The 71,059-nt window shown below is 43.7% G+C and overlaps 3 protein-coding genes across 6 annotated transcripts; 1 reads left to right on the forward strand and 2 right to left on the reverse strand.

Moving 5' to 3' along the window:
- Positions 1 to 8,119: 8,119 nt before the first annotated feature.
- Positions 8,120 to 38,498, reverse strand: LOC130150049 (natural killer cells antigen CD94-like). 4 transcript variants are annotated; one of them, XR_008822102.1, is made up of 18 exons: positions 38,035 to 38,494; positions 33,829 to 33,963; positions 33,495 to 33,638; positions 32,186 to 32,340; positions 30,608 to 30,720; positions 29,560 to 29,748; positions 25,446 to 29,462; positions 22,961 to 23,059; positions 21,082 to 21,168; positions 20,646 to 20,800; positions 18,522 to 18,634; positions 17,963 to 18,153; positions 12,895 to 13,040; positions 11,677 to 11,766; positions 10,446 to 10,544; positions 10,045 to 10,199; positions 9,383 to 9,495; positions 8,120 to 8,343 (listed from the first exon to the last, which is right to left on the reverse strand). XR_008822102.1 is itself a non-coding variant. In XM_056340557.1 (12 exons), exons 7-12 carry the CDS (start codon positions 25,570 to 25,572, stop codon positions 18,033 to 18,035), a joined length of 702 nt encoding a protein of 233 aa, XP_056196532.1. In that variant the 5' UTR covers positions 25,573 to 29,462; positions 29,560 to 29,748; positions 30,608 to 30,720; positions 32,186 to 32,340; positions 33,495 to 33,638; positions 33,829 to 33,963; positions 38,035 to 38,494; the 3' UTR covers positions 16,508 to 18,032. The 4 variants fall into 4 exon arrangements, 2 of the variants coding, with proteins under 2 accessions (XP_056196532.1, XP_056196531.1); XR_008822103.1 differs by lacking the exon at positions 33,495 to 33,638 and having other exon boundaries at positions 38,035 to 38,498; XM_056340557.1 differs by lacking the exons at positions 8,120 to 8,343; positions 9,383 to 9,495; positions 10,045 to 10,199; ... (1 more) ...; positions 11,677 to 11,766; positions 12,895 to 13,040 and having other exon boundaries at positions 16,508 to 18,153.
- An 8,723-nt stretch (positions 38,499 to 47,221) lies between these two features.
- On the reverse strand, positions 47,222 to 48,166 carry LOC130150165 (olfactory receptor 10R2-like). The gene has a single exon (XM_056340818.1). It carries the CDS (start codon positions 48,158 to 48,160, stop codon positions 47,222 to 47,224), a length of 939 nt encoding a protein of 312 aa, XP_056196793.1. The 5' UTR covers positions 48,161 to 48,166.
- Positions 48,167 to 55,928: 7,762 nt separating this feature from the next.
- LOC130150273 (olfactory receptor 2A12-like) lies at positions 55,929 to 56,867 on the forward strand. Its single transcript, XM_056341024.1, has one exon. It carries the CDS (start codon positions 55,929 to 55,931, stop codon positions 56,865 to 56,867), a length of 939 nt encoding a protein of 312 aa, XP_056196999.1.
- Positions 56,868 to 71,059: the final 14,192 nt, after the last annotated feature.

Here is a 71,059-nt window from a genome sequence, read left to right on the forward strand (position 1 = left end):
GAATTGTGCAGCAGCAACAGCCACGAAGTGTACTGCATCCCTCACTAAATGAGCATTTAGCAATACGCCAATTATCTTAATTATGGATATGAAGAAGTAATTTAGAGGAGCAGGGACAACAGAGAGTATCTTGCCACACAGCGCTCTCGTAGTCTGGAAATGCTACATTTTCTAAGTCTAAGCACAGGACCTCAGCAGCCATGGAGATTCTGCCTGGGATCCCAGCACTGGCTGGTCTATAGGGGATGCAGAAATGACGTGAATGATGGGAGGGGTAACCCATACAGGCTGTTGTTCTAACGTGCAGGGCATGTTGGGACACCCCATCTCATAACCCTAGATAATTCAAGAGGATCTTAAAGATCACACCACAAGGAAGCAGGAAAGTCCTCCCTGAGGGGGCTGGTATGAGGAGTCGTCGGTGAAGAGCTTAAGAAGTGAGTGAGACTGATGTGAGGGAACTGGTGTGATGGGCATGGGAACAGTGGACCAGTGAGGGGATGGCTGACTGAGGGGGGCTGGCTGAAAGAAAGTATTGCATGAGAAAAGCACTGTTATTATGGACTATTGCTGGGAGTGAAATGCTGCAGAAAATGAAGAAAGGAAACGTTGAGTGAAAGTCTGCTGTTCTGTACTGGGTTTGAGAGGAGAATTCTTTAGCCTGTCTTGTCCACCTGTCTGGGACATGAAGGTCCCTGTGCCTGGCTGCTGAATATTCACAAGCTTAGGAACTTACAAAACAAGTGGTAAGTTCCTTGTCCTCATTCCTGTCTGGATTTTTTCATTTTATACCACATCTTCATGCCTCAGTGACTTGTAATTATAATCACTACATGATGAGCCAAGTTGCACAGAATAGAAGAGCATGGCATCCAGTAATTGCCCTGAGATGTGCAGTGTACAACCTATTACTGTGTGTGTTTGGGTAATACCGAACCCTGAATTTGCTTAATATGCAGCATAAATTGTTTCTTGTATTTTGGCTTAAACCAGGAGAGAAAAATTTAGTTATATGTAAAATTGCAAGACAATAATTATTTTAACAGATATCTTTTGTTATATGAGGTTCAAATGTTCAGAAACTTAGAACAATTCAGAACTAAGCAATTTCATGCACGTATCTTCTGCACATTACACTTTCCCTTAGCCACCTACGCACATTGGTTAATCACTCTGTGCATTCTTCATGCAATTCTTCTTAACTCCCTTTGAAATAGCCTGTTCAGAAATCTTTCTCAGATTTCCCAGGGTCCATGAAACGAGTTGGCTCGCAGGAGGCTGTGCTGTGCTGCTGAGTAAAGTAAGCAAAGAGTTCGAGAAACAGGCTTTCCACTGAGCTTCACAAGTCATGCTAACCATTGCATTTTGCACAGCTACCTGGAAAGTTTGGACCTTTGAAATTAGTGCAACTTCAATGTTAATTTGTCTTAAGGGTGATGTCATCTCTGCTATCATTTGGCTGCAGAAGCATTTAAAACTGAGAATATTCAAAAGGCAGCATGCAATCATATTCTCTAATTGAATGAACTGAGTCATTTCAAGTCATACAATGCTCATAGGCAAATCTTTAGAATTTCCTGCACACTGAAAAAGGCAGAGTGAATTTTTTTGTTTTATAGCCACCACTAGATTAGTAATTAGTTGCTGTCTGTTCTTGCCATAAGGTTTTCATAGCCCAAAAGTTCTCTGTTCCTGGTGTTAGGTTGTTCACAGTAATAAAAAAATCTCGAGTTTATAATTAGCCTTTTCAGTTCAATACAACATCCATTAAAATCAAAGTATAATCAGCGTTGTACCCATGCCACATTGTTACACAACAAACCTTCAGCTCACAGACCGCTCTCAGTGCTTCTTGGCAAACAACTTCCCTACTGCTCCCAACATGCATATTTGGCTCAATAGATCTACCAAACTCATGAATGTTTTTCTTCGTAGTGCCTGTGCGTTTCTAAAGACAAACTGTTCTGCTCAGTTTTCTTATATTGCTTTCATGGAGTCACAGAATCACAGAATGGTTGGGGTTGGAAGGGACCTCTGGAGATCATCTAGTCTAACCCCCTGCTAAAGCAGGTTCACCTAGAGCAGGTTGTACAGGGTCACACCTAGGTGGGGTTTGAACATCTCCAGAGAAGGAGACTCCACAGTGTCTCTGGGCAGCTGTAGAGGAATTATAGAGGAATGAAGGCAGTTAATTAACATTGATAATATACAGCTGTGGGCTGGCTTCAGGGGCGGTGGGTTGGCTGGTGTGGATAATGTGCAGCTGTGGCTGGTTCCTGCTAAGTAGTTAAATGGCTCTGAGAGGTGAGGAAGAGGAGCACTGGGTGAAGAGAAACCTGGAAGAAGCAGCAGGAAGAGAGAGTGTGCACACACTCTGAATGCAGGAGAGGCCCTAGGAGAAGAAGGGGGCCTGGATGAGGAGAGGCTGGCTGGAAGAGAAGCACTGGATGAAGAGAGAATCTGGATGCAGTAGAGGCGAGAAGCAGGGTGGACTGGCCTGAAGAGGATGAAGAAACAGCACGGGCAGTAGATGAACTTTTGAAACCTTGTGGGGGGTTGGTGGCTGTGCTGGGGCAAGGTGCGGGAACTACTTATTGAAGTTAACCTGGTATGGGATGGTAAAACCTCTGTTGTAGCTGGGTAGGTTTGATAGTGCTGTAACAGAAGCCTGTTACAGTGCTCTGCTACCCTCAAAAGTAAAGAAGTTTTTCCTCATATTCAGATGGAACTGCTCATGATGTCATTTGTGACTGTTATCCTGTCACTGGGCACTACTGAAAAGAGCCTGGGCCCATCCTCTTGACACTCTTAAGATGTTTGTAGACATTGATAAGATCCCCTCTGTCATCTCTTTGCCAGGCTGAACAGGCCCAGCTCTCTCAGCCTTTCCTCCCAAGGGAGATGTTCCAGTCCCCTAAGTCAGCTTTGTAGCCCTCCGCTGGACCCTCTCCAGTAGTTCCCTGTCTCTCTCTAACTGGGGAGCCCAGTGCTGGACACAGCACTCCAGATGCAGCCTCACGGGGGCAGGATCACCTGCCCTGACCTGCTGGCCACGTTTCTCCTAACACCCCCCAGGATCCCATTGTCCTCCCTTCTGATAACCTTCTCCACATGCTTTGAGATGACCTCCAGGATGAGCTGTTCCATCACCTTTCCAGGGATGGAGGTGAGGCTGACTGGTCATAGTTTCCTGGATCCTCCTCTTGCCCTTTTTGAAGACTGGAGTAATACCAGCTTTCCTCCAGTTTTCAGGCACCTCTCCTGTCCTCCATGACCTTTCAAAGATGATGGAGAGTGGCCTGACAATAACATCTGCCAGCTCCCACAGCATTTGGGAGTGCATCCCAGGGATTTGTGGGTTTCAGTTGCTTCATATTGACATATAGCTGCACAATTAGCTAATTCGTCAGCAAAGCTCAAAGATGCAACCTTGAATGGAGTGTCACAGCTTTGCTTCTTAGTGAGTTTTTTTTCTCTGCATAGTTGTGCTCTTTACCTTTGGTTGCAGACAGTAAACCACCTGTGCCATGAAAACTTAAACAAATCCAAGTGGGGAAAAATGTTCTTGCAGCAAGATCCCAATACTCATAATTAGCAGAGAAAATAGATGCGTGTCTGATTTCATGTGGAGAAAGAAGCTGCTGCCTTTAAACCACAGGTCTTGCAAAATATACTGTCATTTTTCAAGTTGCACAGCCACATGATATATGGAAAATGTTGCTAAATCACCTCTGCTAAGGACTGCTGAGAGAAAAAGGAAGCAAGGAGAGAAGCACAATGATTTACTAGAAATGTCACTGTAAATGCAGCTGCATATTGGATGCTTTGAGTGAAATATTTAAGTTTTCTGAGGTTTTCAGTTTTGTTTAAAATGAGTGTTCATGTCCTAGACCTAAAATCAAAGTCAAAGCCATGAGAGATGGTCAAGAGAGTTTTTTTCTGTGCACTTGGAATTCTGCAGACAGTCAGGATTTTGGGAACTTACATTTAAACCTATACATTCAAGTTTGTTTAGTCTAATCTTTTGCCCTCTCTCCAATCTTTGATCCTTTTCCCACCACCATCTCATGCCTAACCCTCTTGGGTAAAAGAAAAAGGGAGCATTGCTCACCCTCCAGTTCTCTGGCTAGAGTCATGTGGGGATTTCTTCTTTTGCTAAATTAAGATTCCCATCCTGCAAATTTATCAAAAAGAAACTTGTGATTTTACATTTGAAAACTAAAATGCAGAGCTTGTCTAAATGCTTCAAGAGAAGCCCATTTCTATTTCAGAAATTCAGATTCAGTAGTTTGCAATCACATATATATGCCTGCTATCCTGAAAACTTAACTACCTTCCCTGCTCCTTACCATTCTGGAGGCCCCCCAGGAAACTAAGCAGGAAGAAATACTCACTCTTCCTGTAGAAAGGTTGCCCTTTTGTTCTGATTTGAAAAATAATTGTTCAGAGTTGCGAAATATTCTTTGGCAGAGAAAGACCTCATAAGTCTGATTAAGCCATCAGCAGCAAAGCCAGTATTTCCTCCCTATTCAGTGTTTCCTGCATTTTATTCCTCTCTCATTCTTTAGTTTTATTGGACTTTTTTTTCAGAAGAACATAGCTGTTGACAGTAGGCACCTGAAACAGACTCAACTGACATATGGAATTGGAGCACTCAGTTGGAACACACTTAATGCACAGGTGGCCTTTGTAGGTAAAACATTTCCAGGATATGGACAGTCAAATGAGCATGGTGAAGTCATATTTGCTGTTATTTATAATGTCGAATTAAGTTGAAGGCTTGTCATAGTACAAGTTGTGATGCATATATTTAATAAGAACTATGTAGCTGGAAAGAGTATTTGGTAGGGGGAAATAAATCATTAACATTAACTTGCCCATGTTATTATGGCCAAAGTCTTATGTGCTTAAATAAATCTGCATTTAGAAGCATAATACTACAACCCAAGGGAAGGGAGCAGTTTCTTCTGCTGTATAAGTAAGACTATCACAAATATCACACACTTATAGACCAAGATGTGTCATTGTTGAATGTGATGGAGCCAGCTGAATCCCTGTGCAAAATGTATATAGAAATATGCATCAGATTTCTAGTAGACACAATGTAGTGTCACATAAAATACATCATGATAACCTTTTCCAATTTTCCACTAAATTCAATTTTCCAACATGAAGTAAAGATCTCAGAGTTACTTTCAAACTTGGAACAATAACAAGGGGATTTTTGTAATCAGCGTTCCTATTAAAAAATGGCAAGCACTGTTAAATTGAGCATCTTATTTGAGCATGGCCACACTGGTATCCCACAGAGATTTTATTCACTAGTGTCTAAAATCTGAGTTCTTGAAAAGACACAATCACTGAATGGTTGAGGTTGGAAAGGACCTCATATCAGAGAGCTAGAACAGCTCTCCCATGAGGAAAAGCTGAGAGAGTTGTGGCTGTTCAGCCTGAAGAAGAGAAGACTCTGGGGAGACCTTATTGCAGCCTTTCCATATATGAAGGGAACTTATGAGAAAGGCACAGAGAGATTGTTATTGAGGCCTGTAGTGACAGGGCAAGAGGCGAAGGTTTTAAACTAAAAAAAGGGTAGATTTATATTAGACAAAAGAAAGAATTTTTGTATGAAGGGGGTGATGAGGCACTGCCACAGGTTGCCCAGAGAAGCTGTGGATGCCCCCTCCTTGGAACTGTTCGAGGTCAGGTTGGACGGGACTTTGAGCAACTTGGTTGAATGAAATTTGTCCCTTCCCAGGACAGGAGGGTTAGGCTAGATGGTCTTTAAAGATGCCTTCCTACCTAACCATTCTGTGAATCTGTGACCTCTGGAGGTCATCTGCTCCATCCCCCCTGCTCAAGCACTGCCACCTAGAATCAGTTGTCTGGGGCTATGTCCAGAACACTTTTTGAATATCTCCGTGGAAGGGGACTCCACAGCCTTTCTGGGCAACCAATGCCAGTGTTTGGTCACCCGCACAGTAAGAAAGTCTTTCCTGATATTCAGAGGGAACCTCTTGTGTTTCATTTTGTGCCCGTTGCCTCTGGCCCTGTCACTAGGCACCAGTGTAAGGAGCCTAGTTCCATCCTCTTTGTACCCTCCCTTTAGGTATTTATATACATTAAGAAGTTCCCTTCCAAACCTTCTCTTCTCCAGGCTAAACCATCCCAGTTCTCTCAGTCTTTCTTCATAGGAGAGCTGCTTCAGTCCCTTCATCATTTTCGTGACCCTTCATTGGACCCTCTCCAGTATGTTCATGTCTCTGTTGTACTGAGGAGCCCAGCACTGCACCCAGCACTCCAGGTGTGACCTCACCAGTGCTGAGCAGAGGAGAAGGATCACCTCCCTCGGCCTCCTGGCGACACTCCTCCTAATGCAGCCCAGGATACCGTAAGTGTTCTTTGCCACAAGGGCATACTGTTGGTTCTTGGTTACTTTGGAGTCCACCAGAACCCCAGGTCCTTCTCTGCAAAGCTGCTTTCCAGCTTCTCAGCCTTCAGCATGTACCAGTGCATGGGGTTGTTCCTCTCCAGTTGCAGGACTCTGCACTTCTGCTTACTGAACTTAATGAGGCTCCTGTCAGCCATTTCTTCAGCCTGCTGAGGTCCCTCTGGATGGCAGCACAATCCTCTGGTGTATCAGCCACTCCTCCCAGCTTTGTGTCATTAGAAAACTCCCTGATTATCCAGATCAATAATGAAGATGTTGAACCAGATCAGATCCAGTGTTGACCCCTGGGGTTCACTGCTAGTGACTGGCCTCCAGCTGTAGAGTTTATGCCACTGATCACCACCCTCTGGGCTCATCTGCTTAGCCAGTGTTCAATCCACCCTACTGTCTGCTCATCCAGCCTGAACATCAACAGCTTCTCTATGAAGATCTTATGGGAGAAAGTGTTGAAAGCCTTACTGGTGTCTAGTCAGATAATATTCACTGTTCTTTCCCCATCTACCAAGCCAATCATATCATCATAAAAGGTTGTCAGGTTGGTCAAATACGACTTCCCCTTCATGAATCCATGCTGGCTACTCTCAGTCACCTTCTCTTCCGTCATGTGCCTTGAAATGGTTTCCAGAATTAGTTGCTCCACCAGCTTCCTAGGGATTGAGGTGAGGCTGACCAGCCTATAGTTCCCTGGGTCCCCCTTCCTGCCCTTACTGAAGATAAGAGTGACACTTGCTTTCCTCCAGGTCCTCAGACACTTCTCCCAGTTGCCATGATGATGATCAATCAGGCAGTATTGACAGTTGTCGTGCAATGACATCTGCCAGCTCCCTCAGCACTTGTGGGTGCATCCCGTCAGGGCCCATGGACTTACGCATGTCCAGCTTGCTTAAACATTCCCTGACCTGATCCTCTTCCACCAAGGGTACATTTTCCTTGCTCTAGACTTTTCTCTGGTCTCAGGGACTTGGGATTCCTGAAGGCTGCTTTTGCCATCAAAGACTGAGGCAAAGAAGGCATTCAGTACCTCAGCCTGTTCCAGGTCCTGTGTCACCAGCTCCCCTACCTCATTCAGCAGTGAGTCCACATTTTCCCTAGTCTTCCTTTTGTCACCCACGTACTTGTAGAAGCTCTCCTTTTTGCCTTTGTCACCCCATCACCAGGTTAAATTCCTTTTGGTCTTTGACTTTCTTTGTCAAAGAATTTCTTTTTCAAATTTCTTTGGTCTTTGACTTTCCTAACTTCATCCCTGCATGCTCGGTGTCTCTGTGTTCCTTCCAGTTACCTGGCCCTGCTTCTACCCTCTGAATGCATCCTATTTATGCCTGAGTTTTGCCAACATCAGCTTGTTCGTCCATGTATGCTTCCTGACATTCCTGCCTGACTCCCTGCTCATTGAGACAGACCGCTCTTGAGCTTGAAGGAGGCAATCCTTCAATATTAACCAACTTTTTTGGGCCCCTTTTCCCTCCAGGGCCTTATCTTACGGGACTCTTCTGAGCCTTTCTTTGAAGAGGCCAAAGTCTGCTCTTATGAAGAAGAGCTGTGATCTTGCTTTTTGCTTGCCTCCCTTCCCTCGGGATCCTGAACAAGATACACCAGATACAGTTATTTAGATTTAGAAAATAATTAATTCCAAATGAAAAATAATAAATAATACCATAAATGTGTGGTTTCCAATGTATTTGTATTAAACATTATATTACACCCCTTCTCTGAAAAATCTAAACATCAAAATCTTCGTACTCTTCCAGTTCTTTTTCTGTTGAGAATCTTTTCAGATCAGCTGAACTGCTGCCTTCTCACAGATCCAGGGATTTTTCTCATAACAATTTTCGCTGTAAACTCTTGACTTACGATAAAGCACATATGCACAGTTTTGCTTGGTGGACAAATGAATCCTAGAAAAAAACCCACATCATCTTGTTAAAAGCTCTCATGTACCAATTTTAAAGAAAGGCATAAAGCATAATGTATGATTTGGACAATCACACATTATTGCAGATGTTGCTTAATCATTTTAAGGTTCATAAAGGTTTATACAAAATATTGAAGAACATAACAGCTCTTTCAATTCAAGACCGAAGGATCATTCTCCACCTGCCTTCAGCTCAAAGATGTAAAAAAGAAAGCCTACGTATGGAGCATCATGAAAGCAGAAAATAGCACTAGTTCCTCAACTGTGGTTATGTCACTCCAACCATTGCTTTGTGTAGTGGTAATTTGGGTCTGGAAACTGAAAGGCAGTGGTCTGCCTGCACAGAAACCAAATCATTCTGCTCGATGTCTAGTAGCTGTGGGAAGTGTAAGAATTTGCACCTGTTTCCAAGGAGGCATTGGAGAACTTTCACTTCACAGAGAACAGTATGGGAATCTGAGTTTCCCCCCACACGGTTACTAAAGGTGAAATACACCAAGTAAGCTGATGAGATTTTACAGAAAAAATAAACAAGTTCTCTTCAGCTAATGTTGACTACTTTTGTGTAACAAAGGTTTCAAGATGTTGCTGGAAAAGGGAAGTGAATTTGGATAATTGTGGCTGAGTAGGGAGGAAGGCACAGGCAGACTTTGCAGGAGGTAGGATGTCTTGAAGGAAGTGTGGGTTGCTTCTTATAGAGTAGTGGCATGTTTCATAAAATGAGTAGGTTTAAATAATAAAAGCAGTCACCGGTTGCACTGATTTGTGGACTCCTTCTCCTGCTCACACTTCCAGTTTTCTGAGACTCTTTCTCTGTTTCAGGGACTGTCATGGTTTAACCCCAGCCAGCAACTAAGCACCACACAGCCACTCACTCACTCCACCCTCCAGTGGGATGGGGGGAGACAATCAGAAGGGTAAAGGTGAGAAAACTCATGGGTTGAGATAAAGACTTCAGTGCACAGGGAGGACATTGTACAAGAGATTAAAACCCACCAACTATTTAAGTTCAGAAAACTTACCAGTCATTTCTCTTTGTAAAAAGTTTTGTATCATCTACCCAAGACCAGCCATCAACTCCGTATGATAATCCAATCCAGTAAGATTGTTTTTGTGATATTTGAGATATGCTGATCTATAAAAAAATGCAAAACCTTTATCACCAAGGAGCTTGTGGGTATTTTTCTTTTTGCAGTACCTGAACAACTACAGTAGAGAGAGGGGGTGATCAAGAAAGAACCAAAGAATGTAATTTCACAATGATTCTCTAAACTCCTCATCAGGCCCTCGTAACAGTTTCCAAGAGACAACATCTCTGTTCGGCATGCAGTCAGAAATATTTTGTGTCTGGCATCTCTACTAAATTTAAGACCAGGGGAACAATTCTTAGAGCCCTCTCTCTCAGAGTATTCAAAGACAGTTCCTGAATGAAAGACTCACTGTTAACAACTTTCACAGGATTCATGACACTCATGTTCACTCCTTGTCTGAATAATATCCTGTGTTGCTAGCTACTTCATCATCACACACTTGTGGCTAGATGTTCCGCAGTCTGCATTGCCTCAGACCTTGGAGACAGGACCCCAAGGTCTGTATGTAACATCAAGACGTACTTGCTGACTGGTGGGGAATTTGAAATAGTCGATACCAATGCAAAGAAATACCAGTATGATTGGAACCATACCAACTTGCTTTTGCTTTTCAGTGTAAGAAGGGTGGCATTCTGGGAGAAGCAAAATTCTTCACTTTCCGGCCACGTGGCCTTTTTTTCTGAAAAGTAGAAACAGGTGTCGCCTCCAACCCACTTCCAGTTTACAGGGCAGAGTGAACATGTGGGTCCTAGAACAAAAAGAAACCATCAGTCCCTGATAAACAGCCGAAGGGAGAGTGAAGTCAACACCCATAGGCCTAGAAAGTCAAAGTTTCCAGCTGAAATGTATATGGTCCTTTATAGGTCATATCTACACTCATTCTTTTAAAAAAACACTAATTATTTAATCTGATATAGCATATAGAAGCCTTGCTTAATCTGGTATAAGGCCTAACACATAGATTTCAGGCTGTGTGAGCAGTAGTTCTACTTACTATTGCTGTTACTGTTTGCATCACCCATTAAACACAATCTCTCCTTTAGTCCTTGTGAGTTTTCATTACATCCTGCAGGTGCCTTAGAACCTCTGAGACCTGGAATTTATGGAGATATAGAGATATGAGACAAAAAAGCTGTGATGATGCTACTGCACGATACATGCTTCATCATATATTGCAATTAAATTTTTGCAGTAGTGTGCTCACATGCAACTCTGATGCTAGTGTCACATATTGGGAGGAGATTAGCAGATGAGAAAATGATGCATAAAGAGATTTCCAAATTTTAAATGCAGTTTAATTACAGTGCCATTGCAGGCCACTTGGTAACCTAATAAAGACTAAAATAATGCAAAAAAATATGCTTAGGAAGTAATCATGTTGATCTTAAAGGCAGTTTTATAAACCTTTGAAAAAAACTAGAATTCTAAACATACTTCAGATTGAAAAAAACTTTTATTCTTAAAGGCTGGTAAAACTTCTCTGAAGAAAGAGGGGAGGATTTTTTTATGTCTCCTCCTCAACGGTATTTAGATACCAGCTTTTGGTAGCAATGGCTCCGAATGACTATGTCTAGGCTCTGTGATAGAAAAGGTAGGTACAGGCATGTCACACATGATAAAAGCTAATACAAAGATGAGAGTTTTCAGTTCTCTTGCACATCCCAGGTAAACTGGGATGAGTGAGTGAAAGAGACAGAAAAAATGGGATTTCCCTGTGAATCTGAGTACTAGAAGTGTGTCCATTTGTAACATACTAGTATGAACTAATATAAGACAGTCATATAAAAACATGAAAAGTTTATCAAAGGAATGAGACAAGAACTGTTATGCCAGTAGAGACTTGAACAACAGAAGAGGAGAAGGGAAACAACAAACTGATTTATGAAAGTCAACATTAAACTTTTAGCATTGAATTTGAATTAGAAAATAAGCAAGTATTAGATGGATAAGGATCCATTCCTTCCACTCTTTCCAAAATATATCATCTTCACTTCTATATCCTTGCTCTGGGCACAGGTCCAGAAAAAAAACCTGTGTCCCTCAAAGCCTTACGTTCATCAAGCTGCAGGTTGATTCATTGCAGGTGATTAGGAGAAGAAAGGACAGTATATGTGGGGAGGATGAGCTATGACTGTCCTTGTAGCAGTCAGTCTGCCACTTTTCTTCATTGCAGTTATTCCCAAGGTGTTAATATGAATAAAGGAACACTGTAGTTCAGCACTTACCTAGGACTATTATTCCTACGGTGAGGGCCAGGCACAGTGTAAACAAAATGATGATAGCTGGCCACCTTACAGCAAAGGGAGGAGAGTGCCCTGGGAGAAAACAACAATTTATCAGAGGGCAGGGACCCTGTTCAGCAGCACTCCCAACCCTCCATCCCTCCATAAAGAACCATCTGGTGACTCTTGAAAGAGTTTCTCTTCCAGGCTGTATTATATTTTAAGGAGCAACCCAAAGGCCAGTTGAGAAGAAGATGTGGTGCCTCGGTTAAAGAGGTCTGTTTGAAAGGAGATACTGGACATGGTTTAAACAGAACAGATGGGGTATTCCTTGCCTTTGACAGATGATGAAACTATGAAACATTGTAGTGATCCTTTGACTTAGAAGTAGGTGATGCTCCTGTTCTCTTTTGGCAGTACTGTATTACTCTGCTTTGTCAGAACAGACTAAGGAACTGTTTGCACACCATCTTACACTTTGCACAAACCCTTCCCACTCTCAGGGTACGCAGTGTTCAGGCTGTGTGCCAGCTGTAGGCTGAAACCCAGCTCAGGAAAATTACGAGTCCAAAATATCCAATGAGGTTTCCCTGGATTCAAAAGTTCCTGAGAGTTACCACCACCGAACGGTCATGGCAATGCAGTTACGATGGACCTTTCAGATGAAGGAATACTTATCTCAAGACTGGATGCCCTCTTGAAGTACATGGTTTAGCCTAACTGGAGCTATGGGACCTGAAGAAGGGAAATGACATGACCTGTGCATTCAGGATTGGTGCTGCCTCATCCCTTCTGGCCTTAAAGGCTATGAATCTTAAGCATTTCCTGAAAAACTGAGGTCCAGAAGGCAAAATGTGGTTTTTTCCTATTAGAATCTGATTGTCCTGTCTCTATAGCCTTTCCCTATAATAATATATAAGCAATAAATAAAACTAACTACATCAAAGCTGATTCCTGCATTCCAGAGTTTGATCCTGAAGCCATCTGTCTTTTCATACAGAAATTTAGGGCAAGTAATGGCAGTAGTTCCACTCTATGCATTTTCACATTCATGCATACTGTTTTTTGTCAAACAAAATGATACAAACAGTGCATTAAACATGTAACATTGAACCTATAAGTACATATTTTTCTTATTTACTGAGCTGGACAAGAGAGACTGTTCCTATTGTCATTGTCTACCATAGTACAGAAAGTTCAAAGAACAAGTGTCAGTCATACCTTGGTTGATGTTCAGGGATGTGTAGTGTCTGGCTGGATGCTGTGTCAGGTGATTTAATTTAGAGTATCCATCCTCTTCATCTGTATTTGTATGCATTATCTGAGAACTCATTCGTGGTTCAGTAACAGTCCTCTTAAAAGACAGACTAAATGATTTATGAAGGAGGAGCAAAACAAAACAAGAAAGGGCAGAGAAAGGGAGGGGATAGGAGAATGAATCACACTTTAAAGCCATAAGGCAAGATATTCCTATTCAAGTGTTATGTGTGACTCCTCCTTTTCCTCTCTCAGGGGAAGAACTCCTCCCTTCCCACCCATCACATCTCAGCCTGGGTCTGCATCCCCAGGTCTAGAGACATGTAGGGGTGATGTGAGTCCCAGTAAATCTGTGGCCTGGTAGTTCCCCTCTTTTCCATTTAGTGTTCCCATGTCTGTCATCTCCTTTGAACTTTCCACATTTTAAAACAGGACAAACACTTTTGGTTCATCTCAGAGGCAGAATAACCTCAGCTCTGTGCCTTTTTCATTATTCAGTGCTAAGAGCTAAAAATCTAGATGTCTGTATTCAGTTGAGAGCAAAGTTTGCTGCTGAAGCTATTTAGTCACACAGAGGAGGTAGTAAGTACTACCCACAGTCTGATGTCATCTTCTCAGAGGCAGAATTGGGAAATCAGTGTGAGGAAAAAGACACAGACAGGATTTAACAAATAAAAGAAGTGAGCCCTTGTGGCAAAGGCTAACCACATACTGGACTGACCTAGCAAGAGTGTAGCAAACAGGGAGAAGGAGGCGATGATTCTCTTCTTTCCATCACTTGTGAGTGTGCACCTGGACTACTATGTCCAGCTTTGGGATCCCCGGTAAAAAGAAAAACAAAAAAATCCCTTGTAAAACATGTCAATACTAAAACTGGTCAAGGGGAGAGCCACCAAGATACTTAGGAGCTGGAGCACTTTATTCACAGGGACAGACTGACAACTAGATTTGTTCTGCCTGGAGAAGGGAAAGTTAAGGAGAGTCCAGTTGCAGTCTCTTACTGCATAAAGAGCCTATGGAGAGATGGACCCAGATGTTTAGAGGTATACAGTGAAAGGACAAGAAGTAATGCTCATAAGTTGCAGGTAGGGTGGTCAAATATTTGAAGAGGTGCCCAGAGATGGTGTGTCATCTCCATCCTTGGAGATTTTCTGAACTTGACTGGACAGGGACTGGGCTTATCTGATCTAGCTTTGAAATCAGACCTGCTGAGCAGGAATTTGGACCAGATGGACTTCAGAGATCCCTTCCAAATTAAATCTTTCTGTGGCTCCATGATCTATGAGTATGAAGGGAAGACTCATCAGATTTTTTAGGGGAGAATGCCCAAGGGAAGGATAGTAGGCTGACAGAAACAGCATCATCTGTTCCCCTTTCTTGTAACTTGGAGAGAAAAATTTAGAAAGTGAGAAACAGACTGGATGCTACTTTCTTTAGTAACTCAAATTCTCTGCACCACCCAGCTACAGTAGGACCCCATTTTTCTTTTTGCAAAGCTTGACTCACAGCTTGCTGACCCTTCTGCACAGTGCTGTGTGCTCTTCCCTTTTTCCTCTGGAAGTTCCCCTACCAGGAGAACATTAGATATATTAAAAGAATGATGTCAAGAGAGAAGTTTCTGAAAGATTTGCACCTCCCTTGATGCCTCTGATGTTTCAATTGAGTAGAGGTATATTTAACATAAAACAAATAAAAAACCTGAACAAGTGAAGGCAGTGACAGAGTGAAGGACTGTGCTCCAGGGACAAAGTTATACCACTTGAAAAATCCTGTTAAACACAGAAGATACTGTGGAAAAGACCAGGCAGGCTTAGAGCAATGTGAATCTGTAGGGTGATGTGTAAATGGAAACCTGTAATTGGAGATGCATGAGCCAGAGCTGAGACCTGTGTCAAGGAGTCCAGGCATCTCCAAGAAAAGATGCATGGCAGAACCATGGTACCTTAAGTCTTAAGACTTATGTCTTAAGTGCTTTTGTTTGAAAGGAACCTCTGGAAGTTGTGTGGTTCAACCTCCTGTTCAAAGCTGAGGCAGCTTTGAACTCTGATAAAGTTGCTCAAGGACTTGTGCAGTCAAGTTCGCACAGTCTCCAAGGGCAGAGATCTCCCAGACTCTCTGGATACCTGTTCCTGTTTTTGGCCACTCCCACTGTGAATAATGTTCTCCTTGTGTCTAACCAGGATTCCCCTTACTACAGTTTCTGTTAGTTGCCTCTAGTAGGGCTCTAATCAGCCCTGGCAGAGCACAAGTATGAGTATGGTGACAAGATAGAGGGCTCCAAAGGAGCACCTGCTGATAGTCCCATGTCTACCGTTGTAGCTGTTGTCCTGGGCACCTTCTTGTCATCTTTTAGTCACCTTTTACTGATTTAAAAGCATATCAGTGAAAGATGTTATAATGGTTAAATGTTTTAAGATTCTGATTTGAAATAGATGGATCAGAGAAGGAAGATCCAGGGACATATAAGCATCAAATTCTTTAGCGAATTGGCTGACCTTCACAGAGAAGGGGTATTTTTCTTTGTTGCTTTCTACAGACAGTGCCTGTGAACACAGATTGTCACCATATTATTTAGCATCTTGCTGACAGTGTGTTTCAGCCTGCGAGCACTGGCATCTAGTGGCAAGTCTGCACCCCTTCCAGGGCAGCAGTGTGCTCATAACAAGGAGATGGAGGCCATTGGGAATGAGAAAGGATGCCCTTGGTGCAAGGCCTGGAACAGAGAGTGTAGTGGGGGACGTGAAGAGGCACTGTGTAAGCCAGGGTGTTTGGTTCAACTCTTTTATTTCTGAACCTGCCTTCCGGACATCCATGAATTCTGCTTTTTCCTATCCAGCAGCTGACGTTTAGGGTCCTCCCCTTTCACTGCCTTGGTTATCTCGTTGTAGATGGGCAAATGTGAAGCTGTTGTGCTCCTTGCACTTCAGAACGGCACTGCAGGGCTCATTCCCCCAGTGCATCCCTTTATTCACTTCGTCCCTATCTTCTCCACTGTCCATGTCCTGTTTGAAAGGATGTCAAAGCCAACAACTTCCCTTTAGTTCCCAAACCTTTCAGATTTATGATGTCTCAGGATCTACCAAGGGCTTTGCTCTCACACTTAGCATACCATACTGGGTTTTGTTTTCCATACAAAATGTGCTTCAAATGAACTGCTTCTCTGAATTCCCGGTGCCGCGGAAGGATTGTGGACCTCCCCTATCCTGACAGGTAGTCAGCCTCTCTGAGTAGCTTATGTTTTGGGCTCCATACATGCATAGTGAGAACTTTGACAGCCTCTGAGACAGAAAGCAGACTGGATGAAATAATGGATTTGCTTGAATTTAAAATACTAAATGCTATAAATTCTTCCCTCTGAAATATGCCACTGGTAACAGGAGAAAAGCCCTTTCCAGCATGCTGGACCCAAGATTTGGGCTGAGACCAAATGGAGTTTACTATATGAAGACACAGAAATAGTTTATAAAGATCATCCAGCCATAGTAATGAAAGAAATGTACCCTGCAAGTTATCACCATTGACCTGACCTTTCTGCACTAATAGTGAATGCTCCCCAAAAAGTCACACCAAGCAGTCAGCAGGAAACCAAGAGGCTAGCATTTATTTTCATAATACAGCCAGCAAAGGCATATAGCAGATTGCTAGAAAAAAATCAAGTTTTAGTTTATGGGAAGAAAAAAGGAAAAACATGACAGCTTAGATACCTGCTGTGAATTATTTTTTTCAAGTTTCATGAAAGACATGAAACGTTGTACCTTACTTGCATTCTACTTTGTACTTCCTACTGCAATAGTAGGGAATTCTGGATAGTTCAGCTGGTAATTGTGCCCATGAATTATGACTTGGCTCTACTGAGTATAGTAAATGTATTCAGTTCACAAACATATTTTGGCACATTAGGAAGATGGGCTCATTTTTTTGCCAAGCGACTGCTTCAGTCTTTGAGAATATTTTCCAAGGAAATATTGAATATTAAAGACATCTTATTATTTTTTAATTTATTTAAGGGAAGTCTCCAAATAATAAGGCATGTACACATAGATGCAAGTGTATATATATATATATATATATATACACACACACAAGGAACACAAGCATATGTAATACAAAACAGATGCTGACGTACAAAACTTTAAAGAACTCACACAATGAAACTGCACCCAGAAAAGTGGAAGTATCCTTTTCTTTCAAGAAATATGACAAGTTCTTTAATAACGGGCGATGCATAGTGTGTACGTTGGGTTCCAGGGATCCCAAACAGTATGGATATAATACAAGAGCTCACGTAAGATCTATGGCAATGGATTCTGCATCAGCTTGAGAAGTGATTGTATGTAGCTCTGAATGGAGCACATAATTATTATCCTCACTGCTATTTGCACAGCAATTATTGTTATGATAGCACTGAAGTTATTCAGGTAATGTTATAATCCAGTCATGACATTTAACTCTACTTTTCACAGAGATTGCTTCCAGGGATTCCCTGTAGCCTTCTCACAAATGGCCCTTGGTTTCTATAAATATTAATGCATATATGAAAATAATTTTATGGATAAATACAGCCTTGTTTTCTTTCTGTACCCCTGGACCTCAAACAGAGGAACAGTTGGAAGAACAGTTTTAGGGAAGAAGGCAAACCTAGGCAAACTGCTCTAGAAAAGGATTATGGGTGGATGATAGTTACTGTGTACAGTAAGTAATCCAGTGAGTAAAATCATCAAGGATGTAGTTAGGCTGGTTTATAACTGGCAGGTGTTAGTGTAACATGCTGACTGAAGCTTAAGAAATATAGAGATTTGTGAGAATGTGTGGTTGTCAGCCTAGAAAGTCACACAAGGATCATTTCTTGGCAGTAGCTAATTCTTTCAAGTTGCTTCCTAGGCTGCTAGTTTTTAGCTTTGTAGGTTTTTGTTTTTTTTTTTAATTTCTGTCATTTGTGAGCCTGGGCGGGAAAATGCAGACAATGACCTGTCCATTTGAATCACTTATTCTGAGAAACCTGCATGATAAACAAACAAAGAAACAAAAATACTTAGAACTTGCAGTTCCTAAAGTTGTTGTCTCACAATGGCAGATCCCACATCCCTTTGTGCAATGTTTCTTCAGTTGATAGGGACAGCCACTCTCTCACAGATCCAGAATTGCTTTGTTAGGCAGGAGTGGCTGGCGTAAATAATCCGTCCATATAAGGAGGCGCAGAAGCTGTTGTCATAGATCACAACCCTAGGAAATTAAAAGATATGACTTAATGATGACCTGGTGACATCCTGTGATCTATATTTGGATGATATAATCGTAGTGTAATCATAGTGATTTGCCACTGGGATGTAGAGCTATTTCCCCGTCGGAGCTATTTTATTTGTGCAAGATGGTGCTTTTGGGTCTGGTGCATGTGATCAAGCTGTACTTTGCCACCCATCGTTCCTTATACAGGACATGAATTTGGAGCTCCATAGCAGATACTACAGTCTCCATGTTCCTTCGTCATTGCACATGTGACAAACATGGGAAAGGAAGAAGAAACACAAGTCTCATACAATTTACTGGGGCCCATCGGATAGAACCGTGCTGGTCCTGTTATGAAGGCTTACCAACTCGTCACTTCTTTTGAAAAAACTGTTCCATCCTCCCAGTACCAGCCGTTACTTTCAGATATGTATGATAATCCAACCCAGTAAAACTGTGAGTCCTGTGGCAGAGAAACCTGTAGGCATAAGAAAATCATCACAACAATATTTCAAAAGTAAGACCTAAGTTCCTGTATCTTCCAGCTGTGAATTTTCTGCAACCAAACGAGATAACTCTTACTCAATAGAAGAGTAACCTGTTGTCCATGCTGTTTTTCCATGAGGCAATGCTGACTGCTCTGATTATAGGATCATTCAAATACTGTTGGTTGTTGAATTGCCACAGGAAAATGTACCCTGGATCTGTAAAAACACTGTTTTTTTAAAAGAAAGAAGCAAAGCTGCTTTATCTGGTCTGTCTTTAGGTATCTACACTGCCTTTAGGTATCGGCAGTTTAGGTATAGATAAGGTAGCACCATTTAAGCCCCAGTTAGAGTCAGCAGAGGTCTGACCAGTGGATCCAGTAGCCTGAGAGGTGCTTCACCCGACCCGGTGTGAGTGCTGCTAAGCAGTGACTGTGTTGGCCACATCCCTCCGGCTGGAACAGAGCCGGGGGCAGTGGTTCTGAAGTTGCAGATGAGCTTATACACTGTAGATACCTGAAGTTAGATGAGATGAATCCCAGCCTAGAGAGCAGAACCTGTTGCCTAAATAGAGGCCTCTAGCACCTTCTGAGATTCTCCAGCCTCTCTGAGGTCTCCACATACGGCTAACAGACAAGACCCAGAACCTATAGGAGAACTGTGCCTTGCTGAGGCGTTGTTTGGAGGTCAAACAGAATACCCCTAAGCATCTCAGATTGCCCTAGAGACCTATGCTTAGGCACCTGAATCATTCCCCCAGTGTCTAAGAGCTATCTAAGAGGTTCCTTTGCATCTTAGCCTGTTCAGATCTGCCAGATACTCTACTGTTGCTTAGTAGCACGTTTAGGGACTCACCCAAAATATATAACCCACAGCTGGCTTAAACTGGTCTGGCCTCAGTCTGGCTGCAGCTGCATATACCAAACATAGAAAAAAAGCAAGCACCCAGACATCTGGAAGCAAACTGTCCAGGAATTTATATAGCATACCAAAATCATCTCTTGGATTCAGCACTGAAGGCGTGGTGTTCAGGTGTCTCCCAACTGAATCGTGTGAGCCACGATTCTGACCTCAGGATGCTACTGAACTCACTAATAACCCTTTTTTTCCCACTTTATGTTTTGTCTCTGCCCGTTTGATTTTCACTTTAAAAAAAGGTATTCAAAAGGCCAGCCTTTATAACTCAAAATAGAAGAGCTGAGAACTCCCAGCTGAAACTAACTCCATCTGGACAAAGGAGAAAGATTTCCAGGGAAGCTTGTTTCCTTTTTGATGTTTTATGTAGCAAAAAGAAAATAAAGATATTTCGGCTTTGTGTGAGCTTAATTACTGTTGAAACAGATGTTCCTGAGATATGTGTGTACAAAAAGGGAAAATATGGTCTTGACAGCAAATTCCAGATTTTCGTTAGTCAGCAAACCCACCCCCCTCCCCAAATTAGGAAGACTACTTAGAATTATTAATTCCCTAAGCCTTATTCAGTCATCACAGCCTAACCCTCTGCTGTCTAGCCTTTGTGCCACCATTAACATTGCTTTGTGAGGGTATAATATAAGGTCAGAAAACAACCTTTTATAGTCACTTTGCGCTGCAGTGTGCAAATGACAGCAGCATGGTGAGTCAGTGGCTCTCTAGATTTCACATAGATGTGGGTTTTCCTCAGTTACAAAACTTGTGGAAAGAGATAATGAAAACATGCATTCTGTGTTCTGGGTCTCTCCTGAATGCTGATAATATGCAATTTATTTTCTGCGTGAAAACTGAAGTATTAGCTAATTAAGGCATTTTATATGATGGCTTATTCCGTTTCTAATGATACATAATTTCTCACAGCACGTTTAGAAAGTGTTGCAAGTTGTGACAATATTGTGACTTGCAGGAAGACTATTCAACCCAGAGAGAATGAAATGCATGCACTGTAAATGACCAAACTAATTTCTTCCTGCAAGATTGATGGAAGTTAAAACACATGACATAAAGGAATGCATAAGATTAAGACTGTACCATCTTTGCTTTGTCTTTTAGCACAAGAAGAGTGGAGTTTCTTGAGGAACAAAATTCCTGGCTTTGCTTCCATGTTTTCTTCTGCTTCGAAACGTAGATGCAGTTGTCAGCTCCACTGTTTTGCCAGCTTGCTGGACAGAGAGCACATTTTGTTTCTAGAAATCAGAGAGAGTATTATGCAGACCTGCGAGGAATACAAGGACTTTAGCTACTAGCTTGACCAAGAGAAGGTTAAAGGTAGGCAGGAACCAGCTGAGCTCTTGAGGAGTGAAAGAGAAGTTGTTTTGCATGTTAGCGGACATGTATCCACATGTCAAATACTATCACAGTTAAAAACAGACACTAACCCATTGGATCTTGTGATTTTGTGGTCTCCCGGTCAATGGGCTCTGAAAAATGGGTCATTTGTGTTTATTTACATGATAACCACATTTACCATTTTTCTCCTTCCCTTCAAAACACAATGCTTCCCTCATTTCCTGCAGCTTCTTTCCTTCCTCTGGATCCTTGGAAACCTGAAAAACTGAAGGGCATGAAAACACTTATCAGATTGGTTTTAAAAATTAGTAGTTTTAATTTGTAACTTTTGACGAGCTTCTGGTTTTTTTTGTCTACTTCATTTTTATGTCCACCATTGTGTGTACATCATCCTCATTTTCTTCACCAGGAGGGTTGTGCAGCACTGGAAAAGGTCACCTGGGAAAGGTGGGAGCATCTCCACCCTCGAAGATTTTCAAAGGTCATCTGGACGAAGCTACAGATGAGTTTATCTGGGGCTGGTGGTAGTCCAGCTTTGAATGGTGCGGAGGAAAGGGTGAGTATCAGACTAGAAACCTCTGAGCTAACATTTCTGTGATGGAACCACCCTGAGTGTTCATCCTGGACACTTGCACCTGCTCCCCTCCTGCCAAAATGGAGCCGGGGACTTTCTGCCTCTGCTTCCAAATGTAACGTGGCATCATATTTACTTGTTAATTGAAATGCTTGTATGGAAAAAAACCCCTGTTTCTGCGGAAAATCTGCTGTAACCTTTGGGCAAAGGCACCAGTCACGACGCTTTGATGCCAGAATTGCCCTCCCTGCAAAAAGCTTGCGATCCAGGAGAGGGAACTGGAACTGTGAAATATCCCAGTAACAGTCACAGGAGGGCACCATTATCCAGACAGTGTGGCTGACGAGGGGAGCTTCTAGCTGTGAAAACCAAACGTTTCGGAAACGGGTTAAGGGTTAGGGGTTAGAGTTAGGGTTAAGGTTAATCAGTGGTTAGGGTTAGGAGTTAGGGGTATAGCTTAGGGTTGGGGTTAAGGTTAGTTTTAAGGTTGGGGTTATGGTTAGGAGTAGGCTTAGGGCTGGGGTCATTGTATTTAGGCTTAGGGTTAGGGATTAGGTGTTAGGATTAGGGCCGTGATGGTTAGGGCTAGGGTTAGTGTTAGGGGTTGGGGTTATGGCTTGGCTTAGGGTTAGGCTTAGACTGAGGTATAGAGGTATAGGTTAGGGTTAGTGTTAAGGTTGGGGTTAGGGCTAGGATTAGGTTTAGGGTTAGGGTCATTATGGTCAGGGTTATATTTAAGCATTAGGTGTTATGTTTAGGGTTGTATTTTAGGATTAGGTTTGGGGTCAGGGTTAGTTTAGATTTATGCTTAGGGATAGCATTAGGCATTTGCTTTAGTGTTAGGGTCATTAAGGTTAGGATTAACATTAGGAGATTAATGTTAGGGTTAGGATTAGTTAGGTTTAGACCTCGCAGTAAGATTAGTTAACCCTTAGGGTTAAGGTGGCTATAAGTGCAGATATTAGTGATCGTGAGTTGTAGAGGAATGCAGGCAGTGGGCTGATTAGCACTGATAACATGCAGCTGTGGCCTTGCCTCAGCGGCAGTGGGTTGATTGACATGGATGATGTGCAGCTGTAGCTCTTCCTGCTGAGTGGTTAAATAGCCTTGAAAAGTGCGGGAGATGGTGTTGGGTAGAGGAGCAGCAGTGTGGTTTGATCTCTGGGGGAAGGAGAAACAGCATGGACAGTAGAATCTGACCAATGGTAAAGCCTTGTTGCAGCTGGCTGGTTTGTTTGTGCTGCAGCAGCTGGTGCCCTGTGTGAGGCTGCCTGAGTTGGACTCTGACTGCAACAGTGAGTGACCTGTGGTGACCCTTGGCTGTGGAGGTACTTCTGTGGGAAAGCTGTACTGTTGCCCATCTTCCTTTATTATTTCCCCGTGGGGAAGAGGGGCAGCAGGGGCAGTCTGCAGGGGCAGTGGAAGCAGCCATACATGTGGAATTCATTCCCACAGCAGGAGCTTGGGACGACACAGTACTTACACAGCGCCAGCAGGGCTACCAGCCCCATCAGCAGCACCAGGCACAAAGTGAGGAAAGCAAAGGCCACTGGACGCCATACAGAAGATGAGATGGAGGCTCCTTGGACAAACAAAAAACCCCATTCAGCAACAAAACCAGCAGCTATCCTCACCTCACACCGGTATTACCTCCTCTCTGACAATACGAATTCACCTTTATCCCTTCTGCAGAGCCTTTTTTTTTTATTACTGCATTTTTTGTTATCACTGTTCTGAATTTCCTGGAGTGATTTTGAGAAAATATTTATCTATCTACCGATATTATTAACCAAGGCTCTTGCATTTTAGAGTAAAACCTCTTCTAATGAGACAGGTAAACAGACTAGATTTTGCAGTTCACACAATCCTGGAAATAATAAAACAACCCCTTAGACTGTTCCACCTTGGAAAAAAAAATATTGCCATCTAGTTTTGGACAGCTACTTCTGGAACATTAAACTGTGCATCTTCCCTCAGGCTCTTTCTCTGGATTTCCATTGTGGTTCAATGTCTAATCAGGAATATAGTTTTTACTGGTTTTTATTTTACAACTGACTATCCCCTGATTAAAATATTTTCTTTTGTATGTATGTATCTATTTATTTATCTTCGCAGTTTTCCCTTTTGTGGAAGCAGTGCTCTGCACTTTTCTGTAAGTGTCTTTTATATCTTTCCTAGAGTGTTCAGGTTAATTGGAAAGTGTGATACACATCAGGTATTTTACTGGAGTCCTTCACACCCTCCAGAAGCGCCCAGATAGACATGGCAACCAAAATTTACGTAGGCAAAGTTAAGGGAGCTGACCCTAACCCTCACCAGTTAAGGCAATTTTAAAAGACTGCAGGTGACACCACATTGGGGTGGTGGCTGATGTGCTGGAGGTTAAGGCTTCCTTTTAAAGGGAGCTAAAAATCCTAGGAACGGGCTGGAAGTGCAACAGCTCAACAAAGACAAATGTGAAGTCCAGCTCCTGTAGCAGTACAACTCCATACACGAGTACAGGTAGGGGACTGAGTGGCTGGAAAGCAGCTGTGCTCCAGGGTCCTGGTGTACCCTTGGCAGCGAAAGCTGATCGGCACTGGGCTGCACTGGCAAGAATGCAGCCAGCAAGTGGAGAGAAGAGATTATTCCACTCTACTTGGCAGTCATGAATATTGTCTCCAGTGCTGAGCTTCCCACTTCAAGAGAGATGTCAGCTAACTGCAGAGTCCAGCAGAGGAACACGGAGTGGTCAGGGACCTACAGAGAAGCTGAAGGACCTGGGCTTGTTTAGCCTGGAGAAGGCTAAGGGAGACCCTAGTTTCAGTCCTCTGCTACCTAAAAGAGCTTTACAGATGGAGCCAGACTCTTCTCAGAGAGGCGCAGTGAAAAGACACAATACAACAGTCACAAGTTGCACCAGGGAAACTTGTGATTAGATGTGAGGAAAAAAAATTCTTCCCTTTCAGCACTGGAACAATGACTCAGAAAGACTGTGAGATCTCCATCCTTTGAAGTTTTGGCAACTCAAGTGGACCAGGGCCTGGGCAACTTGATCAGACTTTAGAGCTAGTCTTTTTGAGCATAAGGTCAGAAAAAGATGAACTATAGAGGTCCTTCCCAACCTAATCTGGTCATATGTCTACTTTACTTGTTCTCTGTGCATATCAAAAAGCTGCTTTAAGAGTTTTCTGAGCGTGCCAACCTGTTTCTTTCTGGTAAGCTCTAGATCATACTCCCTAATATTTTATCCTTGGTTTTCTGACTGCTACTTCTCAACAGCTTCTCCTCCATCCTCCTTGTCAAGCGGTCATTCTTGATGGATAGCTTGAGATCTTTTTCAGATAGCACCAGAGTGATGTCAGTTTAGTCTTTGCCTACTCTACCCAACCTGCAAATAGCAGCAATGATATTTATGTCACACATAAGCCTCATAGTGAATTTATGAGGAGCAGCAGTACTTAAGTCATCATTTTATGGTCTTAAGCATTCCACAGGCAGAACCCACTACCTTAGTTAACACTCAGCTTGTTCATAGAAAAACTTTGAATATAAACAAATAAAAACATATGCTTCTATCAAAACTTACATTCACTATTAAGACTGATAAACAGGGCACCTTTCTACTCCTCGTAGGTGAGGAAATTGCTTAATTTCCAAGGCCTGCATTATCTGATAAAACTATAGCACCTTCCCCTCTTGTCCTTTGCTGCAATAAATGAATCATACTAAAATGCAAAAAAAAATCCATAGAAAGGTGGAATTTTTCTTTTGTGTTGAAGTAAATGGAAAAAATAATTGGAGTAAAGATAAGCTTCAGAAAAAATATCATCTAGGATCGTAAACAATAGCACATAAGACTCCATTATGATTATACTTTCTGCTGTTTCTATGAATATTTGTCGAAGAATATACTCTAAAGTTTAGAGGGATTCTAATAAAGTTATGCCCTGATTTAGATAGAAGAGCTAATTTCCATCTGTACTTACTGTCTACAGTAACAGAACTTGCTGGAGCCTTAAATGCAGAACGTTTGTTGCTTCTCGAATATCCAGGAGTAATTACTAAAGCTGAGGGCCGTAAATTCAGAGTGGTGTAGCCTTCCTCATCCTCCATCTCCAGCTCATCACACTTCTTTCCTGCAGTAGCAGTACTGTGGGAGTCGGGGCACACTGCAGCGAGACTGATGCTGAGGCGATGAGAATGGTTCACGTTTCAGCATTTCCAGTGAAACCACGCAGGAAGCTGGCTCTGTTCTGATTACTGTGTCATAGTAAAAGTGTAACATACTGAAAGCACATTAAGGTGTTAAAATGGCACTGTCAAAGATGGGTATATTTCTCCTGAATACGAAGATGGGAGTCTTGGGTTTTGGCTGGAACGTGAGACTGTTTCATCTAACTATCTACCTGATCTGACCCTGTAAACAGAGCAAATGTCAGGATTTTCTACCTCCTTAAAATAAGATGATGGAGAAATAGTTGCTATTTTGAGTTATCAAAGATGTCTGTTCGTGTATCAGGGCACAAATACAACGCAGCAGCTGCATGGAAATAATAGGCTGTATTTCCATACTCTGTTATGAAATAAATTAAAAATGAAATTATTTTTTTTAATTTTACTGAAATAAATGCTAAAAGGGGAGAAGCTGAGCTGAAAGAAATGTGAGGCCAGGAGCTTGGCAGGATTCATGTGATTGCTCAACCTGTGTCAGAGAAAGACCAGACCACACAGAGCACCTCTCTGCTGTTGCACTGTAGACAGAAGTCACTGCGCAGAAGTGGCTTATCCATCCCCGCTCTCCATCTCTAGCTCTCTGCAGTGCCTTGCTCCAGTGCTGAGCTGTAGTTCTTAAACATCTTCAGTGACCAACTCTCCTTAAACAGAGCACTTGCCCAGACATGATGAATCATGTTGTAGTGACAGGGTTAGTCAGAAGGAAATTGCAAGAGAGGAATTTCTGTGGTAGCTGTTTGTGCTCTTGTTTGTAAAGTTCAGAGTCTCCCATTTGCAAAATCATATCAACAGACTGGAAACAAACTGTAATGACTGGGCTCTTCTTCCTGCCTTGCTGCACAGATGATAGATGTTTTCAGAGCACAGGTATCTCTGGCTGTGTATATTTCTTGCATTATATCTTACCTGTATGCAAAGAGAAGGCATGGTGGAAAAGTTGAGAGTAAAGGATGCCTACAGTCAGTTTTGTTATACAGAGAGGCACACAAGGAGTAGCAGTCACTGTGTATTCATGGTATATCCACAGTATCCTCATAAAAACCTCATACTAAATATGGGGCAAAAATACTTGTCTATCAGGCCTGAAAACTGTATGTTGGCAATTTAGTGTGGAAAGGGCTTTTCTGCAGCTAACTGGGAGTCAAGTGTGGTTATGCTACTGAATTTCATTGCAATTTTTCATGGCAGTATCTTCTCCAGTCATAGCAACAACTTCTCAAGCATGTAATGAATCACCTTTGGGAAGCTTTTCTCCAACCTGATCTTACTTCTGCAGAGAAAAGAGGAGGTTAAGTCATTTTCTTGTATTATCTTGGTAGCTCTGAATTCAATAAGCAGTCTGTTAATTATATTACTTTACTTTTTTTTTTTTGAGTCACCTTTTAAAACAGATCCTGCTGCAAGAACAGAAGTAACAAAGGTTCATCATACTCTCTGTTTTTGTAAGGATGAGCAGGCAAAGTGTCTTCATTTCTTCAGAATAAAATGAAAAGAAAGGTGAACTAAGGCAGGAGGTTTGGGTCTACATTTGATCACAGCCCGTGTATAAATGTTGTCAGCAGGCTGCACAAAATAACTGTGTTTATTAACCAGAATGTTACCTTGCAAATTGCATTAGCTAGAGGCTGAGGGAGGTGGTGTAGGGAGGAGAAAAATTTAGACATTGGAAACACACTGTTGGATGGAACCATGATTCAAAAACGCCATCTCAGCCAATACACAAACGCTACATTTTTATGTCTCTTCCTCTGTAAGGAAAAGCTCCGTTCAGTGGAAGAGGGGCTGGAGTCAGACAGCACATCCTTAAGCCCTACCTGGTTACACCACCACCAGGGTATGTCCTTTGCCAGTTTCAACCTTGCTGGATGAGGTTGTTCGCTGGCAGCACTCTGAATGCTCACAGTGAACAGTAGTGTTTGGATTTGTGGGTTTTGTTTTGTTTTGTTTTTTTTTTTTTCTTTTTTGGTGTTTCAGTCATTGGTTTTTGAGAAGAAACTAGCTCCTCCAGTTTCAGTAGCACGGCACACTGTGAGACTGTGCTCTACCCCCTCCTGCCTTCACAGTCACAAATACAGCTGCTGCACCAGAGACTGCTTTTGGGCTGGCAGTAAATGAACCCAGAAGATCAAGGCCTGTGGCTGCCTGTCAGTGTGAGGAGCTGTCAATCTCAGCTCATGTTTGTCTTCAACAAACTGCAGAAACACCTAAGATTCACCCCTCTGCTCTTAGGCATGCCCCATTGATGAAAAAACGTCCTGGAAATATTTTTCTTGTTTCCTCACAGTCCCTCTAATGGAAAAGAAAACAAGATCAGACTTTTTTTTCTTCTTTCTTTCTTTCTTTTTTTAATATTTCTGGCAAATTACAGCAAAGCCTTTCATTATCAAGAAAGTATGCACCATGAATACCGTTCAGGATACCTTCCACGTGAGATTTCTTATTTCAGTGTATCTGGTATGAATGCTGAGAGACACTCTGGGAAGTCACCAGGGCTGTGTCTGTACTGCAGGATGGAAGTGTTCTGCCTCTTCACCCCCAAAGACAGGAGCAGCTGGAAGAGGAACTGAGAGGAGCAGCTAAGAGAGATTATGTCAGAGATGTGAATGGTGAGTGTAAACAGCAGAGAGTAAGAGAAATCCACAAAGGTTTCTGAAGCATGAAATTGGTATTTGAAAATAACGCCCCAAATGTTCATGTTGGTGATCAGAAACTGCTGCGTAGTGCTGAGTTCAGTGGGACACTGGAACAGCCTCTTGATGGGTATGACCAATTCTTCAGCAGCCCAGCTGCTACACCAGTAGTAAATGATCCACAATAAATAATCTGGAATCCACAAGGAATACACAAATCTCCAGGGAGGACCGAGCTAGGAATTCATGAACTTTTTGCTCAAATCAAAACACCGTTATGGGACTGAGATTTATTTCAGCTTCACTGTCATTGTTCCACAGCAATGTGGAGGGAGACGTTTTGTTCATTAACACTGCTTGGGGTGTTTTCACTGTGGTTGGGTTTGTAGACCCTTGCTCAGCACATTAGATTAGTAGTGTGGCATTCCAGGAAGTATCCTAAAAATTCATAAAAGGAGGTTCTGTTCATGCCTCTGAACATGACTGTGACTCTTGCAGTAGATCAAAAATGTAGAAAAGTGGAAGAGTAGAATTATTACTAGGAAAAAAAAAAAGAGAAAAAAAGAGAAAAAAAAGAAAAGAAGAGAACTAACAGTGCCAGTAAGAAGTATAAAGCACGGAGGAGAGCTAGACATTCATAGCTGAAGGATGTCTTCTTCTGTGACACATGCACAAGTCCTTATGAGGACTATAAATCTCTGTGTCCCAGAGCAATTATGATTATTAATACAGTTCGGGAACACTTTGGCCCACCTTCTGAGGATAACTATATTTACGTGTTGTATACTCCAGCCTACTAATGCATTAAAGCAGTCATATCAACAAGACATCAGAAGTCTCTCCTGAATGGAAGTGTTTAATCCTCATCACTTGTGTTATGTTACAGCTGTACAGTTAGAACTGACGAGTGGTGTTAGGACTGTATCAGGGGATGCTGGGAGAGGAGCAGTACCTGTAGGTGCTTGCCTTAGCATTTTGGTTTTTTTCCTGGACATGACTTTTGGCCGTTTTGGCATCACTTGTGTTGATTAAAACTGAGTAATCATGTAACAGTTTTTTATCTGGATCAACAGACTTGGGTAGCTCCTGGAGCTTGTTACCGTGCCCATTTCCTTAGTATGAAAATAGTTTTACATATGTCTAGAAGAGAATGAAAACAGGGAAATGTATTAGGTGCAATCCAATGCATTTAAATTTTCATGTGATAGTTCTCAAAAGCAAAATAAAAAATTCCAACCTTGCAGAACATCTTCTAGCTTCTCATAATCATTTTGGTCTGACAAACCAGTCCTGCCAGTGGTTGCTGCCTCGCTGGAATAGGATGGCAGGCTTTTCACAGACATAGTAATACTTTCTTGTACATGGAGTACTATATATGGAATCATAATAAATATATCCACAGTATTGGGGGTGTAGGTGCTTTACCCTATGAAAGAAAAATCTTTGTTGTTACATCTCACCTCATTCAAATGGTACATTCTTGCCCTTTCTTCCAAAAAGAGCTGTCTTTGCAAGAATTACTTATGTGGCTTTCACGAAGAGTGTATATGCCCAACAAAAAAATAAAACATTTAGTGACATTGTGCACCAACTTGTAGGAAGATAACTCTGTCCTGAACATGCCAACAAGCACTCCCAACAGATTCCAAGGGTGGATCCTAAACCATTTTTTGTACCTGACAGCAAGAAACAGTAACTCCTGGATACCAACTGGAGGTGTCAGTGGCTCTTTCAACAGTGAGTTGAGAGGAGACTGCCCAATAATGAAAATCGGCAAAGCAGATTTCAAAGCAAGTAGAAAAATATATTGTATTTCTGAAACAACATGTTAAACTGAAGTGAAATGATGGTAGAGAATAAATAAATTTAATATATAATTTTATATATGTATATAATATATTATAATAGATTATATAATATGTATTACGTAACAAGAAAAAATCAAAAGCATTAAATTAAACACCTTTTCATTGTAGTTTTTTCCTTGTGTCCTCACTGAAACAAGATGTCAAATACAATGTATGACATTTATGGTCAATCTGAAACTAAATTGTGGAAATACATTTTCTGGGTATTTTTCCCCCCCGCAGTAATAGTGCCTAGACCACCCTCTAAACAGTTCTGGGAAAGGCAAAGAAAAATCTGAAGTGGAAAAAATGAGACCCAGAACACAGAGAAATCTGCATAAAAGTTGGCTGTTGGATGTGCCCTTTGTGTCAGACAAACTGGGAGTTGCATGTGGATGAGGACCGACTTCGTGTACTGTGGGAAAGCTGCCCACTTACCAAGGCATTTGTTTTGTAAGAACTGTGTTGTCTGTCCAATACCACTCTCTCTGTTCATCTCTAAATGTTAATCCAAGCCAGTAGGTTTCTCTAGGAAATTCTTGTACCAGTTTCTATGCAGAGTAAGGACAAACCGAAACAGACATTCAGGAAGATATTAAAAACAAATATTTAGACTCAAAAGTTGAAAACATTGATGGAAATTTCTTAAAGAACATAAATAGCACAAATTGTTAACCTGTCAGGAAAAGTTCTGCACTTAAAGGAAAAGGCTAGTGTCAAAGGAGAAATGACAGTGGAGCTGTTTTTAATTGGAGAGAAGACATGCTTCTAGCTCTGAAGAGCAATGTCACCCTCATCAACCTGATCAAAACACTGAGGGTGACACGCTTGATCATTCTTCCCCCTTTAGTCATGAACCATTCCTCCCCTTTTACTCTGTCCTTAGCATTTATCAACAGTAAGAAGGAAGCCTCTGCAGGGAGCTGTTGGGTTTGATTGGTTGAACTTTCACCCTTGGCTCTAGAATTGTTAACTTATTCCCAAAAGCTGGACCATGACAAGTAGAGGAGGTGTTAAAGTTAGGCATTTAGTGATATTCTGCTCTTAAAAACTGCTCTGAGCCGAACAAGTAAGAATGTAAACCTGAATAACGCCGCCTTTTTCACTTGAGGGAAATCTCTAAAGGTTTTGATTAGATTTTCCCGGTTTTCTCTTTCTTCCTTCACTTACCATTGTCACTCCAAGTGCACTTCTTCATTTTATCTTTTTCCTCATACCTCTCAATGCCGTGATTAAGACAGCTAGAACAAACTGCACCTAAAAACTTTTGCTGTCACCAGTTTGGGAGGGTGAGAATAAAGCTACTTCCCTTTACTTCCAGGATAAACCTTATGGCCTGCAGCTCCGTGAGAGGGGAACGGGCATTTGTCAGTTGCTGGAGAGCAGGCATGCCCAGCCCTGACTGCCAGTTCTGGGGACATCTTTTCTGCCCTCAAACCTTCCAATATATCTGCTGGCACCCAGAGGAAAAAGCATTATTTCGCTCTACACCTGGCATTTTCTCTTCCCACTTCAGTTTGTTTTCATTGACTAAAAGATTAGGCCACGTTTTGGCAGCTGGCTGCCAAGTGTTTTAGTTTTGATTGAAAAGATGAGTTCGACTTCCATGGGAAGAAATTCTACGAAGTAAGGAGGACTATGCTTAGCCCATGAGGAGACCAGGATAGAAGAGGTTTTCCCACTAATATCTTACCAAATCCTTGTATGGATCTGAAACAATTGTTAAGTCAGTGAAATCATTGCCCACAACAAAACAGTCATCCCATTAAGTAGCCAGCCATAGCAAGCTGAGGCAAGGTGGGCTGTCCCCAACCATCAGCCACTCGAAGGGCTGCACTTCATATGGCAATGGCCAGTCCTGTGCCTGAGCACTGCCCAGGGCAACCTAACCACTGCAGAAAAACTCCTGCTCACGGTGCCATCTAAGAAAGTTATGTGAGGTGAGTAGCTGATTGGGTGTGTGAATGTCTTGCTAAATGAATGTCATGCTAAACAGAGTGAGAAACCAGTCCATACCATCTTTGCTGCATCTTTTATCAGAAGAAGAGTAGAGTTCCTCGAGGAACAAAACTGGTGACTCTGTTCCCATGACTTCTCTTCCTTGGAGTGGTAGTAACATGTGTCGCCACCTTTCCACAGCCAGTTTGCAGGGCAGAGTACACAGTTCTGGCCTGGAAAAGGAAAACCATCACCCTGTTTCTGTTCCTATGCTGTCCCTCACAGAACATTGCTCTAGGCCTGTGATGACAAGATCTGCAGGGACTGAGGATATTTAAGGCAGTCCTCACTCAGTCAAAATCCCACTGTGGCCCTAGAAGGTTCAGGTAATAACAGAGATGAAAACTAAATCATCCCCCTGTCTCTCCCATTCCTTTAAGCACTGGGAGGAAGTTCAGGTGCTGCAAATGGGATTTGCTTTGCCTAAATTTAGGAGTCTATAAAGGTGATACGAGTCAAGCCATCTGGAGTCCCATTTTGGTCAACGGACAAAAGTAGATGTGTCTCACACATGCTTTTTCTGTTGTTCCAGGTGTGTTGCTTGGGAGGAAACAGACTGTATCCTTGCACTACCAATTTCCCTTCATCGACCAAAAGGGAGACCTAGACAGTTAGCTTGTCTGTGGAACAATATCCTGACAAATGAAATCCCCTTTCCCAACAGTCACAACAGGATCCCTTTGCCCAATGCCCCTACTCCCCAGAGTGTGATTTCCCAACAGAACTATTTCTCTGGCTGGCACATTGTCAGATGCCACTTAAATAACCAAGCTGTGGCAAAGTGATTTCAGAAACAGCCCTGTGCTGTACACAGTCAGGAGACAGGGAATGAACTCCCAGGTTGGTTTAGCTTCCCCATATCACTTCTGACTTCAGGAGATTCCTGTCTTACTTGCGGTCAGTACTAGCCCACTGCCCTGTGTGTGGACTGCTGTTCACACGGAGTGCAGTAGGTTGTTTAATTCTCAGACACCACTGTAAAATTGCCTATTAGATGCAGATGAGCATGTTGTAACGATCCCTGAGCTAGTGCTGATGGGAACTGGCATGTCCAGAAAGCATCCTGCAGAACCCTTTTCTTATGGGAAGTAAATCCTGAAACCCTGGCACCACTGCCATGTCCCATGCCAGTGCACATGTGGCCAGGCTGGGTCCCTCTCTCCAGGAGCTGCATGAGGCAGACCTGCTCCTTGCCTGCTTTCTGGGTGATCACATCTGAGAAGACACAGGCTCACCTGAGGAGACAGACCTAAGTAGACACAGAAGACACATATTTCCTTCTCTGCTATGTTGCAAGATGAGCCCTCACCAAAATGTGTTGATTTACCATTATTTTTGAGGTTTTTTTCCCCTTCCAAGCACAGCTGATTTCCTATTGCTTGCAGAATATTTGAGAAATTTGCATGCAGCTGATTCTTTGTCATGTTGAGGTCTGTAAGTTGTGTCCTGTAGTCCTTGGGAATCTGGATAACTGAAATTCACAATAAGACATTTTCCAGTGCTGTCCTTCAGGAAGGGTGGGACACAGACAGGGAATGTATTAGCAGATCATTAGGGATAAATAAACCAATTGGGATAAATGTTAGCCCTCCCTGTCAGTCTGACGTTATTCAGTAGCTTGACCCCCCCTCCCCCGCAAACAGAACTGCATTAGTACTTACATAAAACTGCCAGGGTCACCAGCGCCATCAGCAATGCCAGGCACAGCATGAACAAGATCAGGACTACTGGCCAGTAAGAGCGGGACGAAGTGGGAGGCCCCGGCAGGAGTTCAGTCGTGAAATGGAGCTGCGATGCTAAGGAATGGTGAACACAGTAGTGTCACTAAATCGCAGCCATCTTTGTGGTCAATATGTAATTGCTTTTACTTTATCCTTGTGTATTCCTACTGCATAGTCTTTGCACACAGCAAAAGATGCCCAAAGTAAGAGAGTGAGAGATCACAACAGCTCAGTGGAGACTGTGGACAGCCTTGGTCCTTTCAAAGGCCATAGACTGTGCCAAGAAAGATATTGAGAAAGCAAGATACTGCAAAATCTAGAAAATTGTTTGCTCAAAGCTGAAAAAAAAATATCCACTGTGTGGTTGTGGTAATTTGTGATGTGTGGCATGTATTTGTGGTAATCTGGTTAATCTGAGTGCTAGAGTCAACTCCTTTGATATTCATGGTAGTTTGAGATTTCTAGCTGGGAATTCATAGATAATTTTAATGTAATAAGGATTACAAAGTAGATACAGAAATGAGCACTTAATGAGGAGAAAAAAATCTCAAAATTTTCCTAAGCAATGGAAATACTATGCATGTCGATCATTCAGAAGGCACCCTGTTTGCAAGAGCTGGAAGATTTCATGGGATAAGATGCACTGAAGGAGGGAGCAAAAGCATTAAATTTGTCACGGAAGCACTAAATCTAAGGCCGATATTAAAGATGCCACTATATGAACTTTGTGGAGAGTTGCAACAAGCTTGACAATCCAATAAAGGCAGTAGAATGCGAATGTGAAGAGGAAATTCTAGCCTAGAAAAGGGAAAGAGGTATTTACAATTGGGTGGGGAATTGCTGAAGGAATAGGAACTGAAATTTAGTGTGCCAGGCTGAAGGAACAGGAATGGAAACTACGCAGTATGCTTCTCCTACAAGTAACCTGTGGTCAGCTTCTGTGCTAAAGCAATCCTGGGCAGAATGTTTGTACAAGACCTCACTCTACAGAAACTCAAGTTGATGAATATTCAGGTGAGAGAAGACCGAGCAATGGAGGTTGTCTTGACCTGGGACACAGATCACTGCTGGCTTATGTTCAATGTGCCATTCACCATAAACCCCAGGTCTTTTCCAGCTTCCACAGCCAGCCTGCTCCCAGGTTGTCCCACCGCCTGGCAGTCCAGCCTCGGTGCACAGCAACTTGTGAAGCTACATGGGGTTTCTGCTCACCCAGTCCTCAGGTTTCTCAAGGTTCCTCTGTTTTAAAGCTCTACCACTTCATAGCATCAGCCACCACCCCTAGTTTAGTATCATTATAAATTTGCTGATAACACACTCTGTGTCATTTTTCAGGTCGTTGATGAAGATATTAAACAGTATTGACCCTTGACAGACCCCTGAGCAACTCTACCACCAAACAGATGTTGAGCCATTAGTTACTCCTCTTTGAGCCTGGTAGTCCAGCCAGTTTTCAATCTATCTAACAGTTCACCATCCAGCTCATAACTTCCTCAGCTTTAAAAAGACAATACTGTAAGAGACACAGACTAAAGCCTTGCTAATTATGTATTACATCTGCCACTCTCCCTGCATCTGCATTTCACCACAGAATGTAAGCCCAGTTTAAGGAAGTGCTCTAACTGCCTGGTATTGCATAAAAGAGGAATACATGGGCCTTCATGAAGAGAAAGAACATCTCCCTTCTGCATTATTTTCCAAAGTCTGATCTCACAGACATATGACAGATACAGACAGAGATAAAGCCTGCACAGGAGAATCACATACCTTATAGATCCTAAAAAGACTTCAGGACACATTGACTGCTGGGATATATGGATATTTTTAAGGTCACAGTGCTTTTGTACATGCTTGGAAGCTGAATATTAGGTGCCTGGGGAACTTCAGTAATAGAAATTTGACTCCCTAAGGCAGGCTGCTAAACAGACTCATATGAATTACAGCTAAAGGGCAAAAAGAAATTGTTCCTACCACTACAAAGTCACAGCCCCAAGACAAAGACTGAAGGCATTATAGTCCATGCTTCCTGGAGCTTTTAGATGAGAAGAGGCAAAGATTCTGTAGTTTGAAAGTTTACAAGCAACTGTGAAATATTTTCTGGGCAGCAAAACGAATCAAGACCACACAGCAGGTTTAGCTTTGGCTGCTTTAATTAAGCATTGCATCAAGAGTTGCTTTAGTTTTAGTTCCCGGTACTGTACTTTGTAACCTCACACTGCTTCTGCTACATCTAGGACAGCTAAAGGAGCCTTCGGCTGGGTCCTCCTTCCTGTACAGTACTTTTGTTGTCCTAAAATGGGTGTATTTACTAATTGTGGTTGTTTCAACTTGATGTTTGAGAAATAATGCACAGACTGTGTGGTCTCAGAATGGTGCTTTCTCATCACAACATGCTGGGGGCAAGGGATGCCATCCAGAGGGACCTTGACAGGCTTGAGAGGTGGGCTCGTGTGAACCTCGTGAAGTTCAACAAGGCCAAGGGCAAGGTCCTGTATGTGGGTCACAGCAATCCCAAGCACAAATACAGGCTGGGTGGGGATTAGATTGAGAGTAGCCCTGCAGAGAAAGACTTGAAGGTGTTAGTGGATGAGAATCTCAACGTGGGCCATCAATGTGCACTTGCAGCCCAGAAAGCCAGCCAGATCCTGGGCTGCACCAAAAAGCAGGGCCAACAGGTTGAGGGAGGTGGTTCTTCCCCTCTACTCTGCACCTGTGAGAGTACTGCATTCTGCTCTGGGGTCCCCAACAAAAGAAGGACATGGACCTGTTAGAGCAAGTCCAGAGAAGGGCCACAAAGATGATCAGAGGGCTGGAGAACCTTGTTGGTGAAGGCAGGCTGAGAGACTTGAGGTTTTCAGCTTGGAGAAGAGAAGGCTCCAGGGAGACCTTCCAGTACCTAATGGGAGCTTGCAGGAAAGCTAGAGAGGGACTTTTTACAAGGGTATGTAGCGATAGGACAAGGGGTAATTATTTTAAACTGTAAGCGGGTAGATTTAGCTTAAAGAAAGAAATTCTTTACAGTGAGGGTGGTGAGGCACTGAACAGAGAAGTTATGGCTGTCCCACCCCTGGAAGTGTTCAACGCTTCAAGACTGAGTTGGATGAGGCTCTGAACAGCCTGGTCTAGTGGAAGATGTCCCTGCACATGGTAGGGAGATTGGAACTAGATGAGCTTTAAGGTCCTTTCCAACCCAAACCATTCTATGATTTTATGAAAATATGCACATAGAAGCAGGACATCTGGAGCAGTATGAGGATTAGTGACCAGTGTCATTGGATGTTAAAGGAAAAGAAGCCCAGAGCTTAACACAAAGACAGTTCAGATTTTTACTTTTTTTTTTTTTTTTTTTTTTTTTTTGTCCCCCCTGAATTATACTTTGGCAGTGCTCAAAACCATAACTTAATAATATCCAAAAAACGTATGTTCAAAAAGTGTAACATGTTAAAAAAACATAACATATGCTCATGATCAAAAAAGGTATAAATGTTTAAAACCACTGCTCTTTGAAACAAAATTCCCCAGAAAATTCCTTCTGAATCACAAGCAATTTGCCCTCTTGTTGGTAAACCTCTGCTGCAGAGCCTGACCCCACAAACAGCTAGCACTTTCCATGGTCTTTGCTCCCATGAGTTGAACCACTCAAATCTGGATATCGTCTTTGCAATTTAACACGAATTAAGCAAAATTAATTTAAATTTAGTATTTAAAATGTATTCAGCCCTTTAACAGATATAGCCATTTCAAAGACCAGTGCCCTAATTCAGGCTACAGCTTCGGAACTGAAATAAAGTGTGTCAGTTAAAGCTGATTCCGTTCTAAGTCTGAATGCAAACACAATGGAGAAATTAAATGGAACTGATCCACTTTAAAAATCAGTTCAAGTTAACATTTTGAGGTTTAGACAATTAAGACTTTGTGGAGCTTAGTATAATGCTCAGTAATATGCTTTTCTGTAAAATGATAAGACCACTATTTCAGGTATACCTTCCAAACTCTAAAAAGTTCAGGCAGAAATGACAGCAACAAAAACCAGGACACATTTATAATCAGTACAACTTTTCTGATAGTAATAACTATAATTAAAAGTATTTCCTGCCCCATCTACTTTAGCAAGAATAAATCATAAAAGATTCATAGATACTACACCTTTTTCTTTAGTTTCTTCAGGCTCTGTGATATTATCCAGTTCATGGTTGTTCTCAAACTTCAGATTAGCATATACTATTTCTTCTGTCATAGTTGGTAAAAAGAAAAAATGTCAGAAAAAAAAGGTAGAAAAATACCTAGCATTTGCAGCTAGTAAGCTTGGAAGAAAATCTACCCCTTTGCGGGGTGCCCTCATATTGCCAGTCACAAATGAAGCAGCAGGGACATCAAGATATATCTGAGCTTCCTCATTATGGTACTGACAAGAAATGTTCCTCTCTCACTGCTATATTCTCGCTCTTCCTCTTTACCTCACTTCTGCCCTCCTTGACTGGCATATACTTCTTTTGCCATTACTGAAGAAAATGCAGCCACTTTTGCAGAACTCTTAACATTAGAACTCTTCTTCTTTTGGATAGACAACTTTTAATTCCCGACTACATGAGGTTCAGGCTTGAAACACAGAATTGAATAAAATGTTAGCTTTGAATAAAATGACAGCTTGGAGGCTGGCTTTCAGTTTGGACAGCTGTGCTCAGCAGTGGATTTGTGATCACACTTCAGTTTCCCTTTCCTACCAGAATGTGCTGAAAGCAAACCAGAAGGTGGACTTGCAATGTAAAGCTGGCAAGTTGTGCTCTCGCCCACAAGAAGTAGGCACTTTTATTTGAGGTTGGCACCTCAGCTAAGATCTGTCAGGGTGTTGGCTCTTGCCTTCAATGCCACCTTCCCAAAGTGACTGTCCTGAGAGCTCTAAGTCACCAAACTAGAAGGACCTCTTGACAAAGGCTACATCTCAAAAGATTTTCTTCGACTCGTTTCTCTGGCATTGATGTTTCATTTTCATTTATGTAATAATTTCCTTTGTTCTTTATTTCTTCTCCAGATCTATGGCATGAGGAAAAGCATACGCTAACACTCAGATTTTGAGATTGCACAGTAAAGTAATTCTTCAAGAAAATACATCATATATCTCCCTCACAGACATGGACACGGCTGTAGAAACTACCTTTCTCTGAAGTGAACAAACAATCCTACAGAGGAAAAGAAATGACAAGGAGACCTGGTTAGCCGAGGAAGGAGTACGTGTTTCATTGCATAAGAAACTGGGCACCTGCTCTATTGCTGTGTGCCTCCCACGAGTCTATCCATCGTTGCATTTCTCTGGAGAACAGCAATTCTTTATTATCCTGGTAAGGCAATGCTTTGCTGGACTATTGCTGTTATCCAAGGAATTGTCTAGGGCAAATTTTGTAACATGTAACAGGTTTTTAAACAGCAGAATTGAGACCATGAGACAGGATCTTCTAGAGCAAAAGCAAAATATTCAGTTGATACTGAAATATCAGAAATTCTACCTGGAGTAGAAAGGCACACAGACACACTCCTTAATGAAAACAGAAGCAGGAGAACAGATTATCTGAGGAGTTTTATGTGTCTCTTCATGATGTTTTTTAACACTTCCACAGTTGTGAAACCTTAAACATGTGTGACGAAAGCAGGATGTCTGCGGTTTCCCGTACATTTTTTGCAATTTAGGAGAAATGATGAGTGGAACAGAAACAGATTGTGCACGCATGTTACCACCTGAGTGATTAGCGCGAGGCTTACATACACTATTCTACCCCGTGTTAGGAGTGTAAAGCATTCTAAAAATAAGCAGTAGTATAAACTAATCTTCCTTTGTATTTGTGGACCTGCATAACAGAGGCTTAGGCTTTCATTTTTCATATACTGAAAAAATTAACCAATCATAATTCTTTATAACAATGCTAAAATCAAAATGTCTGGTCTAACTTAACTAAATAAATTTAGATCATTAAGATACTGGATCAGCTATGTAGTTGGAACATTAGAAAAATATGTTTAATACAAAATATCAAAAGAATAGTCAAAGTATCCAGAAACCAAACTCTAATAAAAATCAACCTGACCTTTTTGGGGGGTCTATTTTGGTTTTTTTTGTTTTGTTGGGTTTTTTTCCCCACGTGTGTTTGTTTAGGGAAGTGTCATTGGTAAACGGTTTATTTGTAAATACCTAAGATGATTTTGTGCACCAAAATAATTCTGGAGCTTTTGAAATTTTCACTCTACATTCTCTCTTAGGCATCAGGTTAAAGGATTTCAGCTTTCAGAGGATCTTCATTGATGTGAAAGAGTCAAGTCAGCACCGAGGATCTCTGAACACTATAATGTGTTCATGTAGGCATTAAGAAAAATAAACATCTCTATAATAATATATTTTTATTTATTTATTGCATATTGTAATCTAATATTTGACTACTGCTCCAGACAATCAGAAATTATAACCATTTAAGAGAAACCATACATAAAGTCTAAAATGAAAAAAGTAAAGTAAGGCTTTAACAGAAAACCTATATAGTCATCCTATCGTAGTATGACTACTTGTCAGCTGAGAAATGCTGTCTCTTCTCCATTTCTTAAATGACCCTTACACAGAGTGAGGAAAATTCTGGCTGTTTGTAGTATTTAAAAAGGACATAAATGTGAGGATTTCAACATTTATTTGTTCTAGGCAGCTGACTCCAACAGACTTCTGGACTTAGAGGAAGCCCTCGCTGATTATTTATTTGATAGAAAAGCTGTTGTGCTGCATCTCAAAATGTATTGTGAAGATCTGGAAGGCTATAAACATCCTTTGCTAGTTGGCAGTGCTGAAGGTAAATAGATTTCTTGACTGAATCTAAAACACTGAGTATTTCTGATTTGTTGCAAGCAAATATGGCTACAGTTCATTCTCCTGGAGTTCTTAAGGAAGGGAAAAATCAAAATGGAGTGAAACTCAATAACGCAAATGGCAAGGCCACATATATAGGAACTGGTAGCCAGAACTTTCTGAATCAGAAAGGGTTCAAAAAGAGATGGATCTGAGCATAATAGTATTTCCCGTGAGTGTGAGTAGGAGCTAGGAATATACTGTGGCTGTAAAGATCCCATACCAGTTACATCAGAGGATGTATGCAGGGCAAAGGTAGTAAAAATTAGGTGCTGGTATATAAAGCAATAGTGACACCACATCCAGAATACTCTACAGCATTGTTCTGATCACCAGAATTTAAGAAAGGTAGAATCTGTTTGGAATAGGTGAAGGGAAGCACTATCTGTAAAAACCGTCAGATACAGTTTCTGTTATACTTGAGCAGGCTAAATGATCTTGAATTGTTTATCCTTGCTAGTTAAAAACAAGTAATAATGTAGGAGAGTGCTGAAGAATGTTTGCCCAAGAGTTTATGAATATTTTAAAGCTGTAAATTAGAACAAAAATTTCTTACACAGGTAATGTGTAAGAACACAGGGTAAATGAAGTTCTGTAATAGCTTTTAGATAGGAGTATCCATTATAAAACAACCCTCCATGTGAGCTGATTTTACACTCTCATCGTCCTTTTTGGAATAATAGGCCTTTCCCAAAATATAGGTTGGTAGTCATACATGAAGTTCATTAATTGCTATTGCACTCATAAAAACCCATGCAAAGTCAGATACCCGGGGAAGGATCCATTCAACTATAAACTGCTTTTTTTTTCTTTTTTTTTTTTTTCCACAATTAAACCACAAACCCACTATTACAAAGTAAAACCAAGCAAACAAAGGTACCAAAAGAATCCTCAAACCCCAAAATAGCGGAATACAGCAGAATTATCTGCATCCCTAAATCTCACATCTGCTCATCTGAGCATGTAATATAGCACAACTGAGGCAATACGTGACTTTGGAAGAGCTAGGGAAGTGAAAGAAATATATCAGACCTGCTGGAATATACTCAGGCCAGCAAGCTACAGTGAATAAGACCAACTAGCTGACTGCATAAGTACTTTTAAAACTCAACAGAACAATTCAGTAGCACAAAATAAAAAGCCATGAGCTTGGAAGACTAATAGTTAAAAAGACTGCTTGAAACAATAAGTTCATCTGCTGAAAATGACTGTGAAAGCTGGTCACAGGATGTGCATGGACCATTTGCATCCTGTGAGCGTGATAAACTCTGGGAAATGTTTCCTAACAGAAACGGAGACAAGCTGGTGCTCAGGCTCTGCTTCATCTGGAATCCCCTTATGGTTAAAGCATCTCTGGTCAGAAAAGTTAAATTTTCTTTCTTATTAGAAAGAATTATTGTTATTTCTGTATTTATAATAATAAAGAATATTACTATATATTACTTCTTTCTTTCTAAACCAAAATTAGAGTGCAGAAAAAGGCTGTGCTGATGATGGGAATGTGAGGCCTCTCTTGCAGGAGAATACCCTCTAGAAAGGGAAATGGTTGGCCTTTTACAGATAAAGAGGGGTTAAACATCAGTGGGAAATAAGTAGTTTAGGTTTGTGTGATATGACATCTTCTACAAAGGCAGTGACCACAGCTGGAGGCACAGGAGAGGACACCCTCAGCTCTTCTGCTTCCCACTCCAGCTAAGGGCCCCACGCTGTGACATGAGCACTTTAGTAAGAGTAAACAGAGCCACCATTACATGTGGTTTGTTCTTTTGCATGGCAAAGAACCAGCGGTAGACAGAGAGTTGCAGTCCTTCCGCGAAGGCAAGGTAGGGGCTGTCCTGTGTGCAAGGCTCTTGCTAAATCCAGTGCAGTGGTCTAATGGTACAAGGAAAGCCCTTGCAATGCCATGCGTGTGTGGGGCATGCTTCACAGGTTTTACGCAGAAAAGCATGGAGAGTCGAGTCAGGAGACAGCAACTGCCTCTCACACAGTGGGTGAGAGCACGCCATCAGTCGAGAGTTTTGTTTAAACAGTGACATCCAGAACTGTCCCAGTGGGGAAGAGTCTTCAGAGAGATTACTCAGGGTCCCCGGACGCATTTTAGTATTTGAACAGTTAAGCCCCAGAGCTGAAGCAAACCTCTTGCTCCTGGACCCCTGCAGCCTAGTCTGGCAGCTGGAAAGTCCTCTTTGGGGTCCTCCAAGTTGCGGTCCAGCTGCACCCAATAGCAAGCAGCTGTCCTGGGTCTTGGGGGACAGGGAGGAGGAGGGAAGGCAGGATGGGACATGTGTGCAGGAAACATGCTGCCAGATCAAAGATGGATGTCCTCGTCTCTGGTCACTCAAGCTTAACAGCCCTTCTTGGACTCTGGCTAGAGAGTGCTGTAAAGAGTCAGTGACATCTTATTGCTGCAGCCAGGACATGGGGCACTTTGTGCTGCATGTTGGGCTAGTGTCTCCTGGCTGGCCAAAGGCGGGCAGTTGGACACAGGCAGAAAGCTCTGCAAAGCGAGGCTGTAGCACAGCCCTTGCTGAGGGGGGAGGGCACCCACCTGCCTGGAGGGCAACTGGTCCTGATGGGCACCACCTGCCTCCAGCTCAGGTTTGCACTTGGTCTGAAAGCAGCTGCAAGGGGGACAAGGGATCTCCCACCCAGAGAATGGGCACAGGCCATGAAGGATGGCGAGGGTGAAAGTTTCTGGAAGAGCAAAGGGCCCTGGCGGTTCCTCTAGCACCGTCCCAAGGGGGAATATGGCAGCAGAGACAGCAGAGTAGCCCACAGTCCAGCCACGTTTGCCCTTCCTGGCTGGGGAGGGTGGGAAAGCACTTGGGCTCATCATGGCCAGCACCCCAATTCCCACAGCTGCCTGCCCAGGCTGAGCCTGGTGACCGGTGTCTCCACACCTTTCTTTCCGTGGCTCTCAGAGAGCCCCCAGCCTGATCCAGCCTGAGCACACTGCGCACCTTTCTTCCAGGCAAAGCACGCAAGGACAGGCCCTCCTGTGCAATCTTCCCATCGCGGGCATCTCCACTCGGGACCCTGTCAAGGCAGGGAAAGCTGCTTTCTGACAGTCTCTGTTAGCTATTTTCCCCACTTCTCCTGCTTATTTCCACGCTGCAAGGTCTTCTGCATGTAGCCTTTACGTCTAGTTTCCCCTGGAACTCCGTGGGAAGAGGGGGAAGAGGAAAGAAGGGCACATGTGCCATGGGGAAGTGTGTTGCCTGCTGTTGCATTCCACTCAAAACTGCTACCAACACATGACCCAGCTCGTTGCAGGATTTCATCATAGAGGCACAAAGCGCTTTGACTCAAGGAACAGTTCAAACAGCCTCTTCTTTCAGTCCCCCTTTCCTAACATGTTCCAGAAGCGGTTTCCAGTGGAGACAAGGGCAAAGATACATCCATCCCCCATTGTCTTTGCACCTCAGAGACAATACATAGCACGTAAACACATCTCTAGGACACCTGGGAAATGAACTCAGTGGCACCACAAACCCGTTGCTGGTGAAAATGCTACTGAGGATAAATACTGATGCTATGGGGAATTTCTGAAAAAAGCAGGTATTCCTGACTAATAATCAGTCTCCAAAGGCAACAGTGTCCCCTGCTGCAGCGCTAGGAGATGTAAAGTATTGTCAGTACAGCAGGGCCATCAAAGGTTAAAAAACCAGCCCACATCTGCAAATTGGAAAGCAAGCCAAGAGTAACCACCGGTTTGATTCTCCCCTTTCCTGGTGTTGAGGGGTGCGTCACGAGGTAACCTGGCATGTGAAAGAGATACCTTATCTTGTACGTATGATTGCAAAACATCCTTAAATCTCACCCATACTGATATGTGTTAAAAAACGGCACCAGGATTTCTGTCTATAAAAGGCACCATATTTTGCATTTCTGTAATCGCAGGGTATTTTTTCTAGCTATGCGGCAAGACTGGAGTGGAGGAGGGGAGAATTCAAGAAAGGAAACAGCTGCAGAGAGGCAAAGGGGTCAGCAGTGGCTCACAGGTGCAGATTCAATGTTCTGGACAGCAGGGCACCCTGGAGCTGTAGAGAATCGTCGGGGGCAACACGGGACAGTGGGAGAGGACAGAGTCCCGTATTTGCTGGGGCAAGGCAGAGGCAGAGCTAGAGGGAGGGACTGGGCAAAGCCCTCTGTGTTACACCTTTCACGCATAAAGAAATGAAATGAGGCTGGTTTGGACTCCCCAGAAGGAGTTCAGCAATCCCAGCCACACTAGCACATTTTCGGGTTCTGCGTAACACCAGCGCGAGCTGAGCTTTTATTGCTGACAAGATGCCATTGACATACAGGTGTAGAAGCGCTTGTGCATGTGCTTGTGGACAGAAGGGTTATATTTATTATGGACGCGAGAGTGGACAAGGCACAGGACGAGGTGTGTTCCACCTATGCACGGACGCTGCGGAGGGTCCGTGGGCTGGTAGGTAGGCGGCAGTCCCAGGGAGAGCCTGCAGCGTTCTGCTGCTGCGGCAGAAGGGCAGAGCTGCTGCCCAGGTGGTGCTGGCGGGGCTGCCCGTGGCGAGGAAGGCAGAGGAGCAGAGGTCACCATGTGTCCTTCTCTTGGGAGAGGAGCTGCCGTGGTGTTGGCTTTGCTCACAGCCCTGGGGACCTCCCCAGGTCTGTTCTGGGGGCCCTGCACAGCCAGTCCCCAACACCGTCGCCAGCGGGCACGTCAACGCTTTGCAAAAGAAGAACTGTGAACTTTTAACAGCTCCCACCGTGGCCTGTGCTGCGGCACAGCAACGGCACTGGGAATCACCGGTGCCACGTGCAGAAGCCCCGTCAGACTCGTTATCGTTGAACCGCTGCCACCTTAACGACGCCTCATGCGGCTCCTCGCCAGGCACCGCGGGACCCTCCCCTGTGCCGTTTGGGCGGGCAGCGCCTCGGCCCGCCGGCTCCGATACCCAAAGTACTGAGTAGGGCCGTGAGACCCACACGCTGGGTTCGGGCTCCGGCACCTGATCGCCTTTGTGGGAGCCCAGGCAGAGCCACCGCTGCTGCTGCTGTGGCACTTGGTGCCCGACCACTGTCAGGTAAAAGCTGGGATTTCACCCTTCGCTTATCTGAGGTTCAGTTCCCTTCTCAGCCATTTCTTCCGGAGTTCTTCCAGACACTTCTCCACCTACAGCTGCTCCCTGAAGAGCCCTTGTCACCCACCCACCTGCTCTTCCCTTCCCTGTCGTGCTCTTCAGCTCTGCCTCCCTTGACACCTCAGGGGTGACCTGATTCCTGATGGATACCCACTGTGAAATCCCTCCCCAGACACAACCCCCAAACCCGACAGTTCCCCAGGGACCAAAATGAGCAGATTCTGCTGCTGGGAGCACCACAAGTGACTGTGGGGAGGTGGCAATGGAGAAAAAGCCCCTGATTGCAAAGCATGCAAAAAATTAGCTATCATTTATGTGCTTAGATGCCCTTGTGGACCTGGCCTTTCTTAAACAAGGAGATGTAAAGCTCTTCCAACATAGCTTGTGATGGCAATCATGCCCTGTGATGTGAAGGAAGGTCTGGAAAGAAAGGCACCCGTATCTCTGGTCAGGGAGGTAAGACTTGAGGGAGGGAACTGGAAGCAAACCTCGGGCATGAGCAGCAAAGAGCCCTGAGCGAGATGCTGGATCCACATCCTGCAGATACATAACATACTGCTTCCTCAAAGTCTGCTGTGGTGTGCACAGCCAGCCCAGCCTTTGGGTATGACGGTGTTTTGCTGGGTGGCAGAGCTAGGGCAGATGCTTTCCAATAGAGGAGAATCAGAGACATGTCAGCTCCCTGGCTGGATTTAACAGCACCTTTGTCTCTCTCCCACCAAGACATTGTGCACAAGTTGCAACAACAATAGCAGAAATGGGGTGCAGGGCCAGGGGATCCCCAGAGGTCTCTTCCAGTCTAACTTCTTCTAGGGTCTGTGAACGCAGGAGAAAGGAAAGTGACTTCTGTGCAGTGCTCTTACAGGCCCAGCTATTCAAATGTGGTAGGTACCATGCTAATGTTTGTGCTTTTCATGCTGAAATCAGGAATGATCCACTTCAGAGAAGGCATATTTCATTATTCCCATTTCTTTTTTCCTTTTAAAATTCTGCCAGATTTTTAGTAGTCCATAGTTTAGTTTATGACATGAGTGCCTTAGAAAAGGGAATTTTTCCCTTCTGCTACCTCAGCGTTCCAGAAACAGCTACAGTGAGTTTCTAGCTTTATATAAAAATAACTTTTCAATGGTCTTTTAGCTCTCTTACCAGCTCAAAACTGTAAGCAACACAGCTGGCAGCAAGTGGTGGCTGCAGGTCAGCTTTTTGTAATGCAGTTTCTCCTGTTATGGGTTATCATAGAATTATCCAGGTTGACAACCAGCATTATTCCATATTGAATTGTAGCCTACTTTTTCAGTGCCAAAGTACAGCCCATTCACACCAAAACCTCAAGGAGATCCTTTCATCTGATCCATGTGCACAATTTTCTTCCCAGTCCTTTCCGAAGGGCCATGTGCACATCCTTGTTCCTCAGGCTATAAACCACAGGGTTCAGCAAGGGAGTCACCACAGTGTAAGTGACAGAAATCAGAATGTCCTCCTTTAGGGAATGGGTGGATTTTGGCCTTAAATAGATGGTGGAGGCGCACCCAAAGTGCACAACAATAACAGTGAGATGGGAGGCACAAGTGGAAAAGGCTTTACGTTTCCCTGCAGCAGAGGGGATCTTGTGGATGGTCTTGGTGATAAAAACATAGGAGAGAAGAATCAACAAGAATGAGCCAAGCACAACCACAAAACAAAAAATGAAAATTACTGTCTCAATTCCATTATTTTGTGTGCAAGCTGCCTGAATGACAGGAGCCATGTCACAGAAGAAGTGATTAATTACCTTCTCTCCACAGAAAGTCAATGTGAATATAAAGTAGGTTACTATCAGGGACACAGTAAAGCCAGTCACCATTGCAAAGGTCACTAGCTGACTACAGACTCTGTTGGTCATCAGGAATTTGTAATGTAAAGGTTTGCATATAGCCATACATCGGTCATACCCCATTGCTGTTAGAAGCATACAGTTAGTGCCTCCAAAGCCAAGAAAGAAAAACATTTGAACAGCACATCCAGTGAAAGATATGGAGTTCTGTTCTGTTATTAGATTTACCAGCATCTTGGGAATGATAGCAAATGTATAACAAGTTTCTGAAAATGAGAGAATGGAAAGGAAGACATACATGGGCATGTGAAGGTGACGATGAAGACTAATAATTGTCATTAGCAGGACATTTCCAGTGAGGGTGAGCAGGTAAGTCAAGAAAAAGAAGAAAAATAATGGAATCTGTAGATCTGGAAAATCTGAAAATCCAATCAAGATGAACTCCATCACTTTGGTCTCATTCATCATAAAGTTTCTGATCTAGAAAGAGGTCATTGAGAAAAAGAAACCGGACTTAAATGGTGAGAAAAGCAACAAAACCATTTCTCCTTCATAATCCCAAAGCACGGTATAATCCTTCATAATCCCAAAGCAGGGAGCAGTCCTCTGACACATATGGACAGTATTTCTACAGTTAAGAAATAGGAACAGTAAGTAAGATAACTTTGTTTCTTTTCAAGTTCCCTGCTTCTTTGCAAGATCTCTGTTTGGTTTAGGAATATTATTAAATGTGGTATGATAAGATATTTCTTTGCTGTTTGTTCAATATGCAGTGAAATGTTAAGAAAACCAAGTTCATTATCTTACTCCAAAGTCAGAGTAGCAGCTCGTTCTAACAGCACTGAACATACAGGGGAAAAGCACTTGGGGATTTTTTGAGGCTGAATTCTCAATGGTTTATCTCACTACATAATGAATTTTGGTGTTCTGGGACTAGAGGGTCTAAAAGTGCAAAAGTATTCAAAATCAGACAGTTCAAATACAGGGCAAAGAAAAGACTATTTTATGCTTGGAGAAAATCCTCACTGTTCATCTGACATTGTAAAATAAAATCCAGCAAGCCTTTCAACATACGAAGGATTTCTTTCTGCGGTTCAGTATTCAAAAGCTAGTAATACCCAATAAAACAAGCCACTGATTCATTCAGTTTCACTTTTAGTGCCAGTAGCACCTTATATTAACACATTTAAATATATTTTAATGTTTTAAGTAAAACCTAGCTATAATTAATGGCTTCATCACAATGCAGAGTGAACTAGGAGGAAAGGCAAACCCAGGGTACTGTTTCTTTCAAAGCAAATAGTGCTATAAAGGAGAGAAACAGGGCTAAATCCTTCATCACTGACGTCGTGCTGCGCTAGAAATCACTGGGGTCTTTATAGTTCTCAGGACCCTATGGTTCAGCTTACCTACATATATAATATCAGAATCCAAATGCTGACTTGCAGAAACTGCTGGAATTTTTTACCGAAAGAAACATACCTTTGATGACAACTCTAAGATCACAGATTGATGCAAACTTTGCTCAGCCTTGCCAGTAATGTCTTCCCTGAGATGCCAGAAGTGGTCTTTTTTATCTTCCTGACAAGGACTGGAAAGGAAAGGGGATAGACATTGTAACTACATTCCTATTGGGAGGAAAATGAGCTGTTAGAAGTGCAGGGCATAGAAGAAGTCTTCTGAATACTTGCAATTCAGGCAAGTCACACCTTTATATATCCTGTGAGACCTCTAGGGCAGAGCCTTTGTAGTAAATCAAAACCTAGGACTAATTGGTAACAGGATCATCAACGGGACATAATAAAATCCCATAAACTTCACAGTTTTAATTCAGAAATTAAAGAAAACAAATGAAGGGAAACTTCAATGCAATTATAATTGAAAGCTCTTTTCCCCAAAAATGTTCTGTTCAAAAATATCGAAAGTGTCTTTTTTAACATTACAACTGAAAAACTGTTCAATTTTCAGGTGGATCTTAGGGAAGATTCCTTCCACACAGTCTAATGCACAAAGCCAACTAAATGCATATTTTTCAAAAATACATTAACTGTTCTTTGGAATTATTTGTAAATAGCAAAGTACATTAACATGGTAAATTCTTGTTAGCACAACTGGAGTTGCAAGTCACAAAACAAACTTCTGGGTCAGGAAATCAGTGAGTAAACCTAACGCAATATGCCTTTATGGCATAAAATAGAAACCCACGAGTTAACTCTATCGGAATTGTCATTGAAGAGCTCAGAATATAAAGAAATTCCACTTCTCAGACCTTGTCATTTAGGTTTATTTGATAGTTCATAATTTCAGTCTTCCCTGTAAACTTGGACCCGTTTTCATTAGCAACTTCTTGGTCAAATTTTCAGCAAACTACATTTTCCTTATTTTTTATATTCTAAATTTCCATATTCCAAAACTAAACAGACTGAAATAGTAAAAAAAAAAATTAAATATCAGCATAAAATGTCCAGCATTGTTCTCTGAGTTAATATAATTCAATTACAAGAAATACAAGGATATGCATTACTTCAGAGCTCCTACAACTGGGGAGTATTCCACAAGCTTTAGTGGCACGAAGTGGGAAGGCACTGAGAGAGACAACTGAGGAGTTTTCTGTGAACCAAGAAGGTGATATGGCAAGTGGGGAATGGCAAAAGAAAATAGACCAACTATATCTCCTATTGTACCTTAAGCGGAATGATAAGTGGGTCAAGGCTTTCCTTGGTACAAGGATAATCATTCGATGTGCATTGGCACATCTACGAATGACAGTTTGTTTTCAGTCCAGAAGGCTGACCAAGCATCAGACCACAGTGTTACCTAAAATTCCTGCTGTGCTTTTAGGCTTCGGATTTTGATTGGAAACTATCGTGCAGTGTTGCTATGGTCTGAGGGACTGTAGTCCAGAAGGAGCTCCTGAACTCGATGGGTGCAGGATCAGGCTCCAGTCATGGCCTTCCTTTCCCAAAACACCAGGAGATTGCCTTAAAACCATGTAGACGCACTTTTCAGTAAACTAGGAAGAGTTCAGCAGCCATTCAGAAGGACTTGCATCATGTTTGCAAGCTTTCCTGTCCAACCATAACCTCAAGAAATTTTAATATAGCTAAGATTATTAGGAAATCCAGTGATGCCATAAGGTTAGACTTTAACAGAACCATGGACATCAGAAGATCTTCAAGAGAAAATAAGCACTCACAACACTGGTTAACACCACAACAGCTGCAGAGCTGAGGTCCGAGGCACTGTTGAACCTCATCTGTCTCATGGGTCCTTCCAAAATATCCAAGTCAGGGCTAGAAACCAGTCAAGGAGCAAGGTATGCACCTTTTTCACCTCACCTCTCTCCCCAGCTCTGGCTATAGACACTTGGAAACCCTTCCAAGGCAGCCCAGCTGGCACTCGCCAAACCTCCTGTGGCTGCATTGACTGTCAGAGGGGCCTTGGTCAATCTTTGACTGTAGCAGGATGCATTCTGGATGGGACCACGTTCATCGAAGGCATAGGAGCCTCACTGCTGGTCCCTTTTGGGAGGATGAGAGCTACACTGGGTAGGTTGCACCAGTGGCAAGGCTGAGGAGGTGTCAGCAGTTAAGTGGGAACCTGGGGCATGAATCAAAGCTAGCATTGTCTCAGGTGACATTGCATGCCTGGGAGAGAGGAGCTGTAAAGCTCAGCACCTTATGAATAATGAGGCAATAGGGACACTGATTATAGGGCATAATAAGGCCAGGGATCTTCATAAGTGGAGTGAAATTGTGATGTAGGAGGACTAGCAGACTGAAGGAGGACAGAATGGGACTAAATATCCTGGAATGTGGCATTCTAATTCCATCACTGAATTAGAGGCCGTGAACAGCAAGGAAGGTGGATTTCCATGAGTCTAGCATCAACCTTAACCTTTGCACAGTGAGCTGGTGATGTCTTGTTCTGCCCACTATGTGTGGCCACTATCTTCCTCCTGCTCATGGCAACACTACAAGAGTAGGAGCTGGCCAGAGCTTTGAAATCAAACCTTCTCCCCTCCCACCCTGAAGAGAGCATCCCAAAAGTTACACTTGGTAGGTTTTCCTAGAACACACGTGTTCTGCACAGGGGAGGGTGATGAGATGGGAGAAGGAGATGGTGCCAGGTTTCTTCTGGATCTCAGTAAGAATGGCTTAATACATGATTTAATAAAACTGCTGTTGTAGTGAGATAGAGTAGGAAAAGACTTATAGGTAGCAAGTAAATCTTATGTCCCTTCAGATTCTGGGTACCCTGCATTCATGCAGCATTGGGCAGACCCCAGATGGATTTTCCCTTGGCACGCTGTACAGATCCCGTCTGTGGAGAAATTCCTCCTTATTTGGTCATTCAAGATATTGTACAATTTTTCTTAGAGGAAAACAACTCTATTCATAAAGGATGTTCACATGAGGGCTTCTTGCTGCACTTTAGAGGGAGGGCCACGCAGGTGGTGCAATCTCTGGTACTAAGCAGTAGCTTCTGCAGGCTCCTCTGTTACAATCACCAACCAAAGTTTATCCTGCAGCCAAGGGACGTGTGTGGGGACACAGCCTGAAGGCCATGCTGTGCATACAGCAGAGCACAGACCTACGCCGGCTCAGGTTGTTCTGTGGATCACCAGCTCCTTGCCGTACAGTGGCCCCCCAGTCAGGATCTCTACAACAGGCTGACAAACTGCAAGGTAGCTCAGCAACTAGAACAGATCCAGATGTTGAGGGGATGGTTAAACAAAGGGCTTCAAAGTGAATCTCTCAGCTATTCCTGTGCTTACAGCATTCTTGATCCTTTTGGGCACCTCCCAATCTACCCTAGTAGTCCCAGCTTCCTCATTCCTGCGTTCCCTTCCCTCCCTCCTTGCCCCACTTTGGCCCCTGCAGCAGCGCTCGGATAACCATCCTTGGCAGCCCTTGGGGAAGCAGCCCCCTCCCTGCGTTCTGTGGCATTCCCCCAGCGCAGGGTGCTGTAGCCAGGACAAGGCAGTCAGACACAAGAACAGCCGCTGTAACAGAGCACGCTGCACACACTGCTTCTGAGAGAGAGGCTCGGGAGAAAACGAGCTTGGTCTCCTGCCTCTTACAGGCAGCATTTCACATCGACAGTCTTCAGCATTGGGCCCTCTCCAGACTCATTTTCCCAGTGTTGAAAGGGTTAGGTTGTATGGTTAAAGGTTCATCTCCACAAACACAAAGGAGTACGAAGGAGCGATGGCAGAAAAAGGGTCCCCAGTAACCTCAGCAGGTGCTCCAGCACCCTGATGTGGCTTGTCCCAGGGCTGTCACAGGAGAGGGGTCAACCACGTTGTCTGGGTATGAGACCCACCAGACAAGTATTGATTCTCCCCCACTAACCTCAAAGACTGAAGGGGGGAATGCGCTTCCTTGGCCATGCCCTGCACCTGAACACCTGCTGTAGACAAAAATATAGCTTAGACTATGAATGTTCACAGGTAGCAACACCTGATGAGGTGCATGTGTACAGCAAGGTCTGTGGGTGAACGTTTGAAACTGAATTCCGAACTGTCAAGCAGAATCCTGCTACTTGCTAATTGCAACCATTATTGGGCTGGTTGTAAATTTTGTTAACACCTGGAATAAGCAAATTGGCATGTCCTGAATCCCGCAATTAGTAAAGAGATAGGAGACAGAACCATTAATTAGCAGGCTGATCAGGCATTGTACTACTCACATAGACAATTTAGATTGGGGAAACTGAGGGCGGCAGGTTTCAGAAAGAAGAGGTGATGCCAGAAAGAAGGGTTCACAAAAAGAAAAAGGGATCTTGAGAAGAAGAAGGGGACCCAGAAATAAAAAGGCGACGACCCTGGCTGGAGGAAGTATCCTGGAGGTGAAGGAAGATCTTGGAGACCAGAGAGCCACATGGAGACAAATGCCAGGGGATGCCCAGGGACCTTGACCACCAACCTCTGAAACTAGTGATGGTGAGCAGCTGCACAGAAGGAACCCAACGTGACTTTCTGCCTGAATTTCCCAGGCCTGCAGTAAACTCCATGCTGGGAAGGGAAGTTGTGGTCTCTGGGTTGTAGCACTGTGTATGTGCAAAAACTGATCTGCTCACAAGTATGAGTGTGGGTGTGCATGTGTGTGTGAGAGAGAAATAATCAAGTAGGGGCTAATTTGTTAAATAAACCCCATGATCCAAATACTCTACAGGTTGTTGTTTATTCTGACTTGCTCACGATACCACCACAGCCTGTCCCATCTTCTTCTTAAGTTCCATTTCTCGTTTCCTGAGGGAGGACGTCTCTACTTAGTGTGTAAGGTCTAAGCACCAGCAACCGGAAAGGGAGCCTGGGCCACAGAGGACCATGGACCGGAGGCACCAGCAGCTGTGGAGACTGCAGTGAGTGCGCATTGTGAGGGTGTGTGTGTCAGGGAGTACAGCCTCTGGTGAGCATCAGGCTGGACTAGTCAGCAGCTAGAATAAGGGTCTTGGGATCCAGGGACTGGAGTGGCCACAGGTCTGGGCCAGATGTTGAAGAGACCAGAGGGTCTGAGACAGCTACTGGGTGGACCAGAGAGGCCCAAGCCAGCTATGGGAGACACCAGGGAATCTAGCAGGGTTGGAGGCCTGGAACAGCTACTGAAGAGACCTGTTTGTGTATGTGTGGTTTTACCCCAAGGGAGCTGGTAAACCATGGGATCCTGAGGACAAAGGCTGGATAGGCTGTCTAAGGTCAGCTACTGATGGGACCCATATGGCTTCTGCATATGTATAGATCTTCCACTGAGTGTCTTTCACCCTGATTAGCCCGAGAGGGAACAGGATCAAGGCTGTTTATGCTGTGGAGGCTTTGTTTTCAGTCAGTGTGGCTCTGTGTGACAGGGCATATGTATGTATGTGTGCATATCTACGATGAGTGCCAGCTGGAAAACACATGCTCAGCCTCTCTATTTGGCCAAACGTGGGGATGTGGAGCTGCAGCAGTGTACTGCATCGAGATACTAGATTTGGCAACTCCTAACCGCAGGTTTTATCCTATACTAGTATCTCAGCAACAAAAAGCTCTATACGCTGTTGGAGGCAGGGAAGTTCTACGAGTCAGCAAAGACATAAAGGGGAAAGTGATGAAGGAGACCATGTTTAAGAGTAAAGAAACCCATATGAATGAAGGGCCAGTAAGTACAGTGCTGTGCAAGAACAATGTCACATCCATTTCAGAATAAAGTTATGTTTATTTTCTGGAAGGATCCCCAGAGTTCAGGTATGTAACTCTGGGGATTTATACTTGAGATTAATTTTTGTGCTGCCTGTTGGCAATCAAAACGGTGTCCCTTCAGACACATTAGTCAGAAAACTTTGGCTTTAAAAACAAATGAACATAGAGAGATGAACAGAATGGAACAGCTCTTTGTTTTGCCTGTTGTCTGAGAAAGTACACAGAACTTTGTAATAAGGTTTTCCTGATTAAAAAAACCACAGAGCTGAACAAATCACATTTTTCCAGATGCTACAGGTAAGGAAACTCTTGTGTATAAATTTAAGTAACATTCTTTTAGCAATAATTATGTGCTGTACATCCCAGTGTAGCTCTCAGTTTGTTCAGCAATCTGAAGTGAAGTTAGATATAGAATAATGGATCAAGCAACCGAGGATTCAGTATGAATGCATTTTGCTAAGGTAAAGAGGACTTACCAATAGATTAGAAATGTTAATTGGTTTAATGGTAAAACTGGAATTATTCTGTGAACTGTGGGTTCATTTTAATATTTTTAATCTTAATTTTTTTAAAATAAATATTTAAATTTATTATTTTTTTATTTAAAAATATTTTTTAAAATAAAAAACATAATTTAAAACAGCTCCTTTGAAGATATTCTGACTTCCCCTTAATTGACACCTGCAATCTTCATCATCATAGACAGCTGTTATTTTCTCCAACAGAGAACCCCCATGCCCCAAAAGAAAAAAACAACAGCTCAGAAAAAGAAAAACATTAAAGGCAAACTAGGCAGTAAAGTTGTGCAAGATTGCTCAGAACTGCTCAAAGTTTGTGCAGAGATTAGAGCTTGCAGTTCAGGTCTATATCACTCAGCATGGTGAGGGCAGTATGCACCTTCCACTGGGGTCAGAAAGAAAAACAAGGAGCAGGGAGCTGCAGTGTAAAAGGGGAGCAACGTTCTTAGGAAAACTCAATTTTCTTTCCTTTTCCTTCTCCTTCCATTGCAGATCTCCCTGGCCGCAGTTTGTGCTGCCTCATCTCCAGTACAGCATGCAGAATGAAACGACTGTCACAGAATTCATCCTCCTGGGGTTCTCCAGCAGCCCAGCCCTGCAGCTCTGCCTCTTTGGCCTTTTCTCTGTCCTCTACTCTGCCACTCTGATGGGAAACACACTTGTCTTTGTGCTTATTTGCCTGGACCACCGCCTCCACAGTCCCATGTACTTCTTCCTCTGCCACCTCTCCATCCTGGACATCTGCCTTGCCTCCAACAATGTCCCCCTTATGTTGAGGAACCTCCTCGGACAAGGCAGAACCATCTCCTTTGCTGGGTGTGGGACACAGACACATCTCTATTTAATCTTTGCACTTACGGAGTGCGTACTGCTGGCCATGATGTCTTATGATCGCTATGTGGCAATCTGCTATCCCCTCCGCTATGCCCTCATCATGAACTGGAGGGTGTGCCTCACCCTTGCCGCAGTTTCATGGGCTTTTGGGTTCATATTTGGTACACTGCAAGCCTCTCTTGCTTTACACCTGCCCTTCTGTGGTCTCTACGAGGTTGACAACTTCTTCTGTGAAATCCTTGCTGTCTTAAGGCTGGCCTGCACTGACACAACTGCCAATAAAGTCCTGATCTTTGCTATCTGTGTGTGCTTTCTCCTCTGCCCTTTAGCTTTAATCCTATTTTCCTATCTGCACATCCTGGCCAACATTTTGTGCATCCGCTCTGCAACAGGATGGCACAAAACCTTTTCCACCTGTGGCTCCCACCTGACCATGGTGGGTCTGTTTTATGGAAACGCTATCTTCATGTACATGGGGCCTGGGAGCAGTAACTCATCTGGGAGGGAGAAAGTCCTTTCCCTTTTCTACAGTCTCATCAGCCCCAGTTTGAACCCCCTGATTTACAGCCTGAGGAACAAGCAGGTGAAAGAAGCCTTGCTGAAGCTTCAGAGAAGGAGAAGAGTCTTACATTCCGTGTAGCCTGGGCTCTGGGCTTTCATTTACTGCCTGTCTTTCTGCTCTTTCTTCTTGAGCAATTCAGGTATTTCTCACTGAATTTTAAGGGATTAAAATGTAACACGAGGTTATTCAAGTGCATTTTTGTCTGTTTCTTTGTATAGTCTCATGGATATCATAACACAAAATGCCTAATTATTATTCCTTTTATTAGAAATAAGTAATTATTCCTTATATGCAGCTGTCCTAGGCACATAGTACATTTTACCAGAACTATTGACTCAGCTGGAAAAAGCGGTTTGTCTTCTCGGTTCTAAATAGCAGTCAAAATAAACTGCTGTGTAGCAGGCTTTTTTTTAAGTGTATCAGTTGATCTAATAAGATATTCTTTTTCTTGACCATATTTGTATTGCCTTTGTCCTTAGGATGCTAGAGCATCAACTCTTTTATCAGAAAGAAAAAGAAAGAAAACATGATGCTCATGGGCTTTGCTTCTCGGGAGGGTGAACAAGCCTGTGAAGGGTTCAGCTTCTTCACACTTTTGAGTCTGACACCTCCCATGCAGGAAATGGACAGGACCACCACTGCAGTGCAGAAACTAGCTGTGTGTGGTTTTGCCAGGCTGCAGTTCCTCACACCGAGCTAGCTGAGGTATCTGCACTCTGCAGCATAGCTCTGGCATTGACCCTGACTCAGGAGGTAGGCTCTTAGCACCCTCCCATTTACCCACATTTCAAATGTCTTTCTTCTTGGGGCTCTGTTTGCTGACAGCTGTGCTTTGGAAAATATTCCCTGGTCTCTGTGTTGACACTTCTAACTAGAAGGTCTAACAGTTAAGAAGTTCCATCAGTCTCTCAGCTTTCATGGGATTAATCACCTGCAGGATCATTCCTTCCAGGAAATAAGGCTGCTAACAGGGATGGAGTTTCAAAAGGGACTACACTGAACATGTAATTCCTCTGGATCTTTCTACACGGCACAAGTTTAAAGGAGAAGAAAAAAAATCTTCTTACCAGTCACCCTAAACAAGCCTTTGAAGGTTCCTGCTTTATGTGTTCATTCAGGAGAACAAATGCAGGTACCTGTGATTGAAAAGTTCCTGTGAAATATGAAGCAGTTGTGACAGCTGTCCTCTTTCAAAAGAAGAGAAATGGGAAAGCTAGCACCCTTTGAGCAGCAGGAGCCAGCCATGGCTGCGTTCCCTGATATGAACACACTAAATGTCAAAAATTGATCAGCTGCTTCCCATGTGGTTTGAACACTTTTTCATCTACTAGATGAGACTATTGCTGATGTTCCACCCCTGAGCATTGATAAACCAGATACATTAGTCTATGCCTACTTGAATCCTGTAGACATTTGGCTTTTTCTACTGAACATGCAAAAATCTGAACTGAAAACCAGAAAAAGCACATTAAAATCAAACCAAATTCACAGTTGTATTTATAAAGCGAGACACTCGTAGCTTTTTCTGGAACACTGAGGTAACAGAAGGGGAAAATTCCCTTTTCTAAGGCACCCATGTCATAAACTAAACTATGGACTACTAAAAATCTGGGAGAATTTTAAAAGGAAAAAAGAGATGGGAGTAATGAAATGTGCCTTCTCTGAAGTGGATCATTCCTGATTTCAGGAAGAAAAGCATCAGCATTAGCATGGTACCTACAACAGTTGGATAGCTGGGCCTGTAAGAGAGCTGCACAGCATTCACTTTCCTTTCTTATTTCCACGCTGTATTTCAGTTCAGAGCCAGAGGTAATTCCTGCACACACAGACTCATAGAAGTTAGACTGGAAGAGACCTCTGGGGATCCCCTGGCCCAGCACCCCATTTCTGAAGCAGACTGCCTCCTGACACATGCTCCTCTCCACGACTGTGTCATTCTTGCCAGGTCCTGAGATTACCACTGTGGTCCTGAGCAACGCTATTTGGTTCCTCATTTTGTTCCACCCTGCAGAGGAAAGAAGCAGAATGGCTTGTCTTTACCACCCAGCTGGGTGTAGAGCCATTCAGTGAAATATCAGTCTCCTTCAGGCCAATTCAGGATGGCCTCTCCTCCTGGAACAAAGCCTCTGGAGTTTCATTGGACTTATGGCACAGTGTGCCCCTGGGACCCGACCAGTGGCTGATAGCTCCATGTCTATTTACGCTCCATTCAAGCTGACACTGTCGGAGAGTGCAGCCGGGCTTGTACCTCTTCTCCTCTTGGCTGCTGGGTGTGAGAATGAGGAATGCCTTGTTCATCTGGAGAACACCAGTTCTCTGAATGCAGAGACACAGGCTGACTCCTTTACACCCTTCCACCTAATGTTGGTACATTACACTCAGTAAACCCAAAGCATGGCCAGGGAAATGGACAACAGTGACTGTGACTTGCTCTTGCTACTGTGACTTGCGCTCAATGTCCTGGTGGGAGAGAGACAAAGGTGCTGTTAAATCCAGCCAGGGAGTTGACATGTCTCTGATTCTCCTCTATTGGAAAGCATCTGCCCTAGCTCTGCCACCCAGCAAAACACCGTCATACCCAAAGGCTGGGCTGGCTGTGCACACCACAGCAGACTTTGAGGAAGCAGTATGTTATGTATCTGCAGGATGTGGATCCAGCATCTCGCTCAGGGCTCTTTGCTGCTCATGCCCGAGGTTTGCTTCCAGTTCCCTCCCTCAAGTCTTACCTCCCTGACCAGAGATACGGGTGCCTTTCTTTCCAGACCTTCCTTCACATCACAGGGCATGATTGCCATCACAAGCTATGTTGGAAGAGCTTTACATCTCCTTGTTTAAGAAAGGCCAGGTCCACAAGGGCATCTAAGCACATAAATGATAGCTAATTTTTTGCATGCTTTGCAATCAGGGGCTTTTTCTCCATTGCCACCTCCCCACAGTCACTTGTGGTGCTCCCAGCAGCAGAATCTGCTCATTTTGGTCCCTGGGGAACTGTCGGGTTTGGGGGTTGTGTTTGGGGAGGGATTTCACAGTGGGTATCCATCAGGAATCAGGTCACCCCTGAGGTGTCAAGGGAGGCAGAGCTGAAGAGCACGACAGGGAAGGGAAGAGCAGGTGGGTGGGTGACAAGGGCTCTTCAGGGAGCAGCTGTAGGTGGAGAAGTGTCTGGAAGAACTCCGGAAGAAATGGCTGAGAAGGGAACTGAACCTCAGATAAGCGAAGGGTGAAATCCCAGCTTTTACCTGACAGTGGTCGGGCACCAAGTGCCACAGCAGCAGCAGCGGTGGCTCTGCCTGGGCTCCCACAAAGGCGATCGGGTGCCGGAGCCCGAACCCAGCGTGTGGGTCTCACGGCCCTACTCAGTACTTTGGGTATCGGAGCCGGTGGGCCGAGGCGCTGCCCGCCCAAACGGCACAGGGGAGGGTCCCGCGGTGCCTGGCGAGGAGCCGCATGAGGCGTCGTTAAGGTGGCAGCGGTTCAACGATAACGAGTCTGACGGGGCTTCTGCACGTGGCACCGGTGATTCCCAGTGCCGTTGCTGTGCCGCAGCACAGGCCACGGTGGGAGTTGTTAAAAGTTCACAGTTCTTCTTTTGCAAAGCGTTGACGTGCCCGCTGGCGACGGTGTTGGGGACTGGCTGTGCAGGGCCCCCAGAACAGACCTGGGGAGGTCCCCGGGGCTGTGGGCAAAGCCAACACCACGGCAGCTCCTCTCCCAAGAGAAGGACACATGGTGACCTCTGCTCCTCTGCCTTCCTCGCCACGGGCAGCCCCGCCAGCACCACCTGGGCAGCAGCTCTGCCCTTCTGCCGCAGCAGCAGAACGCTGCAGGCTCTCCCTGGGACTGCCGCCTACCTACCAGCCCACGGACCCTCCGCAGCGTCCGTGCATAGGTGGAACACACCTCGTCCTGTGCCTTGTCCACTCTCGTGTCCATAATAAATATAACCCTTCTGTCCACAAGCTCATGCACAAGCGCTTCTACACCTGTATGTCAATGGCATCTTGTCAGCAATAAAAGCTCAGCTCGCGCTGGTGTTACGCAGAACCCGAAAATGTGCTAGTGTGGCTGGGATTGCTGAACTCCTTCTGGGGAGTCCAAACCAGCCTCATTTCATTTCTTTATGCGTGAAAGGTGTAACACAGAGGGCTTTGCCCAGTCCCTCCCTCTAGCTCTGCCTCTGCCTTGCCCCAGCAAATACGGGACTCTGTCCTCTCCCACTGTCCCGTGTTGCCCCCGACGATTCTCTACAGCTCCAGGGTGCCCTGCTGTCCAGAACATTGAATCTGCACCTGTGAGCCACTGCTGACCCCTTTGCCTCTCTGCAGCTGTTTCCTTTCTCGAATTCTCCCCTCCTCCACTCCAGTCTTGCCGCATAGCTAGAAAAAATACCCTGCAATTACAGAAATGTAAAATATGGTGCCTTTTATAGACAGAAATCCTGGTGCCGTTTTTTAACACATATCAGTATGGGTGAGATTTAAGGATGTTTTGCAATCATACGTACGAGATAAGGTATCTCTTTTGCATGCCAGGTTACCTCGTGACGCACCCCTCAACACCAGGAAAGGGGAGAATCAAACCGGTGGTTACTCTTGGCTTGCTTTCCAATTTGCAGATGTGGGCTGGTTTTTTAACCTTTGATGGCCCTGCTGTACTGACAATACTTTACATCTCCTAGCGCTGCAGCAGGGGACACTGTTGCCTTTGGAGACTGATTATTAGTCAGGAATACCTGCTTTTTTCAGAAATTCCCCATAGCATCGGTATTTATCCTCAGTAGCATTTTCACCAGCAACAGGTTTGTGGTGCCACTGAGTTCATTTCCCAGGTGTCCTAGAGATGTGTTTACGTGCTATGTATTGTCTCTGAGGTGCAAAGACAATGGGGGATGGATGTGTCTTTGCCCTTGTCTCCACTGGAAACCACTTCTGGAACATGTTAGCAAAGGGGGACTGAAAGAAGAGGCTGTTTGAACTGTTCCTTGAGTCAAAGCGCTTTGTGCCTCTATGATGAAATCCTGCAACGAGCTGGGTCATGTGTTGGTAGCAGTTTTGAGTGGAATGCAACAGCAGGCAACACACTTCCCCATGGCACATGTGCCCTTCTTTCCTCTTCCCCCTCTTCCCACGGAGTTCCAGGGGAAACTAGACGTAAAGGCTACATGCAGAAGACCTTGCAGCGTGGAAATAAGCAGGAGAAGTGGGGGAAATGGCTAACAGAGACTGTCAGAAAGCAGCTTTCCCTGCCTTGACAGGGTCCCGAGTGGAGATGCCCGCGATGGGAAGATTGCACAGGAGGGCCTGTCCTTGCGTGCTTTGCCTGGAAGAAAGGTGCGCAGTGTGCTCAGGCTGGATCAGGCTGGGGGCTCTCTGAGAGCCACGGAAAGAAAGGTGTGGAGACACCGGTCACCAGGCTCAGCCTGGGCAGGCAGCTGTGGGAATTGGGGTGCTGGCCATGATGAGCCCAAGTGCTTTCCCACCCTCCCCAGCCAGGAAGGGCAAACGTGGCTGGACTGTGGGCTACTCTGCTGTCTCTGCTGCCATATTCCCCCTTGGGACGGTGCTAGAGGAACCTCCAGGGCCCTTTGCTCTTCCAGAAACTTTCACCCTCGCCATCCTTCATGGCCTGTGCCCATTCTCTGGGCGGGAGATCCCTTGTCCCCCTTGCAGCTGCTTTCAGACCAAGTGCAAACCTGAGCTGGAGGCAGGTGGTGCCCATCAGGACCAGTTGCCCTCCAGGCAGGTGGGTGCCCTCCCCCCTCAGCAAGGGCTGTGCTACAGCCTCGCTTTGCAGAGCTTTCTGCCTGTGTCCAACTGCCCGCCTTTGGCCAGCCAGGAGACACTAGCCCAACACATAGCACAATGGGCCCCACATCTGACATGGCATTACAAAACCCTTTCTTGTACCCTTATAGTGCTGAATTTGGTAAGAACCTGGCTCCAGCAGCAGCCCTTGCCTTGCCGTTGTGGGGCAAGAGCTTCTGCTTACTTCTTACTGGATAGCAGCAGTGACATGGGCAGGTGCAGCCCTTTGCCTGGGGCATCTCTTCTTATTCTTGCTTGTCTTCTTTTTGGAGGGTGAGGCCACATGCTGGCTTTGGGTGTCAGGCCTGCTGTGACTCCTGGGCCTGCCGGCTGGCAAGAGATGCTTAAGCACAGAGCTCTTTTGCAGCACCATCTGCATATGTGATGGAGAAATGTGCTGCTGCTTGCTCTGCTTGGAAATTTTGCCAGCCATGTGCATGTTCTTGTGTGTCACCCGCTGCAGCATCGCAACCAGACAGACCACAGCCCTGTCTCCAAAGCGGTTAGCAAAGCTGCCTCTGAGCAGCTGCCTGTCTTCGTGGCTCACAGGGGAGAGCAGCCTGGGAGAAGTGGCTCATTTCCACCTTTGCTTCCCTGCCTTCGGAAGGCCCCACCAGAACATGTCGCTTTGGGCTCCCTCTCCTGCTCTGGCACCGTGCAGGCCTCCCTGCTCCAGGCATGCTGCTCGCAGCTTGCTCCCGCAGGTCTCTCCGCGCTGTGCCGTCCCGTGCCCTGCCTGCCTTGGGCGCCTGCCCTTGCTGGCCCTCGCTCGCAGGTCCTGTCTCTGGGCTCGGGTTGCCTGGGCTTGGCCGAGCCTTGTCCCGGGCAGGGAAGCCATGACAGACCCTGCTTTGCTCCAGCCCCTAGGAAGAAGATCTTGGGCTCAGGGCCTCTCCTGTGCAGGCTCTGGCCCTTTGCCCACCTGCACAGCAGCAGCAGTGGCTCTCCTTGAGTGGCAGGGACAAATAGAAAGGACCTCACCTGTCTGCTTGTGACATCACCCCTCTGGCTCTGCCCTGCATGGGTGAGCTCAGGGAGCAGCTCCGCTTCCCAGCTGAGCCCCTTGTTTTCCACGCTTGGCATGGGGCAGCTGCTCTAAGGCTGAGCGCCCTCCTCTGCGTTCTGCCTGCCTCCCTGCCCTGCGACAGCTCTCCCTTCAGCCCTTGCCTCTCCCCTCCAAACCAAACCCACGTAGCCACTTGTGGGGAGAGGATCTCCTTCCCCGTGCCGTGGGAATCCAGAGCTACAGGCTGCCCAGACATGGGTCCCACCGGCTTGTGAATAACTCCATGTGCGGTGATTCCATAACGTCTCTGGACAATGCCCCCGAGCCTTTTCTTCTCTGAGCTGGACAGTCCCAACTCTCTAAGCTCTTCTTCCAACAAAAATCCACATTTTCACAAGCCTTACTTTTCCTCTTCCAGTGCCTCCTTCCCTTCCACTTCCCCTTCCCTCTTGCCCCCTGTTGGGCAGGGCAGGTTGTAGAGTGACCCAGGCAGAAGGAATCCTAAACCAGCCACGATGCCTGCTGTGGTTAACAAAACCACAAGTACCTGGGGTGTGACTGCCTTGGGCAGGTGTCTGGGCAAGGCTGCAGAGGAGCAATGCCTTGAGAACACCTCAAGGACTTCAGAATATTCCTTTCTGCAGCATTGTGTCTCCTGTTTTTCACCCCAGAGGCAGTGCAGGCAATGTTCTTTGTCTGGACTTGTATTCTGAGGTCTGTTTAAGTGCCTTCCATAAGGTAAATGTGTTAGACATTTATTTTTGATTTCTACACATTCATCCTTCTGGGCTTTTTGTAGCAAATGGATACTTTTTCTTATGGCACAGAGGAGTAATTTTTTTCTTTGTTGACTTTTTTTTTTTTAAACTAAAAATTAATTCCAACATGTCATTTAGGTACTTTGGAAGTCCACTCTCTCCTCACATCACTTGAAGTGGGTTTCACACTTTCAACTCAAATAGGAAAGGCAGGTCTTACCCTTGGCCCCATCTTCCATGTCTTTTCAAATTTTCCGCTGTTTGCTTTCACAATCCTGGCTTCAGGGACACCTTTGCAAGTGTACAAGGCAGCCTGATGAGATGCAGAGGCTGCGCCTATCAAAGGGTGGCAGCTGGACTTGCTTTCCTTTTTTTCTAGGTTAGCTCTAGCAGAGACGTGGAAAAGATAAATCATGCTGCTTCATGGAACAGCAGTATCTTATGGACCCAGAGATGAGCCTTTCCTAGTGTTCTGGGAACACTGGTGGTGTGGAGTTTTGGAACCACTCTCTGGGATGATGGAGAGATGAATATCCTCCATGCATGAGGTCATTTCAGTAACAGTGTTTTCAAATGCCTGTATCACTAGCAGGAATGCACTCAATTTTATATTTGGCTTCTGGTGTTAATAATAAATTCTTGTGGCTTTCCAATTTTCCCAGAGTTCTTACCATTGATATAATCTGATTTCTAATGCCTCAGTCCGTGTAAGCAAAGATCCAAATTAATAACTGTGAATGCTGCTACTTAGCAGCCTTGTCCCTTACACGTACTCCATGAATCAAGGCTTTAATATTCATGATCTTTTCTCAAACAGCAGGAAATTCTTAATATTATAAATACTTGGGTGTCAGTATTTTACAAATCCATAATATTATAAATACTTGGGTGTCAGTATTTTACAAATCCATTGGATTCTGTTTTCCTGGCTTTCTTTAGCATACTGGAAACTAGAAATCTGCCTTTAAAATTAATAGCCAATATTCCCAATGTCATATGATTCAAACAGCTTGGGTAAAATACTAAATATTGTAGGAGACTTCGTATGCAAATACTTTTAGGAAGTCACAAAAAGAACTGAAATTCCATTCTTGAGTTGTTCTGTTCATAAAAGTCACCTGTCTGTTAAAGCTATCACTGATTTCTAGTTGCTGGGAAGACAAGGGTCTGCAGTTTAGCTTTTGCCCCAGCTCTCATGGAATTGAATCCATTTTTTTTTGTCAAAAAGTAGCTTCTTCAAAGTAAGTCGAAAGCATTCCAGGGAGACGGTGCTACTTCACTATATAAGGAATCTGGGACCCAACCACTCAGTCTGGGAGAATCAAATCTCTTCAAACCTGGGGCACAGGGTTGCTAATGTTATTAGTTAATGTTATTAATGGGAACAGGGTTCCCATGTTACTAATCATTCTGAAGAAAACCCATGCCTTAAAAATCTGCTTGCAGAGACCTCATAGGGGGAGAGCATTAAGGGTGTTCGGGAATATGAATGGGACAACGGCACCCACAGCAATGGTTTACAGGAACAAACATTGTCACCATTCATGATTGCAAAGCACCCTTACCTGTTTGTGGCATAATAGGATGAAATGGCCTCAGGTTGAACCAGGGGAGGTTTAGATTGGATATTAGGAAAAAATTCTTCACCAAAAGGGTGGTCAGGCATTGGAACAGGCTGCCCAGGGAAGCGGTTGAGTCACCATCCCTGGAGGTATTTAAAAGATGTGTAGATGTGGCACTTACGGACATGGTTTAGTGGTGGACTTGGCAGCGTTAGGTTGATGGTTGCGCTTGATCTTAAGTGTCTTTTACAACTGAAATGGGTCTATGGTTTTATGGCCAGGAGGTGGCGGCAGGTCACACCGAGACCGTCCAGGGTCCCTGGCTTGCTGTCCTGCAAAGGCGAACTTCTCCGGGGTCTGTGCCTCAGGCAGTTATCAGCAGGACACAGGGAAAAATGCTGATCTTAAACATTCAGTTCCTATTTGTCTTTCATACAGTCTTGGTCTTATCTAAACAAGATTTTTGCACGGATTAGCTATGGAGTAATGTATGTCGGTTTGAAGGTCAGCATGAGATTTCATACTGCATTCAATTTCTGTTTGATAGCATTATAATAACAAACTTTAGTATCCTAAACTTATTAATTATTATACTATACCATAGTGTAATTTTAAAATAATTAAGAATCGCTAGATGTAGGGTGCATTTTTAGGTATAAAATCCAGCTGGTTTAATTTCTATGTTACAAAAAGTGTATTTTCTAGTAAACATTACCTTTCAAGTATGTTTGCTCATTTGCTCACAGGTCCTCTACATATGAGCTTTCTATAGCTGGCATGCAAAGCAATGGAAAGCTATCCACGTGTGCCCTGTTTCTTTTTGAAGCAAACACTGCAATAAACTGCAGATCGATATAACAGAAATCTTAAATTTGCAATGAATGGCATTTGAATGGAAATATGGATATAGAGGCATCTGAATAAAGAATGGAACAAATTATAAAGACATACCATGCCTTAACTGGTTAAGAGGGTTGCCATTCAAATAAGAAGAGAACAAGGACTGCAGCAATTTAAAAACATAAAGAAAAGGTGTTAAAGAGCTGAAAAACAAGATTGCAACTATAAAAAACTCAAGTAAGAAAAAAAAGAACACTGAGACTCAGCAATTTTTTCCTGAGACTTGCAAGAGGCAAGAGAGGATAGTCAGATGAAAGATCTCAGTAAATCTCTACTCATGGAAGATGCAAAAAGTATGACGAAAATTCAGGTAATAGTTAATAATGATTGCCAATAAAGAAGAACCTTTAGAGACATGATGAGAACTCAGCCGCTGCTGACAGCTGCCCTGTGTGGCACTATTACTCCTTCCCAGATTACCTGGACAAATATGTCCTGGCACTAGTGAATATGAAAGAATAAGTGAAATCCGTGGCAGAAGGAGCATGAGTGAAATCAGTTTTGCTTATAAAAATCACCTTCCCCTGCCAGAAGGATTCACATTGAACATTCCCTACAAAATCCATTGTAGAGAACACAGCAATTTTTTTTCACATCTAGAAAACTAGGAACAAAGCATAAAAATTTAGAGTTCAACTTCTACCTCGTAAGTTTCTCCCATTTGATTTTTGCATTTTATTACCACTACAAGGTCTTTCATTTAAATAACCTACTCAACAATATGTACATTTATAAATTAAAATGGAAGGCAAATTTCTCTGGAAGGCAACTGTGGATAACCTAGTGCTTCCACCTTTACTCTCTTCATTTTACCTATTTTCTCCCTCATGCCTCTGTGCTTCATTGCCCCAAATTCCATGCACCAGAAAGGTTCAAAAAATATGTAGTCAAGGGAAACTAAATATAAATAACAGGAAAAATCTCCTAAAACCTAGAAGGTTTACTTGACTATGCAATCACCTTCTGGGTGAAAATAGTGCAAGACCCAGACTTAAAGGCACTGCAAAGTACTGAAAACTGTAGGAGAGTAAAATCCCTGGTCTATTCTAGCTGTGGGGAAAGAAAGCAAAGGACAGCAGATAGTATTGTTCTTTTCATTGCTACTTTGTATAATTTCTTCTGCCTGAGAGAAAACATGAACTCAGACTGTTTGTTGCCTTTCCCCTGCATAGAGCTATACAGATGATGTGTCTCATAGTTTATACGCGTCAAAATCTAGATCCTGCAATGAGATCATGATGTTGTCCCAACAAAATCTTAAGTCACCTGGAATTGGCTGTGCAATTTAACAGACTTCTTCGAAACAAATGCTATTGAGTCATCTGTGTTGGAAAAATCTCACCACTGCATAACCCAAGAGTCAAGAGGTGGAAAATGGACACATACATAAAAAGGTCCTTAATCTCAACAACCACATTTCCACTGAGGACTCACACCTGAAGGCTGCCATTCCATGACCAGTTTAAGCCACCTGAATGCAGTTGCCATTGCCCTTTGCGTGTCACCACAAACATTTGCAAAGCTACAAAATGAACTGCACGCTGTACTGGTGAACTGATCTAGCCTAGAACTAGCCTACAAGACTTCTTTCTACCCCAGACTGCTCCATCTGGCTAACTGCAGAGAGTAGTTGAACACATGTGCTGGCACAGGAGGAGGACACGGGGACAGTTCTGGCCACAATACTCAGAAATTCCATGTAAATTGCTACCCTAGGTTTCATTTAATGATAAACACTTTGTTTCTTGAGGGCTATAACAATGTGATAGAAGAATAAAATTTGTGTCTGGCCATAGCAGGCATTCAGCTATGCAGATATAGCTGAAACAGAAACAGCCACAGAAGAGCAACAAAACAAACCAGTGAATGAAGATGGATGCACATTTGGAAGTATAAATTCATGTTTTCAAGAAAAATAATCAGAATACTCAAGGAATAACAAAGCATCATTCTCTTTGGGCTTAATATCTTTTCCCTTCCTTCCAGAGCTACCTGCTCTCTGTCAGTCTTTGGCTTCTGTTCCAGTACTGAGCATCTGTGCCTGATGTATACGCAGAATGCCAAGTTCTGAATTGTAAATGGCACAATCCTATTGAAGATCCCAGAAAGCACACAGTATTTGGGGACCGAAATAAGAAAGTTCCTTGTTCTTTTGGTTTTCACTGCCTCTGTGAAAAATGAAAGTTCATTAGAAAGCGCATGCCTATGTACTGCAGTAATACAGCAAGACAAGCCCATTTGATTTGTCTGAGGCAGCCAAGTGCCCCCGATGCTCCTCTTGGTTCAGCTCAGATGGCAAACCCAGCCCACACATTGGCAGTGCTGTGTTTGGCTGCCAAGAAAGGCCTGGAGGAACCCAGGGCAGGACAAGCCCAGCTCTGCCTCAACGTTACCTGAGAACAGCTGCTTCAGGTGGGGGCAGCACATCATGTCCCCTGCCAAGATTGTCACCATTACATTCAGAAAGCTGGACACCAAGGACAGCAGTTTCAGAAATACTGAAATGACGGAGAAGCCCAGCTCCAATTTCAAAGAAATCCATGTCACTTACAAATTTATTTCCTTAAAAGTCTGCTAGAATCTTACAACTGAGGGAGTCGCTAGATACTTGCCATATATGCTTATTTACCTCTTGAAATGAGCGGTCTGATTTTCAAATTGGAAGAATAACCAGAGCTTGGGAAAGTTGGAAAACAGCTAATTATCCTTTTGTCTTAGGGGCAGAGGAGGAAGGGAGAAGGTCAATAATGGTAGACAAAAGTCAATATTAATGAACTTTTTCATCCACTTAGCACCAAGACAACAACTCCACTGAGCCTGATTTCAAAAAGTGCCTGGCACATGCTGCTCCTGTGTTGCATTATTGTTCTTACAGTGGCTCGGCCCTGGGATAAAAACAAGCAGTCTCTGTCTTCAGCATAATCTTTTCATCCTGAAGGATGAGCAAAGGAAAAAGAGGTTTCTTAGTTGATGTTTCTAGTTCTAACAGACAAATAGTCGCTCCTTTCTTCAACCTTGTTACATGCTTCCTCCTTCAGTCAGATTTTGCTATTGCTTCCGAAACTTATCCCAGTTTGTGCTGTTGGCCAAGAGGACATCTGAAGCTTCTTACGTTGAAATTTTGTAGAAAACACTGGTTGTCTAATTAATGTTATGTGGTACAGAGTAGCTCCAAGGAAACAGGAAGGTTTAGAGCCTCTCTGTGTGTTCCCTTCTTCACTTTCATGCATAGATGATTTTACTTCAAACTAGCAATTTTCAGAACAGTGTTTGAGTGTACAAAAATTTAGGATATGCTGGATAATTTGTTGCTAATAAAAATTTAGGATATGCTGGATAATTTGTTGCTAATAAGCATGGCTTACAGAGATATCAGCTTGCATCTAACACTGATTCCTGCCTGAACAAGACTAGTTTGATTCCAGAATGCTTTCAGAAGAGCAGCCTATAACCATCAGGCTTGAGAAATTAAAAGCCAACTGAAAAATTTCTTCTTCAAACTTAGCTCCCAACTTCAAACCATGTTGTCGCTTAGTTGCATCAGTCACTTAGGCAGGAGATAATGTCTCTAGGATCAAAATATACTAGCACAAGAGGTATCACATATACAGGCCTGGTACAGACACCCTGTTATTCCATTTTGTGGGTCTCAGCAATTATTCAAACCCTAAGACTGCATGACCGTTGGAGATCCCTTTCAGCCCAAACTATTCTATGATTCTACAATTCTATGATGCTGTCAATGTCCCCCAACAGCCAAATCCCAGTTCCAATGGGTTAGGAGCAATTTGCAGCAGGAAAACTGCTGCTCCACTGGGAAAGAAGTTGAGGATGTGCAGCTGCTGGACTGCTGCAGGTATTAAAGCTACAGCACTATGGTTTCCACAGGCTTATGGAAAGGTGGGACTTGGTTGCCATTACTACCTCCCTCTTTTAAACAAAAAAGGAGATTGCCATTTTCAAAATCTAATTTACTACACTGCATGTTTTCAGAAGGAATAAGAGCACATGAAAAGACAAACCTACCAGACCCACATCTTATCCCCTGCAGGTCATGTTCCTTCAGAGCCAGTAGCTGAATACTGGAGCACCTACCTGTACTGGAGAATCACATATTCCCAGCTACACTTCTCCTGCTGTGTAAACATAAGTGTGTCCCAGACTGCAAACTGTGGACGTCAAGCATTGTTCAGACTTTAATCTGGATCCTTCCAAAGGGTGAGCAGCAGAAGAGTGGAAC

Source organism: Falco biarmicus, chromosome 5 (genome assembly GCF_023638135.1).
Source record: "Falco biarmicus isolate bFalBia1 chromosome 5, bFalBia1.pri, whole genome shotgun sequence".
NCBI classification, from domain to species: Eukaryota; Metazoa; Chordata; class Aves; order Falconiformes; family Falconidae; genus Falco; species Falco biarmicus.

Excerpts from the sequence above, each read along its gene's own strand:
- LOC130150049 (XM_056340556.1), bottom strand. The coding sequence starts at position 38,125 with ATGACAGAAGAAATAGTATATGCTAATCTGAAGTTTGAGAACAACCAT. Across the intron at positions 33,964-38,034 it reads TGAAGAAACTAAAGAAAAAG|CATCGCAGCTCCATTTCACG; the intron begins GTGTAGTATCTA and ends ACCATTCCTTAG. Across the intron at positions 30,721-32,185 it reads TAAAAGATGCAGCAAAGATG|AAACTGGTACAAGAATTTCC; the intron begins GTATGGACTGGT and ends TACTCTGCATAG.
- LOC130150165 (XM_056340818.1), bottom strand. The coding sequence starts at position 48,160 with ATGATGAATGAGACCAAAGTGATGGAGTTCATCTTGATTGGATTTTCA.
- LOC130150273 (XM_056341024.1), top strand. The coding sequence starts at position 55,929 with ATGCAGAATGAAACGACTGTCACAGAATTCATCCTCCTGGGGTTCTCC.